This window comes from Papio anubis, chromosome 5 (genome assembly GCF_008728515.1).
Source record: "Papio anubis isolate 15944 chromosome 5, Panubis1.0, whole genome shotgun sequence".
NCBI lineage: Eukaryota > Metazoa > Chordata > Mammalia > Primates > Cercopithecidae > Papio > Papio anubis.
Window position 1 is genome coordinate 142338148 of NC_044980.1, and position 71724 is coordinate 142409871.

The 71724-nt window shown below is 47.2% G+C and overlaps 1 protein-coding gene and 1 non-coding gene across 2 annotated transcripts; one reads left to right on the forward strand and one right to left on the reverse strand.

Annotated features, from left to right (window-relative positions):
• Positions 1–431: 431 nt before the first annotated feature.
• On the forward strand, positions 432–55066 carry ARHGEF37 (Rho guanine nucleotide exchange factor 37). Its single transcript, XM_003900346.5, has 13 exons — positions 432–1338; positions 17678–17874; positions 20944–21067; positions 28819–28966; positions 36141–36340; positions 37703–37833; positions 38467–38571; positions 39908–40018; positions 41314–41643; positions 43929–44057; positions 47160–47355; positions 48903–49060; positions 52081–55066. The coding sequence occupies exons 2-13, from the start codon at positions 17689–17691 to the stop codon at positions 52288–52290; spliced, it is 2028 nt and encodes a 675-aa protein (XP_003900395.2). The 5' UTR covers positions 432–1338; positions 17678–17688; the 3' UTR covers positions 52291–55066.
• LOC116275097 lies at positions 26684–26788 on the reverse strand. The gene has a single exon (XR_004184062.1). It is a non-coding gene; the product is annotated as a U6 spliceosomal RNA (small nuclear RNA).
• Positions 55067–71724: the final 16658 nt, after the last annotated feature.

Here is a 71724-nt window from a genome sequence, read left to right on the forward strand (position 1 = left end):
TCTCGATCTCTTGACCTCGTGATCTGCCCACCTCAGCTTCTCAAAGTCCTGGGATTACAGCCGTGAGTCACCGTGCCCGGCACCTTTGGTTTTTCTCTTCTGCAAGCTAAACCACCCCTCTCCCCTTCAGTTGCCCTCATCTGTCACATTCAAGAGAAGACACTATTCTTGTTTTCATGTTTTATGGGTGTAGAGTGGTGGTTAAGCACCCTGAACCCTCAGGTAGTCTGAATTCGAATACGGGCCCTGTCACTTAGTAGTTGTGTGTCATGGGCAAGTTATTTTCACCTCTGTAGCTCAAGTTTCTCTCTCTTGAAAATGAGGATAATAATGATACTCATCTCTTGGAGAAGTTGTGAATGAGATAATTGAGACAGTACAAGTAGAACATTTAGTATAGTGCCTGGCCCTTAGCAAGCAATACGACTACTACCAGCAGTAATAATAAATAATAAGCCCTAAATTAAGCCCTAAAAATGAAAATAAGAATAAAAGAACTGGCAGAATGAGAAAAGCTAATCTAGTCCATTCCTGACGCTACAAACAAGGTTTGGTTGCCCCGATATGAAAGTTTACATGTGTTTCATAGCAACTATCACTTTCAATGGTGGATTTAGTGTCTAGGACAAGAGCCCAAGGCCAGGACTTTGTCTATCGTGTTAACTGTTGAGTTCTCTGTGCCCAGAACAGTGTCTTGCTCCCAGTAGAGTGAAAGAACGGACCAACACCGTCATGTCATGGAAGAGACTGGCCGACCTGGCTAAGGTTGTGCAGGGCTCCCAGGAGAGCTGGGGCACGAACCAAGGGCTCCTCGGCAGCCAACACTCAGAATTAAATCGAGGCCCAGCCCTAAAGTTCGGTGATTCCGGCAGGAGCACAGGTATCCAATAATATCGGCGTCAGCATTCCCACCGGGTGGCCTAAATGCCGGCTCCTGTTTTCGGGATGACGGGTCAGCGGAGAAGGTGGCTTAACGAGAGGCCGCGGGAGGTTGGGTGCCGGCACGTAGCTAAACTCCGCCTGCAATCTTCGGGTTCGCTGCCAGCCAGGGCACGGTTCCGAGCCGGCCGGGACTGACTCCGGGAGCAGCGAACAGAAAACAACCTGGCTCCAGAAAGACAATTAACAAAGGCTGGGGACCAGCCACCCCCTCGCGGCGCACGCACGCAGGCAGCAGTGTGGGCATAGCTGCGCCCGCCAGCGCCCTCGGTGGGCAGAGCCGCGCGGAGCGGCGCGGGTGCGGGGAGCTGGGCGACGCACCTCTCCCGCCCCAGCTGCGCTGTCTCCCGGGCGGCCAAGCTCCGTGCGTGAGCGCCGGCAGGCACCTTGCGCGCGCGGGTGAGTCCGCCGGGCGACTGGGGCCTGGTCAAGCAGGATGGGGCCGGGGAGGGGTGCAGGAAACAGCTGCTGGTAGGATCAGAAAAGAGAGGTGGGTCAGAGAAAGGCAGGATGCGACGACCTCCTGGGTCCCAACTTGCTTGGTAACTAGCTTTGTGTCTTGAGCCTTATGGGAATGTAAGCCACCTGGTCCATGTGGCCTACCTTAGTCGTTTTACAGGTGGGAAACTGAGGCCCAGGGAGGTAAGCTGGCCAGGAAAAACATTATTATTCTTTGTTCCTGTTTCTCTTTGCCTTCTTCCGTGCGGGATTTGAGACAGCTTTCAGTAAGAATGCATACACTGTAACAATGGAAAAATACAAACAATGGTAAAGAATCCTTGCCAAGCAAAATATAATTTTGAATAGACAGTCAAGGCCAGGAAAAAAGAGAACAGAAATCCGTGATCCATAGGTGAGGTGACTTGGCTAAGGTCCCTCAGAAAAGTGGTGACAAAGCTGGGACTAGAAGTCAGAACGTCCGGCTTCTGAACGCCAGAAACTTACAGTGGGGAAGCGGACAGCCTGCCCAGGCACTGGTTCTTAACCTTCTGGGGGTCCCTGACCCCTTAGAGATCTGTGTCCACTCCCCGTAGAAGGGTTCACAGAAGGCCTTGTACGCAGTTTGAGATTTGACATGAATTCCTGCAGGCTGGCACCCAGGCACGGTGGTTTCAGAGCACTTTCTTTGCTCCTTTGAAGGGAGGCAGCTGGTGGAGGAGTACTTGCCGTGCGTCCAGACAGCTAGCTGTGTGATCCAGGAAGCAAAGTTTAACCTCTTCAAGGCACAGTTTTATGTGTAGACTGGGGATAAGAGTATCTGCTTCATCCTCCAGGTTACTGTCAGACTTAAGAATGAACGTAAAGGCCAGTGCCTGACATAATATATGCTCAATAAAAGTGCTGAAGATTATGGGGTGACTATAGTTTACAATAATCTGTTGTATATTTCAAAATAGCTAGAAGAGAATAATTTGAATGGTTCTAGCATAAAGAAAAGACAAATATTTAAAGTGATAGCTATCCCAAGTACACTGATTTGATCTTTATAAATATATTAAAGTATCACAGGTACCCTGAAACTATGTACATCTGTTATTATTATTATGCATTAATTTTTTAAAAAGTGATGACACACAAAACCCAGTGAATCAAAACTGTGCTAGTTAGGAAAGGGTGATGACCTGGAAGAAATTGGATTGTATCTGAAATAAAATACAATTAAAAAAATTATAAACATGAAAAAGTAAAGTCAGCCCTATTATGACTTGTAGACCACACCACATACCTTCGTGATGGTATCCTAAATAAGGGTGCGGCAAGACACTACCCTCAATATTTGACTCCAAGTCAAAAGCTGAAAGTAGAAACTACCAGATACTGTAACAAGGAGTGTTTATTGGGCTTCACTTGCCTCTTTTGAATGGGGTCAACACCTATAGAGTTTTGTTTTGTTTTGTTTTGTTTTGTTTTTAGACGGAGTCTCGCTCTGTCTCCCAGGCTGGAGTGCAATGGCATGATCTTGGCTCACTGCAAACTCCACCTCCCAGGTTCAAGCAGTTCTCCTGCCTCAGCCTCCCAAGTAGCTGGGACTACAGGCACACGCCACTACGCCTGGTTAATTTTTTGTATTTTAGTAGAGACGAGATTTCACCGTGTTGCCCTGGCTGGTTGCAAACTCCTGAGCTCAGGCAATCCACCCACCTTGGCCTCCCAAAGTGCTGGGATTACAGGCGTGAGCCACAGTGCCTGGCCTATAGAGTTTGTTTTTAAATGAGAAGAAAGAGGACGTAAACTGGGACCTGAGCAGCACCCACCCTTGCCCAGCAATAGAGCCTCAGCTGAATTTCTGCCAGGGAATAGGAGTTGCTGGCAGTTGGCTCACATCCCTCTTGGATCAGCAGATCACTGTGGTAAACAGTGCCTTGGTTGATTCTGCCCTAGATCAAATAAATGGCTTTTTATTTAACTAATGAGGTAGGGAATGTGTTTTCGTGTGCTGTAACAGAAGCAAAATGGCCTTTGTAGAGCTTGACGGTCCAAAGCCTATTGCTTGTTTATTGATAGGCTAAATAATTTGTTTATTTATTTGTTTATTTCGAGACAGGGCCTCCTTGCTCTGTCACCCAGGCTGAGTGCAGTGGTGCAGTCACAGCTCACTGCAGCCTCAACCGCCCAGGTTCAAGCAATCCTTCTGCCTCAGCCTTCTGAGTAGCTGGGACTACAGGCATATGCCACCATACCTGGCTAATTTTTTACATTTTGTAGACACCGGGTCTTGCTATATTGCCCACGCTGGTCATGAACTCCTAGATGCCAATGATCCTCCCACCTCAGCCTCCCAAAGTGCTGGGATTACAGGTGCAAGCCACTGCACCCAGATAATTTTATAATTCAAATAATTGTTATTATTTTCTTAATTCCCTAATACTGGAAGGCTCGAGAACTTTAAATCTATGGATCCAAACTTGTGATGACAGAGCCTGGGCAGGCCCACTTATCTATAAAAATGACTGCTTTAAAAAAGATACTGTGTTGTCTCCCTCCTCTTTTGGAAGAACTTTTTAGACCTTCCAAACAGAGCTGGGGAAATAAGGCTAAGGACAAATAGTTGCTGTTTGATTTGAGTTAAGACACATGTCCTCTCCATGTATTTATAAAGGGGAGGTTTTCCTTTATAAATACAGGAGAGAGAGAGAATGTGTATGGGGCAAGGGGATGTCTGTTGCTCTCTTTCCGCCTCAATTGCAATCATTTATTTCTCAACACAGAGAAGTCCTTTTCTGTAAGCACAGTGACTTGGAAAATTCCTTCCCTTCTTGGCTCTGTGGCTCTATTTTGTTTCACAGTAGTTTCTAAAATATTAGAATGTTTTTTCTAATTTGACTATGAACTCTTCTTTATATGTTTCTTTTTCTTTTTTTTTTTTTTTTTTTTTTTTTTTTTTGAGATGGAGTCTTGCTCTGTTGCGCAGACTGGAGTGCAATGGCATGATCTCTGCTCGTAATAACCTCCACTTCCTGGGTTCAAATGATTCTCCTGCCTCAGCCTCCTGAGTAGCTGGGATTGTAGCTGGGATTACAGGCATGTGCCACCACATCTGGCTAATTTTTGCATTTTTAGTAGAGACAGGGTTTCACCATTTTGGCCAGGCTGGTCTTGAACTCCTGATCTCAGGTGATCTGCCTGCCTTGGCCTCCCAAAGTGCTGGGATTACAGGCATGAGCCACCATGCCTGGTCTTCTTTACATGTTTCTATATTGTTTACCTAGATATATAATGAGCAAGAGCCTCTTTCATTATTTAAACAATTTTTTTAAAATGTTGTCCAAAGAATATATATGGGTGGCAAATAACCACTTGAAAAGATACTCAAGATCATTACTCATTAGGGAAATGCACGTTAAAACCACAGTGAAATATCACTTCATAGCTATTAGGATGGATACAGTGAAAAGATTGGCTCTACCAAATGTTGACCAGAAGGTAGAGGAACTGGAACTCTTATATACCACTGGTTGCAATGTAAAATGGTATAACCACTTTAAAAAAGACCTTAAATACAGGCTTAACTTATAAAGTTAAATATACACTTATCATGTTATCCAGAAACTTCACTCCTAGGTCCAGCTTTATTGTAGTAGTGAAACAGGAAACAGTTGTTTATTCAGTGTATGAAGAGACAAATTGTGGTATATCCATATAACAGAATTTTGCTAAGCAATGGAAAGTAATGATGTATTGATACATGCTTCCATATGAATGGTTCTCAAAATAATTTTTCTGAGAGAAAGAAGCCCCAGGCAAAAAACACCACAGTGTGTACTACCACATAGTGCATACTGTATTATTTATTTATTTATTTAGAGATGGAGTCTTGCTCTGTTGCCCAGGCTGGAGTGCAGTGGCGTGATCTCGGCTCACTACAACCTCCACCCCATGGGTTCTAGCGAGTCTCCTGCCTCAGCCTCCCAAGTAGCTGGGGTTACAGGCGTGTGCCACTATGCCCAGCTAATTTTTGTATTTTTAGTAGAGACAGGGTTTCACCATGTTGACCTGGCTGGTCTCGAACTCCTGACCTCAAGTGATCTGCTTGCCTTGGCCTTCCAAAGTGCTGGAATTACAAGTGTGAGCCACTGTGCCTGGCCTGTATTTTTCATTTTATATAAAATTTAAAGGGAGTTGATACTCCATACCTGACCTCAAACTTTTTGATGGCTTGCAAGAAGAACCAAGAGTCATGTACGATCGTATCAGTCTAACTCCAGTTGCAACAATGTCATTGACAATTTGATCTTTATTCTGCCAGTGTTTGCCCATGTCATTCATTCATTAATTCAATTAATTGAGCACCAACTATATGCTAGATCTAGAGTAAACACTAGGTAATGCACTGATGAATAATAGACACATGATCCCTGCCCTCATGGAGTTTACATTATATTGAATGAAACTCTGAGTAATAAAACAAATAGAATAAACAAAACAATTATCACGGGAAAGGAGTGGTTCTTTGAAGGATGATGGAAGTCAGGGGTAGACTTGTCTGGGTTTCAAGCAAAGAAGTAAAGTGACCAATTTTATGTTTTTTTGTTTTTTGTTTTTGTTTTTGAAATGGAGTTGCTCAGGCTCTGTTGCTCAGGCTGTGCAGTGGCACTATCTCAGCTCACTACAACTTCCGCCTCCCAGGTTCAAGTGATTCTCCTGCCTCAGCCTCCTGAACTGGGACTATAGGCATGCACCACCATGCCTGGCTAATTTTTTTCTTTAATCTTCAGTAGAGATGGGTTTTTGCCAGTGTTGGCCAGGTTGGTCTCAAACTCCGGACCTCAGGTGATCTGCCCACCTCGGCCTCCCAAAGTGCCGGGATTACAGGTGTGATCCACCATGCCCGGCCCAATTTTATGTTTTTGAAAGACCACTCCACTCTGATGCTGTGTGTCCAGTCAGGAAGCTGTTGTACCAGTCCAGGAGAAAGGTGGTGGAGGTTTAGACCCAGATGGTCTCAGAGATGGAAAGAACAAATTAGTAGACACCTTTAATAAAACAAAACAGAGCCCAGAGGTGGACACTGATCAACACTCTTTGAATTTAGTAGTTTTATCAGATTTTAGTCCTTATTACTGTCCTGTCTCTGCCCTCTACGCCAGCCTCCACCACTCCCTCTTATTCCATATGTATAAGTATGTCACAAGAGACTGACAACACCTTCCTGGATCAGATACACTGGACTACAGCATTCCTTTGATCTACTGATCTAGTTGACTGTCAGTAAGAGAATGAGGAAACTCTGGCATGACCAGTGTTTATTAAATTAACCTGTGCTGACTCCAAGTGATCTCTGTTTCCCTTTCTAAGGGCTAATGAACTGTTTGTTTTAATCAAGTGGCAGAAATCCAGCTCAGAGTGGCTTAGGCAAAAGGAGGATGAGGAATAAAAATGTATTGGCTCATATGAAAGAGGGAATCTGTCTCTATCATGGCTGAAATGAATCATGCCATCATTTCAGTCTCTCTCTCAGTCTCTCAGTTCTATTTCTATGGTATTAGCGTTATTCTCAGTAAGGCTCTGATATATAGTTCTTATTATGACGATTAGCTGTTCATGGCACCTGCTTAAATATTATGCATCTAGATCAGCCACGTTCTTTAGACAACTTCATACATCTGATCAATGGTAATGCTACCCTTTCCAGTAATAGAAGCACAAAACCATGGCTGCTATAATTGAGAGTTTACCATGTATCAAGCACTCTATTAAATATTTTACTTGAATTATCTTAAGAAATCTTATAACAACCCAGTAAGAAAGGTTATGTAAAAATCCTAGGAAAGCCAGCTAATGAATTGCAGAATCAGCATTTGAAATGAGGTTTTTCTGGCTCCAGGGCCTGGGCTCCTAACCTTCACCGTACCTCTCACACTCAATCTTTAGGACTAAGAAGAGGAAAACACTGCCACCAAATAATGTGCGTCTCTCTTACTTTTTCTGAACATCAGTCTTAAAATATGCTTGGCAGTGATAGTAGGGATGGGACTTCAGAAGTTATCCTTCAATTTTGTTGATTCCAGCTCTTTCGGGGGTTTTAGAGTTCTGGAAGCTCTTTGTACAGGATCCTCCCTTCTGACTATGATTTCTATCTTTATAAACCACACTTAGTAGCCAGGGTCCCTATGTGCACATTCTTGTTTCTGTAGGTGTTCCCTCCCTTTATTTATTTATTTATTTTTTTGGAGACAGAGTCTCACTCTGTCGCCCAGGCTGGAATGCAGCGACATGATCTCGCTCACTGCAACCTCTGCCTCCTGGGTTCAAGCGATTCTCCTGCCTCAGCCTCCTGAGTAGCTGGGATTACAGGCGTGTGCCACCATGCCCGGCTAATTTTTTTATATTGTTAGTAGAGACAGGGTTTCACCATGTTGGTCAGGCTGGTCTTGAACTCCTGACCCTGTGATCCACCCGCCTTGGCCTCCCAAAGTGCTGGGATTACAGGCGTGAGCCACCACGCCCGGCCTGTTTTGTTTTGTTGTTGTTGTTGTTGTTGTTGTTTGCAGTTGTCGTTTGTTTGTTTTTTGAGACAGAGTCTTGCTCTGTCACCCAGACCGGAGTGCAATGGCGTGATCTCAGCTCACAGCAACCTCTGCGTCCAAACTTCAAGCAATTCTTGTGTCTCAGCCACCCAAGTAGCTGAGATTACAGGTGTGTACTACCATGCCTGGCTAAGTTTTTGTATTTTTTAGTAGAGATGGGGTTTTGCCATGTTGGCCAAGCTGGTCTTGAACTCCTGGCCTCATGTGATCTGCCCGCCTGACCTTCCAAAGTGCTGGGATTATGGGCATGAGCCACCATGCCTGGCCCCTTTATTCTTCAACAAGGTCCTTTGTTCTCATGATGTCTGAACTTCACCTTTGACAGCTTTCTATGAATCATTTCTGGAGTCTGAGACCAGATGGTTTTCCTTTTTTTCCCCTTCCTTAAATGTTTAAATTGGCTCCTCCCGGGAGTAAGAAAGGGAAAGAAAAAAAAAATTTTTTTTTTAAATATAAAATGGCTCCCCTTTAAAGCCTTGGGTAGGCAGCTGATGGATCCTCAACTTTCCCTGCCCTGACATTTTATCTTCTGAAAGAACTTTTAAATGATAGTTTCACTTTCTCCAGCGATCTGCTTAGTTCCATTTTTCCATTCAGTTCCTCCAATTGGTCAAAACTAGGCCAGGCTCAGTGGCTCATGCCTGTTATCCCAGTGCATTGGGAGGCCAAGAGGAGAGGATCACTTGAGTCTAGGAAGAGACCAGCCTCGGAAACAAGTGAGACCCTGTCTCTACAAAAAATTAGAAAATTAGCTGGGCATGGTGGCACATGTCTGTAGTCCCAGCTACGTGGGAGGATTGCTTGAGCCCAGGATTGCATCACTGTACTCCAGCCCTGGGTGACAGAGTGAGATCCTGTCTCTTAAAAAAAAAGGTTTGGAGCATCGTTTCCTCTTGTTACTTCTTCTCTCTTGAAAGGGATTAAATAATCAGGATGTCCATATCATTTTTTAAAAGTTTTATTATGTTTTTAATTGACATATAATGTTTTATTAATTAATTAATTAATTAATTTATAAGACAGGGTCTCACTCTGTTGTCCAGGCTGGAGCGCAATGGTATGATCACTGCCCACCATAGCCTCAACTTCTGGAGTTTAAGCGATCTTCCCACCTCAGCATCCCAAGTAGCTGGGACTACAGGCATGCACCACCATGCCTGGCTGATTTTCTTTTTCTTTTTTTTTGAGACAGAGTTTCCCTCTTGCTGCCCAGGCTGGAGTGCAGTGGCGAGATCTCAGCTCGCTGCAACCTCTACCTCCCAGGTTCAAGTGATTCTCCTACTTCAGCCTCCCAAGTAGCTGGGATTACAGGAACTCACCATCACGCCCGACTAATTTTTGTATTTTTAGTAGAGACAGAGTTTCACCATGTTGGCCAGGCTAGTCTCGAACTCCTGACCTTGGGTGATCCTCCCGTCTTGGCCTCCCAAAGTGCTGGGATTACAGGTGTGAGCCACCACGCCCGGCCGCCTGGCTAATTTAATTTTTTTTTTTTTTTAGTGGAGGTGGGGTCTCACTGTGTTTCCCAGGCTGGTCTCCACCTCCTGAGCTCAAGCAGTCCTCCCACCTTAGCCTCACAAACTGTTGGGATTACAGGTGTGATCCACTGTGCCCAACCTACGTCATGTTTTAATTTAAATAGTTTCTCTGCTTTTAGTGGAGTGAAACCTGGAACAAATAACCAGATATTTTAAATACCGTATCCTAATTGTAGACCCACTTTTTCCTGATCTTTGTATTTCTGGAATCCTGCAAAATGCTTGTCATGTAGTAGCTGCTCCAAATACTTGTTGAATGAATGTGTGAATGCCCAAATCCCTCTGTGCCAGTGTGAACAGAAGAGAGAGAAGAGAATTAACTCAGTTTTATTCTATTCTAGAGTCAGAAGCAGCAGCTTGCTGCAGAAGTATTAACTGCAGATCATTCAACTTTTTTTTTTTTTTTTTTTGAGCCTGTAGCCCAGGCTGGAGTGCAGTGACACAATCTTCGCTCACAGCAATCTCCACCTCCCAGGTTCAAGTAATTCTCCTACCTCAGCCCCCTGAGTAGCTGGGATTACACCACCATGCCTGGCTAATTTTTGTATTTTTAGTAGAGATGGGGTTTCACCATGTTGGTCAGGCTGGTCTCAAACTCCTGACCTCAAGATCCACCCACCTTGGCCTCCCAAAGTGTTGGGATTACAGGTGTGAGGCACCACGTCTGGCCTGGCTATTTTATTCTTGTTGCCCAGGCTGGAGTGCAGTGGTGTTATCTTGGCTCTTGGCTTACTGCAACCTCTGCCTCCCAGGTGGAGAATGGCTCCAACCTCAGACTCCAGAGTAGCTGGGACTACAGATGTGTACCACCATACCCGGCTAATTTTTTTTTGTGTTTTTTATAGAGGTGGGGTTTCTCCATGTTGCCCAGTATGATCTCAAACTTCTGAGCTAAAGTGATCCTCCTGCTTCGTCCTCCCAAAGTTTTGGGGTTATGGTTGTGTTCTGTAATTTAACTGAGGTGGTGGCTACACAAATCTACACGTAATAAAATGGAATAGAACAATCAAACACAAACATGTGTTATACCAATGCGCATTTCCTGGTTTTGATGTTGTGCTATATTTAAATAAGATGTAACCACTGGGGAAACATGGGTGAATGGTACAGAAGACCTCTTTTAGTTCTTTTTTTCTTTTTTGAGACAGTGTCTCTCTCTGATGCCCAGGCTGCAGTGGCACAATCATGGCCATGCCGTGCATGGCTCTCTGTGGCCTCAACCTCCTGGGCTCAAAACAATCCTCTCGCCTCAGCCTCCTGAGGAGCTAGGACCTTTGTATTCCATGTCAAAAAAAAAAAAAAAAGTTGAATGTTCTAGAGTTAATACTTCTTCAGCAAGCTACTGCATCTGCCCAGGCTGGTCTCAAACTCCTGAGCTCAGTCAATCCCCCCACCTTGGCCTCCCAAAGTGTGAGGATTACAGGCGTGAGCCGCCGTGCTCGGCCAGCCTTTGTCTTTTTTTTTTTTTTTTTTGAGACGGAGTCTCGCTCTGTCGCCCAGGCTAGAGTGCAGTGGCCGGATCTCAGCTCACTGCAAGCTCCGCCTCCTGGGTTCACGCCATTCTCCGGCCTCAGCCTCCCGAGTAGCTGGGACTACAGGCGCCCGCCACCTCGCCCGGCTACTTTTTTGTATTTCTTAGTAGAGACGGGGTTTCACCGTGTTAGCCAGGATGGTCTCGATCTCCTGACCTCGTGATCCACCCGTCTCGGCCTCCCAAAGTGCTGGGATTACAGGCTTGAGCCACCGCGCCCGGCCGCCTTTGTCTTATTTTTAAGAGATGGGGTCTCTCTCTGTTGCCCAGGCTGGAGTGCAGTAGTGGCTTCATAGCTCATTGCAGCCTTGAACTCCTGGACTCAAGTGATCCTCCCTCCTCAGCTTCCTGAGTAGCTGGGATGATAGTTGTGAGACCACTTGCCTGGCTTCTCCCAGGCTTTTAAGCTGCATTTGTCCTGAGACTATTTCTAAGATATTGGATAACTTAAGCTATACAGACAGTCCCCGACTTATGATGATTCAACTTTATGAATTTTTGACTGTAAAATGGTGCAAAAGTGATACACATTCAATAGAAACCGTACTTTGAGTACCCATGCAACTATTCTATGTTTCACTTTCAATACTGTATTCAATTAATTACTCTAGATATTGAACACTTTGTTATAAAACAGATTTTTGTATTAGATGATTTTGGGCAACTGTAGGCTAACATAAGTGTTCTAAGCACGTTTGAAGTAATCTAGGCTAAGCTATGATGTTCACGAGGCGTCAGGTATATTCTATGCATTTTTTACTTATATAATTTTCAACTTATAATGGGTTTATCAGGACATAACCTCATTGTAAGTTGAAGAGCATCTGTATAATATTTTGCTTTTAAATTTTTATTTTGAAATAATTCTAGATCAAGGTGAGGTTGCAACAATAGCACAGGGAGGTCCTCTGTACTGTTCATACTGTTCACCCATATTTCCCCAATGGTTACATCTTATTTAAATATAGCACAACATCAAAACCAGGAAATGGGCATTGGTATAATATGTGTGTTTGTGTTTGATTGTTCTATTCCATTTTATCATGTGTAGATTTGTGTAATCACCACCTCAAATTAAATTACAGAATATTCTGTTGTAGGCAATAGCACTGTCACCACAAAGTTCTCTCTGTTGCTGTTCTTTTATACTCACACCCACCTGCTGTCCATCAGCATCTCTAACCAGACAGCCACGAATCTGTTCTCTATCTATACAATTTTCTTTGTTACTAAATGGAATCACACAGTATGTGACCTTTAAAGATTGGCTTTTTTTCACATAGCATCATGCCCTCTAGAGCCATCCAAGTTGTTGTTGTATCAGCAGTTCGTTCCTTTTCATTTCTGAGTATTCAGTGGCATGCATGTACCACTGTTTGTTTAACCATCATCTATTAAATGAAATTTTGGTTGTTTCCAGTTTTTGAAAATTACAAATAAAGTTTCTATGAACACTTACATACAGGTTTTTGTACATAAGTTCTCTTGCTGTGGGTTAGATGTCCAGACGTGCAATTGCTGAGTTGTACAGAAAATGTATGTTTTATTTTTGAAGAAACTGACAAACTGTTTTCCAGAGTGGCTGTACCATTTTACATTTTCTTGGTTTTTTTGTTTGTTTGTTTTTGTTTTTGTTTTTTTGAGGTGGAGTCTCGCTCTGTCATCCAGGCTGGAGTGTAGTGGCACAATCTCAGCTTACCACAACCCCTGCCTCCCGGGTTCAAGCAATTCTTCTGCCTCAGCCTCCCAAGTAGCTGGGATTACAGGCGCCCACCACCAAGCCTGGCTAATTTTTATATTTTTAGTAGAGATGGAGTTTTGCCATGTTGGTCAGGCTGGTCTCGAACTGCTGACCTCAGGGGATCCACCCGCCTCAGCCTTCCAAAGTGCTGGGATTACAGGCGTGAGCCACTGTACCCAGGCATTTTATATTTTCACCAGCAGTGTATGAGAGATCCAATTTCTCCACATTCTTGCCAGCATTTGATATTCTATAAAATTGTTTTAGTAACAGCTTTATTGAGCTATAATTCATATCATATAATTTGCCCATTTAAATCAAATGTACAAATCAATGGTTTCTAGTATATTCACAGACTTGTGCAACCATCTCCACAATCAATTTAGAACATTTTCATCATTTCCCCAGAAAACCTTGCACCCTTCAGCTCCCAACTCCCAATTCTCCATCCCCTCAGCCTTAGGCAACTGCCAATCTTTCTATCTGTTTCTATAGATTTGCTTATTCTGGTCATTTCGTATAAATGCAATAATAAAATACTTGGCCCTTTGTGATTGCCTTTTTTCACTAAGCATAATGTTTTTAAGATTCATTTATGTTGTAGGACATATCGATACAGTTGATCCTTGAGCAACATGGGGGTTGGGGCACCAACCTGTGCAGTGGCAAATCCACCTATAACTTCTGACTCACCAAAAACTTAACTACTGATGGCCCACTGTTCACTGGAAGCCTTACTGACAATATAAACAGTTGATTCACACATATTTTATATGTTATCTGTATTATATACTATATTCTTAAAGTAAGCTAGAGAAAAGAAAATGTTATTTAAAAAAATCATGGAGAAGAGAAAATATGTTTACTATTGACTAAGTGGAAGTGCATCATCATAAAGGTTTTCATCCTTGTGGGCTTTGTGTTGAGTAGGTTGAGGAGGAGGAGGGGTCGGCCTTGCTGTCTCAGGGTTGGCAGAGGCAGGAGAAATTCTGTGTGTAAGTGGATCCATGCAGTCAAACCCATGCTGTTCAAGGGTCGATTGTACTTCATTTCTTTTATTGCTGAATAATATAGATATTTTTCCTTTAAACAATTATTAGTTTATTTTTCATGCTATTTTAAATGGATATATAATAGTTGGGGAGTATACGTGGTATTTTGATACCTGTATACAATGTGTAATGATCAAATAAGGGTATGATGTTTTTAAAGAAATAACAATGTGGTTTTTTCCATCACACAGGCTATAATCTAAGGGATAACACATGCTGCTACAGAGAGGTTTGGCCAGGCCTGCTAGGAGGTCTAGACTACAATTAACCTAAGTGCAGATTAATGCTATTTTAAGTCTTTAGTAGTTCTCTGTAAAGTATTTCTCATAATTTTATTTATTTAGCAACAGTTTTGAGTTGTGGCACCTGAATAGCTTTCCTGAAATTCTATGGGGATCTTTCTAGAGAAGCTGCACAGGTAGTGAAAGTTGCAGTTCAGGCCAGGGACAAATCAGCAGATCACGGGGTGTGTTCAGGAGCTAGAATAGAGCTGTGCATCAGACAGATTTGTTCCAGGATCTTTCTGGGCCTTTGCCCTCTGTACATCCCTACCCTCCCCAAACACCCATTTATGTACTCTCCAATCCATGGGACAATGCTTTCGGCCTAAGACAGAAACTTCAACAACTACTAATACAGCCACAGGAACCTTTTATGTAGCAAATAGTGTTAATCACTGGCAGTGAGGCACAGAGGAGAATCCAAGATGAATAGGTGCTCATCTTGCCTCCAAGAGCTTAGTGTCTAGCCGGGAAAATGAGCACCCTGAATATAAGGTTACACAGGATCTGTGCCATTTTAAATATTATGAAGTATTTTAACCATCCAGAAAATAACAAAGCACAAAACAACAAATACCCATGTACTTACCTCCTAGCTTTAACATTTTTGCCATGTTTCCTTTGTACTTTTTTTTAAACAAATAAAGCATCTCAGCTACTCAGCAATAAAAAGGAACTACAACTATTGATACCCACAATATACGTGAATCTCCAGGGAATTATGCTGATTGAATAAAGCCAATCCTAAAAGATTACATACTGTGTGATTCCATTTACATGCATTTCGGGAAAGGACACAATTATAGAAATGGAGAACAGATTTGTGGTTGCCAAGGGTGAGGATGGGATGGGGACTGGAGCGAATTAGGTGAAAAGGCAACATGAGGGACGTTGTGTAACAATTGTGTATCTTACTGTATTCACAGTTTTTTGTTTTTTGTTTTTTTGAGACAGGGTCTCGCTCTGTCACCCAAGCTAGAGGGCAGTGGGGCAATCTTGGCTCACTGCAACTTCCACCTCCTGGGCTCAAGCAATCCTCCTACCTCGGCCTCCTGAGTAGCTGGGACCACAGGCATGTACCACCATGCCTGCCTAATGAAAAAAAATTTTTTTTTTGTTAGACGAAGTCTCAGTATGTTGCCCAGGCTGGTCTTGAACTCCTGGGCTCAAATAAGCCTCTCGCCTTGGCCTCCCAAAGTTCTGGGATTACAGACATGAGCCACTGTGCCCAGGCATATTTGGTACTTGTAAAACATTATACAGGTCTCTATTTTTTGTCCTAGTGCTTTCGTCTTTCCCCATTTCTGTTTTGGCCTGTGTCTGACTGGTTGGTTATCTGATACTCTTGGGGTCTACTCCTGCTCTTGTTGTTTCTGCTGGTTCTCAGTCACAGGGGCATTCTTACAATTTTGTATTGTAAACTCATCTTCAGGACATGGTTATCTGTGGCCTAGGTTCAAGATGTGTCCTTCTGGAAATATTTTATTTTGTTATGGCCACTCAGAATCCAGGATTTCTTTTTGTATAAATTTCTTAGCTTTGGGCCACCTGGACCACATGTATACCATTGATTTGGACTTAAACCCAGTGAAGGCAGATGTGTTGTTATGAATTTATGTTATGGAGACCTTTTCTCCTCACCCAGAATCCAATTCCTCACCCAGAACTGGGATGAACTGTCTTTGTCATCTTCTGTGTGGATGGCTGCATGTTGTTGTTTTTTTTTTTCCTGATCCACCATTTCACAGAAGTCCTTGTGGTCGGGGGTCTCAGTTCTGTGACGGAGCTTGTCTCCTGTTCCTACCTGGCCCTAATGCCCAAGTCTCTGGTTCACTGAGTTTCAAATGATGTCTTCCCTACCCACCCCTCTACTTTGGGCCACAGCTGCATCAGGTCAGCTGCTCCCCATCCCGGTTTTCAACTCCCTGTTTGAGGGCCCTAGTGATTTCTTTTCCTCTCTTACATGATCTGTCATGCAGTTAAAAAGTTTATTTAAAAGTTTATTATAGCTGATCTAGCATTCCTAAGTGTTTTGTAGTAGGAAAGTTTTTCAGATCATCTTGTCCATGGTATTGCCCTTGACACATTATTATTATTATTATTATTATTATTATTATTATTATTATTTTGAGATGGAGTCTTGCTCTGTCACCCAGGCTAGAGTGCAGTGGTGCAATCTTGGCTCACTGCAACCTCCACCTCCTGGGTTCAAGTGATTCTCTTGCCTCAGCCTCCCGAGTAGCTGGGATTACAGGTGTGCACCACCACGCCCGGCTAATTTTTGTATTTTGAGTAGAGATGCATTTTTACCATGTTGGCCAGGCTGGTCTCGAACTCGCGACCTCAGGTGATTCACCCATGTTGGCCTCCCAAAGTGCTGGGATTACAGGCATGAGCCACTGCACCTTGGCCCTTGATACTTTAAAAGTTAGAGATAAAGGGCTGTAGGAGTTTCAGAGAAGAAAAGTGCAGCTGGTGGGAGTGAGAAATGAGGGGAGGATCAAGAGTGGCTTTAGAGAAGTGAATATTGGGGGATAGGAACGCAGGAGGGAGCATGGCAGGTACAAAAGCAGGAAATGCCAATGCAAGTATGGAGAAGAGCGCTCAATCTCTTTCCACTGCAGTACCACCTGTGAAGAGGAAATATAGTTAGAGCCTGGAGTGCAGTCTGTGAAGGGGAAATGAGGTTGGAATCAGACCACTGAGCAGCAGGAAGCTACTAAAGTCTTACAGCAGGGCACACCATGTTCACACGCGTTGTTTCAGGGAGTTTAACCTGGAAGCGAGTCCAGAAAGAATGGGTGTGGTGGTGGCAGGAGAGGAGTGTGGATTAGGAAGGATGACTCTGGGGGCTGTAGAAATAGCCCAGGCGATGGGTAGTAAGGCCTGAATGGGGTAGCTGGTAGGATGGGGTGTAGGGGGACCACTGGGAGAGGGTGAAAGAGATTCAACTGCACTAGATAAAGAAATCTAGGTCAAGAGCTGAATTGGAAATAGAAGAAAAGCCAGGCAAGCACATTGTCTGAGTCCTGGGAAATGAATTTAAAATGTCAAGAATTATCTATTTTGAAACTTTTTTTTTGAAACAGAGTCTTGCCCTGTTGCCCAGGCTGGAGTGCAGTGGTGTGATCTTGGCTCACTGCAACCTCTGCCTCCTGGGTTCAAGTGATTCTTCTGCCTCAGCATATCTGAGTAGCTGCGACTACAGGTGCGCCTGCCACCACACCTGGCTAATTTTTATATTTTTAATAGGGACGGGATTTCACCATGTTGGCCAGGCTGGTCTTGAACTCCTGACCTCAGGTGATCTGCCCACCTTGGCCTCCCAAAGTGCTGGGATGACAGGCGTGAGCCACTGCCTAAAATGTCAAGAATTATCAGAGCTGTTATCTACCTTTCAATATTGTGCAAGTACTGCCTACAAATGCTAATAAACAGTTCATCTGGACTCTGTTTGCAGCTTAAGATGTTTTTAGGCCTCTTGATGAGAAATTGTCATTGAATTAGAGACAGCATGTCCCAATAGTTCTTCCCGGAAGTGAGTGGGGATGGTTTTGCTTTTCCCAGAACGTGCTGACATGGCCAAGCATGGAGCCGACGAGCCGTCCTGCAGGTCAGGGAGTCTGGATGGGGAAGGTAGGGCCTCCGAGGACAGATCGCTGCTTCGTCAGAGGTTGGCTGTCCAGGAGCTCATCGACACTGAGGTCTCCTACTTGCACATGCTCCAGCTCTGTGCCTCTGACATCAGGAGCCGCCTCCAGCAGGTACTTGGGTGGGGTCACATACAACCTGTCTTTATGGGGGCAAATGTGGGTCCCAGCTTCTGAGATTTCCCATCCATTCCTGGGGCAAGCTTGATAGAAGGGAAGTATTGTGGATGTGAAGTACAGACCTGGATGTAAGCCCCAGTGCTTCCATTTATTGGCTGTGCAACCTTCAGCAAGGTCTTGCATGGCTTAGAATCTTAGCGTATTCCTCGGCTAACTGGGGAGCGGAACAATCACTGGGAGAACTATGTGAGCTAATGAACAAGCCCTTTTCAAGTTTGGAACAGATTGCTTAAACTGACCTATATTCTTCTTCTTCTTCTCCTTCTCCTTCTCCTTCTCCTTCCTCTTCCTCTTCCTCTTCCTCTTCTTCTTCCTCTTCTTCCTCTTCCTCTTCTTCCTCTTCTTCCTCTTCTTCTTCTTCCTCTTCTTCTTCCTCTTCTTCTTCCTCTTCCTCTTCTTCCTCTTCTTCTTCTTCCTCTTCTTCTTCCTCTTCTTCTCCTTCTTCCTCTTCTCCTTCTTCCCCTTCTCCTTCTTCCTCTCCTTCTTCCCTCTCCTCCTCCTCCTCCTCCTTCTTCTTCTTTCTTCTTTCTTCTTTCTTCTTCTTCCTTTTCCTGCTTTCCCTTCAAGGGTCTCTTTATTCGATCTGCAAAGTCACTGTCAGCAACTTGGCCTGCCCCTCTATGGCTTCCAACAAGGAAATGCTTAAAAGTCAGGAAATGCATTTGGTGCCTTTCCTAGTACCAAAAATTGACTACAGCCTCTTTGGGCACCCTGAGATAAATCAATAGCATTTGCTTTTTCTTTACTTTTCTAACAGAATTCCGGACGAAAATAGATCATATATATATATATTTATATTTATATATACACATTCATATATAGAGAGACCCTTCAACCAAGAAGAGGCAAAGAACCCAGCATACCTCTGAGGTACCTCTTGGCCTGGTGCAGGAAGGCCAGGAGGCACCAGCAATCTTGGGAATCACCTCTAGATGTGCAGTGCTGAGCTGGTGTGGCATGGATGGGGGGTCTGCAACAGCCCTCTCCCTCTAAGGAAGGTGGAGCTATGACAAACCAGGGGAGCCCTCACTCAAGCTTTCCACCCATCCTGAAATGCGAACTGTACCTGATGGAGCTTTGAAGCTAAAACCCAAAGTGTAGATACAAAAGGATTCCCTAAAAGACCTCTAGGGGACTGACTCCTACCCACAGCCCCCAGGTCCCCGAAAGGCAGAGGTCATGGACACAGAGGCCTGCTCAGCCACAGGAGAGGGGCTGGGCTCTGTCCCCTCCTCAGGTCTCCAACCACAGCTCCTGCAGGCCCTCAGGCAGGGGAACCCAAAAGGCCAGAGCAAGACTCGGGCTCGGATCACCCAGGAAAGTCCAAGGTAAACTTTTTTTTTTTTTTTTAAGAGACAGGGTCTCACTACATTGCCCAGACTGGTCTCAAACTCCCAGGCTCAAGTGATCCTCCCATCTCACCCTCCCAAGTCAGCCTTCTGATTAGCTAGGATTACAAGCTCGTGCCACCACACCCAGTCATGACCTACATTCTAACTGTCTCATTTGCAGGGTGGTGACATGGAGAAATTATCACTGTGAGAGTTACTATTATAGTGCTTATGTTTTACATTTTCTTTTTCTGGTTTCAGAAATAATGCAGGCTCTTGCTTGCTACATTTCAAGCATCCCCTCGCATTTGAGGTCCATAAGGGCAAAGATTTTGTTTAGTTGAGTATATCCCAGTCTTGACAGAAAAATACTGGACGTAAAAATAGTTTTTCTTCATTGAATGAAATACCAAAGTAGATAATGTAGAAAGTGAAGTGCTTCTTGCCGGGCACGGTGGCTCACGCCTGTAATCCCAGCACTTTGGGAGGCCGAGGCGGGCGGATCACAAGGTCAGGAGACCGAGACCACAGTGAAACCCCGTCTCTACTAAAAATACAAAAAAAATTAGCCGGGCGCGGTGGTGGGCGCCTGTAGTCCCAGCTACTCAGGAGGCTGAGGCAGGAGAATGGCGTGAACCCGGGAGGCGGAGCTTGCAGTGAGCCGAGATCGCGCCACTGCACTCCAGCCTGGGCGACAGCGCGAGACTCCGTCTCAAAAAAAAAAAAAAAAAAAAAAAAAGTGAAGTGCTTCTTTTATTTTACCCTCCAGAAATTAGGATTTTTCTCTGTAGACGTTAAACAAGCAAATACAGTCATGTGTCATTTAACACCAGGGATATGTGTTGAGAAATGCATAGTTAGGCAATTTCATCATGTGCGAACACCATAGAGTGCACTTATACAAACCTAGACAGGATAGCCTACTACACACATAGACTGGACGGTACGGCCTATTGTTCCTAGGCTATAAATCTGTTCAGCATGTCACTGTCCTGAATACTACAGGCAACTGCAAGACAATAGTATTTATGTATCTAAACACAGAAAAGGCACAGTAAAAATACGATATTATAATTCTATGAGATCACCCTGGTATATACAATCCATCATTGATTAAAATGTTATTATGCAGTGCATGACTGTGTATGTTGTTATTTATTTTAACAACAACAAGAGCAGACTCTAGATATTGTTCTGCAGTTAGCTTTCCCGCTTGAGTGTGTGTCCAGCACATCCTTCACTGCTTGTGCATTTATATAGATGTCCTGCATCTTTTTAAACAGCGGTATAGCTTGGTTAATAGGGTCCAGAGAATGCATCTTGAGGTCATAGTGGTAGGTGCCAAGTATGTCAGAGCTGGAAAGAAGTCTAACTTCTCACCCTTAAATGACAGATGGGGAAACTGAGAGAAGACAGCTGGCAGCAGACCTAGGCTAAAACCCTGGTTCAGCTTTCCTTCCACACTGAGTACTCCATCTGTTCCTCTCTTCTCGTAGAGTAATGAAAATACTCAATTTTTAACATTTCAAAATCCTTGCAGAATTTCACTGGGGCAGCCAGTCTTCTCAAGAGTGATGGGAATGGTGTGAGTGTTCTGTCCTAATCTCGAAAGTCTGCAAATACACTCTGTGGAACTCTTAACCACCTCCCATGGCTTCTTTGTTCCTTCCAGTTGCCACAGGGAGATCTGGATGTCCTGTTCTCAAACATTGATGATATCATCAAGGTGAACAGCAGGTTCCTTCATGATCTGCAGGAGACAGCCTGCAAGAAAGAGGAACAAGTGCAGCTAGTTGGTAAGCAAAAAACCTAAGGAACTGTCAGCCTTAGATTCTTGTGCAATTGTTCTCAGCAAGTGGTCACTGCTTAACTGTCTCCAGAGTTCCAGGGAAATGTAGCTCAATGGCAGTCTGTTTTGGGGATCTCCAAAACACAACCTATCAGAGCCAGCAGGGCCCTCAAATAACAACTAGTCCAGTCCCATTGCTTTACAGAGACTGAGCCCCAGAGACAGAGAGGAACATCCTCACAGTCACAGAATTGTTAGTGATGCAGCTAAATGTTTAGTCTATGTCTCTTTCACATTCTTTCATCCAACAGTTATTTACTGAGCATCTGCAGTGTGCAGGCAAAGCATCAGCAAGAGAGTCTGAGCTTCTATTCTCATGGAATTGACAAATTAGTGACAGAGACAAGTTAGTGACAGAGACAGACAAACAACAGAATTGTAGGTAATAATTTATAATTTTTTTTTTTTTTTTTTGAGACGAAGTCTCGCACTGTCGCCCAGGCTGAAGTGCAGTGGCCGGATCTCGGCTCACTACAAGCTCCGCCTCCTGGGTTTACGCCATTCTCCTGCCTCAGGCTCCCGAGTAGCTGGGACTACAGGCGCCCGCCACCTCGCCCGGCTAGTTTTTTTGTACTTTTTAGTAGAGATGGGGTTTCACCGTGTTAGCCAGGATGGTCTCGATCTCCTGACCTCGTGATCCGCCCGTCTCGGCCTCCCAAAGTCCTGGGATTACAGGCTTGAGCCACCGCGCCCGGCCCAATAATTTGTAATTTGAAGGCGATAAATAGTTGTGGTAACTTCTGGGTGTGAGGGAGGGCCTCTGGAGGAGTGAATATATGACCTGAGATCTGAGTATCAGGAAGGAACTAGCCTTGAGAATATCTGAAGGGAGAGTAGAGAGCATAGTTGTGCAAAGGCCCTGAGGCAAGGATGAGTCCATAACGTTTAAAGGACAGACGGAAGGTTGATGTGGCTCCAGGGAAATTAATGAGGGGAGACTGTCAGGGGATAAGATAGAAGAGGCGCACAAGGACCAGATCATGCACAATTTTATAGGTCATGGCAAGGAGTTTGAAGTTTATTCTAACTGTGATGGGGAGCCATTGGACAGTTTTGAGTGGGGAAGTGACATGGTTTGATTTATGTTTTTCTTTTCCTTTTTTTTTTTGAAACAAGAGTCTTGCTCTGTCGCCCAGGCTAGAGTGCAGTGGTGCAATCTTGGCTCACTGCAATCTCTGCCTCCTGGGTTCAAGTGATTCTCCTGCCTCAGCCTCCCGAGTAGCTGGGACTACAGGTGCCCACCACCATGCCTGGCTACTTTTTGTATTGTTAGTAGAGATAGGGTTTCACCATGTTGGTCAGGCTGGCCTTGAACTCCTGACCTCTTGATCTGCCTGCCTTGGCCTTCCAAAGTGCTGGGATTATGGGCGTGAGCCACCACACCTGGCTGATTTATGTTTTTCAAAGATCTCTTTGGCTGTTGTGGACAATGGATTATGAGGGGGTGGTGAGAGTGGAAGCAGCGAGATCAGTTGTGGCCCAGATGAGAAATGACGATAGTCTCCTTTGGTTTAATTTTTTTTTTTTTTTTTTTTTGGAGATGGGATCTCACTCTATTGCCCAGGCTAGAGTGCAATGGAGCAATCATGACTCACTTGCAGCCTCCACCTTCCAGCCTCAAGGATCCTCCTGCCTCAGCCTCCTAAGGAGGATAGTCTTCTTATTCTGAAATGGTTAGGATAACCACAGCAGAAAGAAAGGAGGAGTGGGTGCAAACCTCATACCTGTCTCCTTCTGTCTCATCCCATCTGCTGCCAGGATTCCCATGGTGAGGGGTTTCCTAGTGGAGTCAGGAGATATAGGGGAATGGGTGGGTGCCAGATTCACTACAGTGGCAGAAAGGAGGAGGAGATGAAGGTACCCAGTGCTGTGGCCACCCAAATGCCCCTGGCTTTTATACCACCAATCTTCTAACCTTTCCCGAACATGAATGATGAGGATGGGGATTAAAAACAACAAACATGCAAAAAAAGCTTTGTGGGTTTTTTTTGTTTTTTTGAGATGGAGTCGTGCTCTGTCACCCAGGTTGGAGTGCAATGGCATGATCTCGGCTTACTGCAACCTCTGCCTCCCAGGTTCAAGTGATTCTCCTGCCTCAGCCTCCTGAGTAGCTGTGATTACAGGTGCCCGCCACCACACCCGGTTAATTTTTGTATTTTTAGTAGAGATGGGGTTTCACCATGTTGGCCAGGCTAGTCTTGAGCTCCTGACCTCAGGTGATCTGCCCGCCTTGGCCTCCCAAAGTGCTGGGATTACAGGCGTGAGCCACCGTGCCTGACCTAAATACACAAACAAATCTTAAAAACCTACTTTCTGAGTGTTTACAAAATGCTAAGCACTGTTCTTATATACATATATTAATTCACTTCATCTCAAAATAACCCTGAAATGTAGATACCATTATCTCATTTTACAGTTGAGGAATCTTTGGCACAGAGAGAGGCAATAACCTGCTTAGTCATGCAGCTAGGGGCAGAGCCAGAATTTGAATGCAGGTAGTTGGCCCTGAGAGTCAGAGCTCTCAACTGCTACACTGAATTGCTTCTGCATGGTAGAAGGTGAGACTAAAGCCTGTGTATTGTGTATTTATCATTCCTTTGAAAATATAGTTCTTTACTAAAATAGCAATGTGAGTGAGTTACTATTCCCTATAAATGGTAAGGGAATGCAAAATTAAAGAACGAGATTTTTAAAAGTATCTGTAGGCCGGGCATGGTAACTCATACCTATAATCCCAGCACTTTGGGAAGCTAAGGCGGGTGAATCACCTGAGGTCAAGAGTTCGAGACCACCCTGGCCAACATGGTGAAACCCCATCTCTACTAAAAATACAAAAATTAGCCAGGTGTGGTGGCACACACTGGTAATCCCAGCTACGTGAGAGGCTGAGACACGAGAATTGCTTGAACCCGGGAGGCAGAGGTTGCAGGGAGCTGAGATCCTGCCAGTGCACTCCAGCCTGGGTGACAGAGTGACTCTGTCTCAAAAATAAAAAAATTTAAAAAGTACCTATAGATGTTCTCACAGGTACTTTCTCTTTTATCATTTGATCATTATTTCTGTTAATAATTAACACTTATTTGAATGGAAATTGATACAGCCCCAGGCTGAAAACATTCTAAGGTCTAAGGACTTTGAGCTCTGGCTCTTCTATAGCTACATGTTTGAGATCTGGTGAGGTTCCTTGTAAAGGTCTTCATTTCTCAGTCTGCCTTCCTGCTGGGCCCACAGAGCCAAAAGGCTACTTGTGTCCTGATCACACCTGGTGACATGTCCATGAGCTGCCCTCACTGCTTCACTGTAGGGTTTCCAGTTAAAATATGAGACATGCTTATGCTAAAAAATTATTCATTGTTTATCTAAAATTCAAATTTAACAGAGCATCCTGTATTCCTCTCTCCCCTGCAAATTTGGCAGTCCTGTTCCCTGGCCTTTACAGAGTCTGCAGAAAATACCCTTCTCATCCCTTGTCTCTTGTGGTTGCCAAAAAGAGGCCCAAATAACCCACATGGCTTTTCTTCTCCTCAGTGCAACTATGTGCCGGGTCAGGCTGCTCTGGCTCCTGCCCACTGTCTCTCTATTCCCCTTCTAGCCCCTAGGCCTTGATATGCAAGGAGAGCCCTTTTCCCAGTAGGGCAGCAACAGCATTTTTTTTTTTTTTTTGAGACAGAGTCTCTCTCTGTCGCCCAGGCTGGAGTACAGTGGCGGGATCTTGGCTCACTGCAACCTCTGTCTTCCAGGTTCAAGTGATTCTCATGTCTCAGCCTACCAGGTAGCTGGGATTACAGGCGTATGCCACCACGCCCAGCTAATTTTTGTATTTTCAGTAGAGACTGGGTTTCGCCATGTTGGTCAGCCTGGTTGCAAACTCTTGGCCTAGCAATAGCATTTTGAAAGATTTTTTGGGGGCTGGGCATGGTGGCTCACGCCTACAATCCCAGCACTTTGGGAGACTGAGGCAGATAAATCACCTGAGGTCAGGAGTTCGAGACCAGCCTGGCCAACACAGTGAAACCCCATCTCTACTAAAAAATAAAAAAATTAGTTGGGCATGTGGGTAGGCACCTGTAATCCCAGCTACTTGGGAGGCTGTGGCAGGAGAATTGCTTGAATCCAGGAGGTGGAGGTTGCAGTGAGCCAAGATTGTGCCACTGCACTCCAGCCTGGGCAACAGAGCAAGACTGCATCTCAAAAAAAAAAAAGAAAGAAATATAGTGTTAGCTACAAATATTTAAAATTTTCAAGTAGCTGCATTAAGAAAATTAAAGAAGCAACTGAAATTAATTTTAACGATATCTTTTATTTAACTCAATAGATCCAAAATAATATTTCAACATGTAATCAGTATAAACATTCATCATTCATTACTTTTGTTTTGTATGAAGTCTTTGAAATCCAGTATCTTTTACACTGACAGCACGTCGCATTCAGGGTTCACCATGTTTCAAGCGCCCAATAGCCACGTGTGGCTGGTGACTACTGTATTTGAGCACTGCAGGTCTAGTGATTATAGCAGAAGCTTTGGAATCTGACTAACAAGGTCCTGCCACCCACAAGCTCTTTCCTTTCTGAGTCCCAGTTACTGCCACCTTAAAATGAGCTTGAAAACAGTATCCATCTCTGTGCCAACAATGATGCCAAGTACGTAACCTGAAGCTCTTTGAATTCTCATAACATCATTACTTGTTGATTATTATTAATAACCTCCATTTTACCAATGACATCTCTGAGGCTCAGAGAGGCTAAGTAACTTTCCCAAGGTCACACAGCTTGACCAGGCAGTTAGTATTTTGAACCCAGCTCTTCTAGAGCCCTAGGTCTTGACCATGCTGCTTCCCTTTCTCTCCTTTCCAACTAATCCCAGCTAGAGATAAAGTGCCCCCTTTGACGCTAGGAATAAATTGTTTGCTAATCTGTGACTGGAGAAGGACAAGCAGGGAGGAAATAAGCCTTTCCTTTGGTGTAATTGGCATTCTTGCCTCTTTGGACCACTCTGTTCTCTGGGAGTTCACTTTCCTCCATCCTTTAGTTACTGAAACACCCTTGCCCCTGGCCACACTGGTATGACAGTTTCTTTGGCATGTCTGTCTCATTCCTGAGGACACACCCATGTTGAGGAGAGTGTGGGAACTGGCCTAGCTTTCAAGGCCACACCCAGCCTATCTCTGCAGTTGGCTGATCTCTCTCTCACACAGCTTCTTCCTGGCTGCAGTTTCGGGTGGTCATGTTCTGTCCGGCTCTAGGGGCTTCTCCTGGGAGTTCTTGCTAGGCATCAGCTGAACCGACACTGGGAAAGGGTAGGTCCAGGGATGGCGATCTCCCCATGGGGATCTTTGCTGAGAACCTGCACCTCTGGCCACCAACTGATGTGTCCCAACACAGACCTTGTCTAGGTCAAAGGTCTAGCCCATGGCTTTGGCAGGCAGTAGGGTCAGCTGGGCTTCCTGTGGTCCCTGGTTCCCCACCTGCCTTCTTGTGGTTAATATATTTTTCTTCACCCTCACTACTTCCTCTCAAGTCCGTCCACCTTCTCTAGGTCACTAATCTCATCAGTTTCTGTTTTGAAAATATGGAATGCTTCACAAATTTGCATGTCATTTTTGCAGAGGCGCCATGCTAATCTCTATATTGTTCCAACTTTAGTGTATATGATGCTGAAACTGAGCACCAGCGTCATCCTTTTAAGCAGAAATCAGATCCTGTCACCGCTGCTCAAAGCCCGCCAGTTGCTTCCTGCCACTATTAGAATAAAACCTGAATCCCTTACTGCACTTCACTGACTTTGAGACCCTGCATAATCTGGCTTCTGTTGCCTGCTTACTTCCTCTACTTTATCTTTATTTTTTAAAATTAATTAATTTATTTTTTGAGACAGTCTTGCTCTGTCACCCAGGCTGGAGTGCAGTGGCACAATCTCAGCTCACTGCAACCTCCACCTCCAGAGTTCAAGCAGTTCTCCTGCCTCAGCCTCCTGAGTAGCTGGGATTACAGGCACCCGCCACCACGCCTGGCTAACTTTTGTATTTTTTTAGTAGAGACGGGGTTTTGCTATGTTGGCCAGGCTGGTCTCAAACTCCTGGCCTCAAGTGATCCACCCGCCTTGGCCTCCCAGAATGCTGGGATTTCAGGCGTGAGCCACAGCACCCAACCTATTTTATTTTTTGACACTATCCACCTGGAGATTAATTTCCTCTACTTTATGCCCTTGTTCACCTGCTCCAGCCACACTTGCCTTCTTGCTGTTGTGCTTGTGGCCAGCACTTTCCTGCCTTAGGGCCTCTGCAGGTGTCCTTCCCTAATACTGGGTGCTGCTCTTCCCTTGCTTGTTCCCAGGGCTGGTTACCTCTGCCTCTGTGGCAGACATTTACATCTTGTGAGAGGCCTTCCTCAGGTACATCCCCCACCCTTTTCTAACTCTTTATTTGGCTTCGTTTTAATTCATGGCACTTATCATATGTATATAATAAATATATTACATGTGTAATATGACATATGAGGATGGGGATTAAAAATAAGTACGCAAACAATTTTTTTTTTGTTTTGTTTTGAGATGGAATCTTGCTCTGTTGTGCAGGCTGGAGTGCAGTGGTGCGATCTTGGCTTACTGCAACCTCCGCTTCCCAGGTTCAAGCAATTCTCCCTCAGCCTCCCAAGAGTAGCTGGGACTACAGTAACACACCATCATACCTGGCTAATTTTTGTATTTTCAGTAGAGACAGGGTTTTACCATGTGGGCCAGGCTGGTCTGGAACTCCCGACCTCGTGATCCACCCTTCTCGACCTCCCAAAGTGCTGGGATTATAGGCGTGACCCACCACACCCGGCCATAAGTACTGTTTCTATTTGCATTCCATAGATGAGAAAACAGAGAGCCAGAGGAGTGAAACGCTTGCCTCAGGTTACAACTGGGAAAGGGTTGCTGGAGATCTGGCCCTAGTTCCCTCCAATCCAAGCCCATACCATAACCAGTTGTGTTATGTTGCAGCATGTCTTTGTAAATTGGGGATTTATCGTTGTGCTTGTCACACGTTTTGTCTTTAATTGTAAAGATAAAATGAGCGGCTGGGCGTGGTGGCTCACACCTGTAATCCCAGCACTTTGGCAGGCCGAGAGAAGTGGATCACCTGAGGTCAGGAATTCAAGACCAGCCTGGCCAACATGGTAAAACCCCGTCTCCACTAAAAATACAAAACTTAGCCGGGCATGGTAACATGTGCCTGTAACCCCAGCTACTCAGGAGGCTGAGACAGGAGAATCGCTTGAACCCAGGAGGCGGAGGTTGCTGTGAGTCAAGATTGCGCCACTGCACTCCAACCTGGGCGACAAGAGCAAGACTCCGTCTCAAAAAAAAAAAAAGAGCTAATGGTTATGAGTGTGCTTTGTGTACTATAAAGCACTGTCCAAATGTGAGCATTATTAATATTCCTGGTATGACTATAGCTACCATTTAGTAAGTGCTCACAGGGTCCCAGCCTAAGATGTATATCATTCTGTCACTCAATCCTCAGAACAACCTTGTGAAAAGATGAAAAAAACCCAGAAAGTCAGGAAGATGAGGTCATTTACCCATGGTAACATGCTGGTAAACCCAGCAATCTCACTGGAGAGCTGGAGGGGTTTACTTACTGCCTCCATGTTCCAAGCTAGGGGACACACAGACATGCCCTTGACGATTCCTTGTTGCATCTTCACCCTCAGGTAACTTATTTCTGGAATTCCAAGAGGAGTTGGAGCAAGTCTATAAGGTCTACTGTGCTAGCTATGACCAAGCCTTGCTACTGGTGGACACGTACAGGAAGGAGCCAGAGCTGCAGCGGCACATCCAGGGCATCATTGAGGCGGTGGTGTGAGTAGAACGGCCAGTGAGCGCTCATTCCTGCCCCACTGACCCAGGTCAGGGGCAGCTATGGTCTCACCCCTTTTTCATGCCATTCATGCTGCTTCAGGAATGTTGCTCTGTCAGCACCTGTGTTAATCAGGATAGGGCAGGCTGTGCTGCAGAGACAAACAGCTCCCACATCTCAGTGGTTTCAAACAACAAAGGTTTATGTCTTCCTTTTGCTCCATTGAAGGCTGACTTGGGGTTCTGCTCTTTGTTGTCCTCACTCTGGGACCCACACTCACAGCAGCCACTGTCTGGAATGTTGCCAGTAACTTTGGCTTAAGAAAAAAGAGCTCTGGAGAGTCTAACGCTGGCAATTGAATGCTCTGGCCCAGAAATAATATTAATCACTTCTTGTAATTCATTGGCCAGGACTCATCATAGCTTCATTCAACAACCAGGAGGCAGGGCGTGCCATCCTACCACATGTCCAGAGTTGGAGAAGTGGGAACATTTGGGAACAGTGCTCATGACTAGCACAGGAAAGGGCAGTGAGATGAGGGTCCCATGTGTTCCCATAGTGATGAGAAGCAGGTGTGTGTCACCTGAGGATCCCTCTCTACCGGTGGCTGACGTCCTACCACATGGAAAAGGGACAGAATCACCAGTCCCTGGTGGACTCATAGCCTAGAATTAACACCGATGGGTAGAAGCCCCAGGTAGAAAAATGTAGAGAGTATGTCTTCAAATTTAAATTTTCAAATGGGTAACATGATTACATGATTAAAAAACTTTAAAACATCAACATTTTTACAGTAAAAAATATCTGGCTGGGCGTGGTGGCTCATGCCTAAAGTCTCCTTTTCAAGAACCCATGTGCTAGTCCCTCTCTGCTTCCAAAAAAACTGTACTTATTTTCCCCTTTTATTCATCCTTCATGGATCTTACAAACAGGCTTCTGCAAGGGTCACTAAATATATTTCTATAGTTTACAGATATAAAGGGAAGCAAGGTGCCAGAGATGAGACAAAAGGGAGAAGTGGAGGCTGCGCAAACTAGAGACAACAGACCCCGTGTAGCATGCAGCTGCAGCACAGCTTAGCTGATTGTTGCTCTATCAAGTGGCTTTTGCTAGACAACAAACCACCCCCAAAATGTAGTGGCTTAAAACAAACATTTATTTAGCTCACACTTCTGCATGTTAGCAATTTAGGTGTACTCAGTAAATGATTCTCCTGGAATCATTAGCACCCTCAAATATCTGCAGTCACCTGCAGGTCAGCTTTGCTGATCCTGGCTGGGTTTTTTCATGTATCTGGGACACAAGAGCTGCCTCACCTGTGGTTCCATGGTCTCCTCTTCCCGCAGGCTAGCTTATTCACATCGTGGTCTAAGGTTCTAAGGGCAGTGGGGGAGGGCTTGGCATCTAGAAGTCTGAGCTGGGAACTGGCACATCGTCATTGAAATGAAGTCCTAAGGCCAGCCCATACTTAAGGGGTGGGGAAATAAACTCCATTTCTTGGTAGTAGGAGCTTCAAAGTGACAAAGGCTTGTAGAGATTAGGAGAGGAATAATTGCAGTGATTTTTTTGCAAACCGTCTGCCGCAGCTGCCATGTAGAAATGAGGGTCTATTGTGGCCAGAGCCTCCGATTTTTTGAGAGACGCCAGAAACTGAGATGTAACATCTCTCAAGAGTTCAGTGCTGGCACCTAGCTCAGACATTTAATAAACATGGTGTGCGGGAGCCCTGGTTGCTCAGAAGCTGCTGTTTACTACATCCTCGGCTCTTCGGTCTTTTCTAGCCAGGCCAGCTGGGTTTTCTTCATGGGCTCTGGAGCCGGGCTACATGGTGGTGGATGTGGCTTGGCCCCTGGACATGAGAGAGCCATTTTATGTCTCAAGACCTAGTTTCCTTATGTGTAGGGTGGGAGGAATAACAGCCCTGCATGGGGCATTGATTCATTGCACATGAGTGACACTCAATGAATCCCACGTATTATAGTTATCTCGGCTAGGCAGGGATTCTATTTTCTCTGAGACCACACTGTAGTTCTCAATTTTATCAGTGCCATGCTCCCTTGTTATAACAAATATTACATAAATTTACTATCCTGAGACATATCCTGAAATATATGTTTAAATAAATATATCTCTCCTACCTATATGTGTAACTGAAAAAAATCAATATAATGACTTCACTATAAAGGAGAAATAAAAGGAAAATCATTCCAATATAATGCTATATAGTTCAGTGTGCATATGCTTGGACACCACTACTAAAAGATATAAGGAAGCCATCAGATGCCTGCAGCTACTTATAATAAATAAGTCTGGATTTAAAGAAAGAGGTATCTGAAGCTGTTCTGTACAAAAAGTACAAAAAAAGAAAGAGCACAGAATGACAGTGACAATAAACCTGACTTCCTTGTTTATGATAAGAGAAAGAACGAAATAACATCGTTGAAATGGGGATTTATAAAAGGTAGTGTCCTAGTAATTCCCAGTATTATGATATATGAGTGGATAGAATCCAAGAGTGATAAACATATTTAGGGTTTTAGAAGTGTAGCACATTTCAGGGCCTTTGTTCAGTCTCTGAATGTTCAGGGGGACACGTGAGACATGGAACAATTCTCTGTAGTTCAGGACTGTCCTTGCAAGACATCCAGTGTACCTGGTCCCTGCCTGTTAAATGCCAGGCATTACTTTCCAGAGCCTGGCCAATAAGAATCACCACGCCAGCCATAACTAGTTCTTTCTCAGTCTGCTAGGATAGATGGTACCAGGTTATTAGATTCCTTGGGATTCCAAAATGCACGCTGACCCCACCCTTTATTTGGGTGGGATATTCATTCTGTCTTTTAAGGCAACTCTTCCCATCTAAGAGCCAAGGGAATAAAAAACTCGCCTTGGCGGTGGGCAGGAAGCTCTGCCCCAGATAGGACTGTCCTAGTGGTAGAGCCCTCAGGGTGGAAAAGGCAGCTTTGCAGAGATGGGCCTGTCCAGCACAGAGCACTGCGGGCTGTCCAGCACAGAGCACTGCAGTTCCGGAATGATGGCGGAGGCAGCAGAGTTTGCAGAAGGCAAATAATCTTCTTTGCTTTCCTTTATCAGCTAGGTGTGTTTGTTTTAAATATAAAAGCAACATATGCTTATTGAACAAAAGGAAAGTTCCAACAACACACAAGTATATAAAGTAAAAATGTAAAAGTCCATTCCCCTAGTAATGTTTTCCATCCAAATTTTCTACTGTATATTTATAGATAGAGAGATAGATGAACAGACAGATAGATAGTTAGACAGATAGATGTAACTTTTTTTTTTTTTTTTTTTTTTTTTGAGACAGAGTTTTGCTCTGTCTCCCAGGCTGGAGTGCTGTGGTGCAATCTAAGCTCACTGCAACTTCTGTCTCCCAGGTTCAAGCGGTTCTCCTGCCTCAGCCTCCCAGGTAGTTGGGACTATAGGAGTGCGCCACCACGCTCGGCTAATTTTTGTATTTTTAGTGGAGACAGGGTTTCACCATGTTAGCCAGGATTGTCTCGATTTCTTGACCTCGTGATCTGCCATTCTTGACCTCCCAGTGCTGGGATTACAGGCGTGAGCCACAGCTCCCGTCTGACAGATAGAATTTTTATGAGGCTTCCTCTATACATGCTGTTTTATGCTTAACCTTAGTAATGAATATCTTTTCAGGATAGCATGGATATTTCTACAGTGTTCATTTCTTTCTTTCTTTTTTTTCTTTTTTATTTTTGAGACGGTCTCACTCTGTCACCCAGGCTGAAGTACAGTGGCGTGATCTCAGCAGCTCACTGCAGCCTTGACCTCCCAGGCTCAAGTGATCCTCCTACCTCAGCCTCCTGAATAGTTTGGACTACAGATGTGTGCCACCACTCCTGACTCATTTTTGTAGAGACGGGGTTTCACTATGTTGCCCAGGCTGGTCTCAAACTCCTGGACTCAAGCAATCTGCCCACCTTAGCTTCCCAAAGTGCTAGGATTATAAGCATGAGCCACTGTGCCCAGCACAGTGTTTTTTTAATGGCTGCAGAGTTTCTTTCCTGGACTGCTCTTAGACTATGGCTTATTTGGCCATTCCTCTATTGAAGGATATTTGGGTTGTTTCCAATTATTTACTAACTCAAATAGAGTCGCTGAACAACTTGTACCTTTATCCTTGCTCACTTGAGTTTGGATTTCTGTGGGTGTATTTCTAGGATGGGATTGATGGAAGAAAGAGTTTGTACCCTTTACAAATTGCCGAACTCCTCTGCCTCTCCAAGGCCTTGCCAGTTGATACTCCCACCGAGAGAATGCACGAAGGCCTGTTTTTCCACCCTCACCCAGCTCTGTGTATCATCTTTCCATTTCTGTTGCCTACCTGAAAAGCTGCATAAAAAAGTATTGTCCAAATTACCTTAGAAAGTCTGCAAATGTGAGCGGATGCTCTCATTCTTTGGTAATCCCTTCATGGTTGTGAGAAAATACGCGATCATCTCTTTCAGGACCGCTTGCACTCTAATTTGTGAGTTGACAGTTGTCCCTGGGAGACAGTTGGCTCTTTCCCATGGAAAGGAAGCCCAGAGGATGGAGTTTTGCAAATACCTGGCAGTGGTTTCCACCTCCCCTGCCCACAGTCAGCCAAGCCCCTGGACACCCTTGGTGAGAGCAGATGGCCAGCGTAGGCGTCTCCTGATGGGTAATCCCGCCCCCTGCAGCTTCTGAGGGGCTCCCACCTGCTCTGCCTGTTCTTAGCTTCATGGCTGATCTTTCCTGGACATTTGGTCTGGAGATTTTCCTAAGGAAGGAGAGCCAGAGGCACAAGTATCATCAGGGAGGGCCCAGAGAAAGGTCCTGAGCAGCATTGGTTGAGTCTTCAAGGAGAAGGCACACTTAGATGGCTGAGATTTGAAACCTTCGTGGCTTTCTCCATGCTGGGCCCAGGGGCTACTGGTCATAATCTTTTAAAAAAAGACTGTGGAGGCCGGGCGCGGTGGCTCAAGCCTGTAATCCCAGCACTTTGGGAGGCCGAGATGGGCGGATCACGAGGTCAGGAGATCGAGACCATCCTGGCTAACACAGTGAAACCCCGTCTCTACTAAAAATACAAAAAACTAGCCGGGCGTGGTGGCGGCGCCTGTAGTCCCAGCTACTCGGGAGGCTGAGGCAGGAGAATGGCGTGAGCCCGGGAGGCGGAGCTTGCAGTGAGCCGAGATCGCGCCACTGCACTCCAGCCTGGGCGACAGAGCGAGACTCCGCCTCAAAAAAAAAAAAAAAAAAAAAAAAAAGACTGTGGAGCCCCTTCCCAGATGCCATTCACTTGGGGACTCTTGATGAAATTCCAGACATCCTTAAGAAGGAGACTATAAGTAGTCATCCATGCATCAATGGTGTATCTGGAAGGGACCTTGGCACCATTAGTTCCAGAGTTTTGTTTTGTTTTCACTTTTTTTTTTTTTTTTAAGATGAGGTCTTGCTTTGTTGCCCAGGCTGGAGTACAGTGGCATGATCACAGGTCAGTGTATCCTCGTACTCCTGGGCTTAAGCAATCCTCCTGTGTTAGCCTCCTGAGTAGCCACTATGCCTGGTGAATTTCTTTTTCTTTTTTTTCTTTTTTTTTTTTTTGGGAGGCGGGACGGAGTCTCGCTCTGTCACCCAGACTGGAGTGCAGAGGCGCAATCTCGGCTCACTACAAGCTCTGCCTCCTGGGTTCATGCCATTCTCCTGCCTCAGCCTCCCAAGTAGCTGGGACTACAGGCGCCCGCCACCACACCCGGCTAATTTTTTGTATTTTTAGTAGAGACGGGGTTTCACCGTGTTAGCCAGGGTGGTCTCGATCTCCTGACCTCGTGATCCTCCCGCCTCGGCCTCCCAAAGTGCTGGGATTACAGGCGTGAGCCACTGCGCCCGGCCCTTTTTCTTTTTTTTTGAGACAGAGGTCATGCTATGTTGCCCAGGCTGGTCTTGAACTCCTGGCCTCAAGCAATCTTTTTTTTTTTTAACTTTTTTTCATAAAAAGTTTCAAACTATAGAAAATAGTATAATGTAATAGATACATACCCACCACCTAAAATTAACAAGTGTTAACATTTTGCTGTTTGCTTTATCTATTTTTATGCTAATTTGAAGGAAATTGTAGATATTATGACTTTTTACCCTTAAATACTTTAAATACATCTCTAAAAATTAAGTTCCTGTGATTTTTAAGAACTTTTTTTGGCCGGGTACGGTGGCTCACGCCTGTAATCCCACCACTTTGGGAGGCCAAGGCGGGCAAATCATGAGGTCATGAGATCGACACCATCCTGGCCAACATGGTGAAACCCTGTCTCTACTAAAAATACAAAAAAATTAGCTTGGCGTGGTAGTGGGCACCTGTAATCCCAGCTACTCGGGAGGCTGAGGCAGGAGAACCACTTGAACCCGGGAGGCGGAGGTTGCAGTGAACTGAGATCACAGTGAACTGAGATCGTACCACTGCACTCCAGCCTGGTGACAGAGTGAGACTCCATCTCAAAAAACAAAACAAAAACAAACAAACAAACAAAGACAAGAACATTTCTTTAAGGCAGCAGACGATTCTATTAAATAAGATATCATGTGGATACCCAACACAGTTGAGTTGCGCTCGGGACGTATCTGAGCAGAGATGTCAAGGATCCAGTTGTATGTATCAGTCTGGAGCTCTGGAACAGAAGTTGGAGGTGGAGATCTGGGCTTGGGATGTGTTTAAAGCCATAGGACCAAATGAGGTCACTAAGAAAAAGTGGAGAGAGAGGGAGGAGAAGACACCCAGGACACTCCGGCATTGGAGAGAGACCAGCAAAGGAGGCTGAGAGAGCTGCCTGCAGAGTATGAGGAGAAGCAGGACAGTGGGTGTCTCTGGGGCCAGAAGAAGAAAGTGTTTCAGGAGCAAGGGTGTCAGTCATGTCTGCTGTGGAGAGGCCGAGCAAGCTGAGGGCAGAGAGCTTGAACATTGAATTTGGGACAGATGGGAAACCAAGGCCCAGAACTGTCACTGCCTGCCTAACATCTAGAATTCACAAGTTACAGGTGAGGAACTGGAGGACCACAGAGGGAGGGTGACTTGCCTGAGATCACACAGTGAGCTAAGTGGTAGAGTGAGGACTAGAGCCCAGGTCCCCTGGTCCTCCAAAGGGTGGGCTTTACCTGCCTAATACCAGCCTTCTCCTTCAGGCCACAAGCTGGATCTTCAGGCCTCAGTTTCTTGCTGGTAATTCCTCTGCAGAGGATCACCAGGTACCCATTGCTGCTGCAGAAAATCCTGGAGAACACAGTCCCTGATGCCAGTGCCTACCCTGTCCTTCAGAGGGCTGTCGCTGCCCTCCAGGACGTGAACACCAATATCAATGAGTACAAGATGCGCAAGGAAGTGGGTAAGGACTTGGGCATTTAAGAGGGCACATTAGTGGGAATGCTTCCAGTTACAGAAAATTTATCTAAAATCGGCTTCACCAGTAAAGAGAGTATAGTGGCTTATGTAACTATAAATCCAGAGGTCATGCAAGCTTTAGGTAGGGTTCGATCAGGGTGCTGGCTCCATTTCCCTTAACTCCCTTGTCTCTGCTCTTTACTCTGTATCAGCTTCATCTTCAGGCTGGCTTGCCTCATAATAGTAAGTTGCGGCTGTTCCAAGACTCACAGCTGCACACCATACTTACCAGGGTGAGGCAGGAATGTTTCCCCCTTAGCCACAAAAATTAAATCAAAGCTTCTCTTTGATAGGACCCACCTGGGTCATGTGCTTACCCTGAACTAATCATCATAGTTAGGGCGTTGTGAACTGATTGACTTAGGCCTAGGATATGTGCCCTTCTTTGAATCGATCACTGTTGCCAGGGGTTGGAATTATATAAATTGGCTCGTGTCAGTCAGCAACCCACCCCTTGAGCTAAAGTGAGATCAATCTCATCCAAACCACATGACTGCCACACTGTGGAGGAGAAACCAACACTGGGGAGGTAAAGAGCTGTGCATCTATCTGGGGAGAGGGGAACCCCTGGCCCTCAGGTTATTAAAACAGAAAGGTTTGGAAAATGAAGCAGTGTCCCAAGTGAAGAGAAAACTCAATTACATGACTGAGACAATATACAAATGGCAATTCAGCTAATGTTTACTAAGGGCTGGCTGTGCCGTGCTTTTTCCTTCAACATCACATATGGTCTTTGAGAGCATACATCACTTGCTTCCTATCACAGAACTGGTAAGGGACAGACCAGGTTTCACACTCAGGCCTGGAGTCTTCACCACCATGCTGTACTATATTTAGCAGCTTTGGATTTCCTCCCCATCTGCTTCTCCATCCTACGACAGGTGAGTAGGAAGCACTGAGTCAGGACCAGGAAGCGTGGCTCCCAGCTGGCCTGGCTCAAAGTGGCTGAGGGACCCCAGGCAAATCTCTTCTCCCTGGGTTCTTCTTTAGAAAGTTCATTCAGACCCTCTGTCTTAGGTGACTCTCCCAGCAATCCTGCAAGGTGGCTGGTCCCATTTTACAGATGAGGAAACTGAGGCCTCAAGGAGTGGTGACTTTCCAAAGTCAAGCAGGCAGGAAGCTCTACAGCTAGGGCTCACACCTCGGATACAGGACCCTGTGCTTTTCCTGCGTGACTCATCAACCTGATGAATGTGACCCTGATGGAGCAGAGGGCCCAAGCAGGTGCCCAGCCAGGCATGTCCATGACACTTCCTTTCCTGAGTCAGCTTGATCACCGTGCTTCCCCTCTTCTGTGTCATTGCAGCCTCCAAGTACACCAAGGTAGAGCAGCTGACCCTCCGGGAGCGGCTGGCCCGCATCAACACGCACACCCTCTCCAAGAAGACCACCCGGCTGAGCCAGCTGCTGAAGCAGGAGGCGGGGCTGATCCCCAGGGTGAGCGTGGGCCTGGGAGGAAGAGTCACGCCCAGTCAGCCCCAAAGCCAGGCCCTGCACAGTGGGTAGACAGGGGGCATAGGCTCCTTTCAGAACTGAGGCAACGGAGGTTGAGAGAGTGAGGTGCTGGGAAGAGGCAGAGGTGGCACCCCATTTGATTCTGAAGAGCCAGTGGAGGGGTTTCTCCAGTGTCTTGGGCCACTCTCTTTGGGGCCTGTTTACACAGATAGGAGAGCCGGTCTCTGGGTTTGGGCAAAGAACCAGCCCTAAATAGCTGCTTCTAGCGGCTCAGCAGGTTGGTGGAGTGCCTGCTCTGAACCAAGCATGCTCACACGATGAAATAGGTGTTCCCACTATCCCCATGAGAAAACAGAAGCTGAGAGAGGGTAAAACACCTGTCCAGGGTCACACAGCTAGGAAGCCAGTGAACTGGGGTTCATGCTTGTGTATCCGATTCCATGCTCTGAATGCAAAGCCACTGAGCTACACTGCCCACTCAGCTTTGGGGATGCGAGAGCTGGCTCTGGTGGGCGAGTCTGTGGAAAGGTTGTCCCAGGGAGGACTTGGGACACTGGAGCCGGTGTACACTGCCCCCATGTGGATATTCTCAACCCTCACACACATTGCTTTCAGACAGAAGACAAGGAATTTGATGATTTAGAAGAGAGGTTCCAGTGGGTGTCTCTGTGTGTGACTGAGCTGAAGAACAACGTGGCTGCTTACCTGGACAATCTGCAGGTGAGGACCTTGCAGGGTTCATAAGGGGCGAGTCTGGGCTGGGTTCCCCTGGCAGGAGGCTTGCGGGGTGCAGCCTACAAGCTGGGAAAGGCACCAGCCTCAGAAACCAACCAGAGGAGGTCATCCTGTCTCTGGCTGCCTCCAGAAGAATGCTGGCCAGCACTCCTCAGCCCCAGGTCATTATACTGGGGGCAGCTCTGAGCCCATTGGAGTTCCTGCCACATAGGGCCAAAATTCACTGGAACCAGAGCCCTCCAGAGCAACCCTGCCAGACCAGCACCTAGAGCAGGGGAGACAAACGCAGGTGCCTAAAGGGGCCAGGCAGGTAATGCTACTGAGTGAAGTGTGCAGGTAATAGGCAATCCAATGCAATAGGAGCCTAGTGTGTAACAGGCTGTTTATGAGGCTTTTCAGTGGACTTAAATATAAAATAATATTTGGAATTTGAAGGGCTGAATGAATGAATACATGAATCAAATCTAAAGGAGCAGCTATTTCTCAGCTCTGGGGGATTGTTGCTGGGTGAGAATATGGGCCCAGTTCTTCTGACTTTAAGAGAAACATACCTGGAAATTCAGGTATTTTTCAGATTTTTGATGACATCTCCTGATGCGTCAATGTGAGCAGCTAATTAAATGAAGATTTAAATGCTATGAAGGCATGTTTATTTTTACTGCATTGATGTAAATAGGAAAAGTTAGCTGATTTAGAGAAAAGTATTAATAGAACATGTGGAATATGGACATGGGAAAGAAAAAAAAAAAAACCACTGCCGGGTGCAGTGGCTTACGCCTGTAATCCCAGTACTTTGGGAGGCTGAGGTGGGCAGATCACTTGAGGTCAGGAGTTCGAGACCAGCCTGGCCAACATGGTGAAACCTCATCTCTACTAAAAATATGGAAAAATTTAGCCGGGCATGGTGTCACGCGCCTGTAGTCCCAGCTACTCAGGAGACTGAGGCGGGAGAATCGCTTGAACCTGGGAGGTGGATATTGCAGTGAGCCAAGATCATGCCACTGCATACCAGCCTGGGTGACAGAGTAAGACTCTGTCTCAAAGAAAAGAAAAGAAAAGAAAAGACCCCACAAAGGTGGTTTGTAAATATGTGAAGTTCAAGAAGCACTGGAATGAGGAGGAAGATATTGGCTCAGTCTAAGGCAGAACTGTCTGATCACTTAAGCTGTGTGAGGACAGGATCAGCTCTGTCTGTCCCTCTCAATGGGGGTGTGTAGAGGGCCTGGAAAACCTCTTCAAGGAGGTGTGGTGGAAGGGGATTCCAGCCTAAGATGGCCACGACCGGCCATGATTCAATGTTTCTCCTTGGTACTGGGTCCAGACTTTCCTCTGCTTCAGGCCGCACGAATACAGTCTGGACATCCCCGAGGGGCCTGCAGTGCAGTATTGCAATTTGGCAAGAGACCTTCAGCTCGAGGCCTTCCTGACGTTTGTGAGTTTCCTTTCTCCTTTCTTTGTTAGGCAGGTGGTAGAGCTTACAAAAGTACTATTTAGAAATCAGGCACTTTGGCCAGGCGCGGTGGCTCACGCCTGTAATCCCAGCACTTTGGGAGGCCGAGGCAGGTGGATCACCTGAGGTCAGGAGTTCAAGACCAGCCTGGGCAACACGGTGAAACCCCGTCTCTACTAAAAGTACAAAAAATTAGCCGGGCGTGGCAGCGTGCGCCTGTAGTCCCAGCTACTCAGGAGGCTGAGGCAGGAGAATTGCTTGAACTCGGGAGGTGGAGGTTGCAGTGAGCCAAGATCATGCCACTGTACTCCAGCCTGGAGACAGAATGGGACTCCATCTCAAAAAAAGGAAAGAAAAAAAAAAAAAAAAGAAAAAGAAATCAGGCACTTCACACAATTGCCACATCTATAATCTTCCTGAGTGGTCAGCAGCATAGCGATTATTATTAGTGCCCTTTACTGATAAAAATAGCCCCCACTAGCATTTACTGAGCCTCACTATCTGCCAGGCTCTATGCTAAGCCCTTTATATTCCTTACATCGTTTAATCCTCACCATATGGTTTTCGGGGTGGCTACTATGAATAGCCCCATTCTGCAAATGAGACCTTGAGGCTCAGAGGGGGTGACCTCTTGGGTCATTTATACAGATGATCAGTGGTAAGCTGGGATCTGAGCCCCAAAGACTCTTGACCACCACTCTATACAAAATCTTTCCTAAGGCTGGGCAAGGTGGCTTATGCCTGTAACCCCAGCACTTTGGGAGGCCAAGGCAGGAGGATTGCTTGAGCCCAGTTGTTTGAGACCAGCATGGGCAACATAGACCCTGTCTCTACAAATAATAATAATAATAAAATTAGCTGGGTGTGGTGGCATGTGCTAAGGTGGGAGGATCGCTTGAGCCTGACAGGTAGGCTGCAGTGAGCTATGATTTCGTCACTGCACTGCAGCCTGGGAGACAGAGTGAGACCCTGTCTCAAAAAAAAAAAAAAAAAAAAAAAAAAATTTCAAGATCTTTGCATAATAATGATTCAAAGTGCTATATAAGATTGAATGCCTACTCTGTGCTAGGCACTCTGTTAAGCTCATTACATGCATCGTCCCCATTTTTCAGATGGGCAGATTGAGGCCCAGAGAAGTTACATAACATGCTAAAGGCCCCAGCTAATCAGTGGAGATTAGACTGGAGCCCGGGCCTGCATGCTTCCAAAGTCCCTTCTCACAGCCCCTGCCCTTTGCCACTTCCTTTCCTGACTCCCACGCTCACCTCTCCCCACAGAAGCAACGGCTAGAAGGCCTGGTGTGGCAGCCACTGTGCAGCCTGGCCAAAGCCCTGCTTGGCCCTCAGAACCTGATCAAGAAGCGTCTGGACAAGCTACTGGACTTTGAGCGGCTGGAAGAGAAACTGCTGGAGGTGGGCAGCGTGACCTACCAGGAGGAGGCCGCCCGGCACACGTACCAGGCACTCAACTCCCTCCTAGTGGCTGAGCTCCCGCAGTTTAACCAGCTGGTCGTGCAGTGGCTGGGCCAGATCCTGCGCACATTCGTGACCCTCCAGAGGGACCTTGCAAAGCAAGTGCTGCAGAGGGCAGAGGGCAGCATGGCCCAGGTGAGGCCTCTGGGACTGGGACACCTGTGGGGAGTAGCCAGGCAAGGCCCTGCAGCCCCATCAGCCAGCTGTGTGTAGGGGCTAGGATGGAGGGAGGATGGGCCTGAAAACAGGTCATCAGGCATGTAGGAGGAGGTGGTGGGAACCTTCTAGATCTCTCTCATGCCCAGTCTCCCTCTATTAGTGAAGTCAGACCATGAAAGCAAGGATAGTACTGAGATTCCAGACCATTCCCAAGTCCTACAACTCAGAAGCAGAAGAAGCTTTGCTGGTACAATAGCAGATCTTGGGATTGATCTCTGGAGTGTACTAGAAGTTGATGACAGAGGCCGAAGGTCATTTCTACACAGTAAGGAGTAAATGTGAAGCCAGTGTTATTATTATGACTTCTAGCAGCCATCTTCTCATGAGTACTTAGGATGTACCTGTTTGGAGCACTCTCCATGCGTGATCTCATTCAATCCTCACAACAACCCTACAGAGGAGGAATAATGATCCTCATTTTAAAAATAAAGAAGCCAAGGCTTCTTTAAGTAGAGGTTAAGTAGCTTGTCTAGGTCCACAAGGCTAATAGCAAGCTTTGAACTCTGACAGTTCAGCTCTAGGGCCTGGGCTCTCAACCACAACACTTAAGAGCCTGTAAAAGGAGTTACCGGCTGAAAGCATAAATAGGTTCCACAGAGGTTTGGATAAACCTCCAAATGCAAACTTTGATTTTAGAATTTGGAAGACTGGAGTTGATATAGGAAGGAATACCCAACTGTTTCCAGATCTTGCTCTCAGATGTCAACATCAGAGCTGAATTGCTGTTGGGTCCAACCTTGGGAGCAATTTCTTTTTTTTTTTTTTTTTGAGACAGAGTCTTGCTCTGTCGCCCAGACTGGAGTGCAGTGGGACAATCTCAGCTCACTGCAAGCTCTGCCTCCCGGGTTCACACCATTCTCCTGCCTCAACCTCCCAAGTAGCTGGGACTACAGGCGCCCGCCACTACGCCCGGCAAATTTTTTGTATTTTTAGTAGAGATGGGGTTTCACTGCGTTAGCCAGGATGGTCTCAATCTCCTGACCTCATGATTCGCCCGCCTTGGCCTCCCAAAGTGCTGGGATTACAGGCATGAGCCACCACGCCCGGCCAGGGAGCAATTTCAATATTCCTCATATCACACGCTGTTTCCTGTGTGTCACAGTTTCCAGCTCAGCTTTTCCCCATTCAATTCTTTGCATGAAAATTCTACTAAGATTTGCCTTCCCCACCCCATCTCCTTTCCAGCCGACAGCTCTGCCCTCCAGCACACAGCTGCTGAATGTGGCCACTCTGCACAGATGCCTACCTCAGCTTAGAATGCCGCTCTCCATTGTCCCTCAGCACTTTCACTGTCTGGCATAGAGTAGGAGCTCCCCAAACAGGTAGCAGATGAATGAGTCTCTCCATGAAGCTCTCAGAGCTCCCCATCTCCCTGGGGGGGAGAAGTCATCTCCCTATTCTCTGTACTCCAGCAGCCCTGTGGATGGAACTGTGCCCAGTACTTTCCAGAGCCTGCCTTTTGCTGCAGGGATCCATGAATGTGTTTCCTCTCAAGCAGGGGGACTGGGACTGCAAGCTTTTCCTCTTTTTGGCCCTCACAGAATTCTGTCCCAGACACTCTGCGAATTGAATTAGGCCTGAACCATCAGTAAAAGAAGTGTTTCTCTTCCTTGAGGGCAGAAGAGCAAATCAGATGAAGTGATCTTTTCCCTCTCCTGTAGCCTAGAGATTTTCTCTCCTGAGCTGCCCCAACCCCTTGCATTAAAGCTGGGATGTGCCGAGCTGGGGAGTGTTTGGGGATGCCAGTAGAGAGGTGGTCATGTTTATAAAAGCAGAAAGTAAGGGTGCTTCCTGATCGGCCTGTCAGAGTCTACTGGTGACAGCTGCCAGCCTGCCTTATCTATGTCCTGTGGTCCATGCACCTGGCCTGTCCGTGTGGAGCCTGGGAAAGGCTGCAGCCAGAAACCTCAATCTCTCTGCATCCTGGTGGGAGGAAGGCTCTAGGTCAGCACTGAGAGCAGTGAGTTTGGTGACAAGCTGTGAGTCTGGTGACAAGCTGTGAGTTTGGTGACAAGCTGTGGGGTCTCACTCACTCCTAGGTTGTCTGATGAAAGTGCAAGTGATCCTGCACAGGGTCAAGGTCTCAGGACAGAGTATCACTCAGAACTCCGTGGGTTGACAGTAACGTAAACCCAAACCAAGCCAGGGATCTCTTTGTCACCTCTTGTCCAGCTCTGTTGACAGTGTCTGTCCCCACTTAGCTGCCCCACCACCATGTCCCAGAGCCTGCCTTCAGGAAGCTGGTGGAGGACGCACTGGGCCGGACTAGTAACCAGCTTCGCTCCTTTCAAGAGACCTTTGAGAAAGTGCTGCCACCTCCCACCACACAGGTAAGCATCCTTCCTCCACCCCAAAGACTGTCCAGTTCTTCACTGGCCAGTAGGGTGAGGCTCCATCCATCCCCTCTTTCCTTTCCTTTTTTGTCCCCCAACGTTTCCTGTTATCCATGGAAATATGTTCTCTTCTCTCTCCTTTCTCTTTGAGCTGGGGGTCGGGGGCATACCCAGATACATACATACCCTTTACATCCAAGAAGTAGAAGAACAGCACAGAACTTCTGAGTCAAGAAAAAGAAAACCCAAACATTAAGTGAAGTTAGACATAATGATGGGCAACTGGCATTGACATCCAAAAAGCTAGAACTTCTTCAGATTGTCATCAAAAGGTATCCTTGTCCGGGCATGGTAGCTCACTCCTGTAATCCCAGCACTTTGGGAGGCCGAGGTGGGTGGATCACTTGAGGCCAAGAGTTCAAGACCAGCCTGGCCAACATGGCAAAACCCTGTGTCTACTAAAAATACAAAAATTAGCTGAGCGTGGTGGTGTGCACCTGTAATTCCAACTACTTGGGAGGCTGAGGCAAAAGAATTGCTTGAGCCTAGGAGGCGGAGGTTGCAGTGAGCCAAGCAAAGGTATCCTTTTCCTTCCCTGCCTTCTAACGCCAGCTTCAACATGAGCATTCAACATAAATAAAAATTTTGGATATGTCATTTAAATTTCCTATTGCTATGGTATTTTTTATTGTAAAGAACAGTATTTCAGCTGCACGATGGTTTACAAAGCCTTGGCTGACCAAATGCTTTTGTTTTTGTTTTTGTTTTTTTGAGATGGAGTTTCACATTGTCGCCCAGGGTAGAGTGCAGTGGTGTGATCTTAGCTTATTGCAACCTCCACCTCTCAGGTTCAAGCAGTTCTCCTGCCTCAGCCTCCCGAGTAGCTGGGATTACAGGCTCCCACCACTACGCCTGGCTAATTTTTGTATTTTTAGTAGAGACAGGATTTCACCATGTTGGCCAGGCTGGTCTCGAACTCCTGCCCTCTGACCTCAAGTGATCCGCCCACCTCGGCCTCCCAAAGTACTGGGATTACAGGTGTGAACCACCACGCCTGGCCCCAAATGCTTTTTTAACAAATGTATTTTCCTTTAAAATATAAGGAGAGGTTATCTGTTCTAGTCACTTGAAAAGTATACCCAGGGGGTCTGTGTTTTAAAAGTAACTGAAGCAGCTGTAGGGAGAAGGGTCTCCTCAGACTGTGGCAAGACCTGGATCTGAGAAATTGAAACTGTCCCTTCGCATGCATCATGTGAACTGAAGAGTCAGGAGACAGCCCTGAGATTTCCCAGAGGGAGAATGGGGCCCCAGGGACACAGAGAAACGAGAATGGGAGACCAGCAGAAGAGGACAGATAAAAATGGCCCACACCTGACCCACACATGGCCGCAAGCATAGAGACCATCACAGCCTGATGTCCGCCACGATGCTGCAGGCTGACTCCTCGTTGGCCCCACCTGTCCCTCCGCCTACCCTACATGAAGAGCTTTGCCCAGCAGAGGCCTCACTGACTAGGGGTGTGCCATGGGCCCCGAGACTAGGAGAGAGAGCATGGGTGCAGAGGATAAACAGCAAAGCAGCCACTTGAACGTGTCATGGGAACCTCTTCTCTCTTTTTACTCAAAACAAATTACAATGACATGTTTCTTATTGGGAAAGCAATCCATACTTATTGTGGAAAAGTTAAAAGACACAGAAAAACAAACAAGAAACAAATGGAAACATCCAGAATCCCAGTATGTGTTGCACATTGGTAGGAAGAGTCACCCCTTCCCACCCTCCCACCTCTACACACACACACACACACACCTCCTGCACATTCCTGATATATTTGGCTGAAGGTATAGAATCCAGCGCAAGTGACGTGGTCTCCCCAGACAGGAGCAGCCCTCATGGGATCTTTGCAAGCCCTCCTTGGGTGCCCTCCCACCCTTGGGGGTGACGCTGTTCTCTGCGTAGGGAGGGCCGGTCAGCGTTGAGAAAGAAGCCCAGCGTTTGTGACACCACTGTGAGTGGTATGCATGCACTCACATGCATACCACTGTTCTAAAAGAATTGACCCACAACACCACTGTTCGCAAAGAAAACTACCTCGTCTCTACACTCCTGTTTAAGGACCTGTTATAGAAACATTGGGACCTCCTGGTTCTAAATCCTGAGACAGCATCCCCTTTGGGGCAAGGATGTGGCAGAGTCTGTGGCCAAATGTTCCTGAAGGGCATCTCTGCCTGCCTCCCCACGCCCAACACCTCCCAAGAAGTAACCACATAGAGCATGGTGAACACACACACACACACACACACACACACTCCTACCTCTCAAGACAGAAAGTAAATATGTATTTAGCATATTTCGTTTCTTATTGATTTTACAAAAAGGGGACAAGCATCCCTGAGTCTCTCCTTGTTGATACTCTTCTGGAAGCAGTATCATGCAATGGAAAAACAGAAAACGCCAGGAGATTTTTGGATAAACTGGAAGTGCCAACGAATCATTCTTTCCAGCTAGATGGCGATTTTCATCTAGCTAAAACTCTCTCCCGTGTTTCTGCTACACCATTCACCAAGTTCTCCACCGTGCCCGGTAAATGGCAGGTGCTCCATAAATGCCTGTGGACTGAAAACCCATGGACTCAAAGGTTACATGCCCTCATTCGTGTGTATGTGAAATCCGCCATGTGCGGCCCTGGCTGGCTATTTAAGAAACCAGATGAATCAGATCTGGTGCCCACACGAAGCTCACATTCTGATGGAATTGAAAGACCTGTCCGAGGCATTCTGCTGTGGGATAACTTAGCCTGATGCTATGGGCAGAATTTAGGGCCCAATCCTAGGAGTTCAGTAACTGAGAGATTTCAGAACTTGAATTGGAATTTTAGAGAATCCCAGAAATTAGAATTTTCTTCCAAAATGCCGTTGGCTGCTAAGATCCAGCCATCTGCTAGTGAGGGCCCTGTTGCCCTGATCAGGATGGGCCCTTCAGTGGCAGAGTTAGGATCAGGCCCGGTACTCCTGGCTCTCAAAATGTGAGCAAATGTTGGTGCCAGCTTTGACAGGTTTATTCAAGAACTTGTGTCTGTCTCTGCTCCTCCTCTCCCAGCCGCTCCTTCCAGGGTCTGAACGCCAGGCGCAAGCTCTCCTGAGCAGGTATGGCCCTGGGAAGCTGTACCAGGTGACAAGCAACATCAGTGGGACTGGGACTCTGGACCTGACTCTGCCTCGGGGCCAAATTGTGGCCCTCCTTCAAAACAAGGACACCAAAGGCAACAGCAACCGCTGGCTGGTGGACACCGGGGGTACGTGGGCCTTTGTGAGCCCTTCTTCTCCTTCTGGGAAAACCACCCCACAGAAGCCAGTGCAGAGACCCGGGCACTCTTGTAGGTCAAAGTCGGGCTGTGCATTCCAGGATGGGAGTAGGCACAAGTGATACACACAGGGCTCAGGGCACAGTCAGCTTAGAGTGACTCCATGGGGCATGAAAAGCCAACAAGAGGAATTCAAGCATTCATTGCAGGGTCTATCATGAGGCACCTATGGTGTGCTGGGCGCTGAGCTTATGAGACAAGGCCCTGTCTGGAGGGCCTTGCAGACCACTGGGGTCAACAGGGCTATATGGAGAGAACTCCAGACCACCCTGAAAGATGGAGATGGGCACAGAGATAGAATGCTCGGACCCTGGCTACACTGCGAGAAGTCTGATGTGCAGAATGAGGGGAGCGGTCATCCTGTGCACTCAGTACTGGTCATGGCCTCGGGGAGTGCTGCTGAGGTCTGGGTGCCCCACTATAACTGGAAACTGGGCTGGAGGGAAGTGGCACCATGAACCCAGGTGAGAGGGCCCAGGAGAGCATCTTCCAAAGAGGGGTGTGTGACCCACAAGATGAGGGGTGCATGAGATTATTGTCAGGGGATCCACAGACAGTTTTTCCTATAATACACTTCAGACAGTGTATTATAATTGTTACTGAAGCATTTTAATGTGTATTAGAAAAAATATAAGTAGTCCATAATTCCATGATTCTAATCATATTATTGTATAGTACAAGATGAAGTTTTAAAAAGTGAATCAATTAAAAAATTAAGAAAGCGGTACAAATCAGACAGAAATCATGAAACAGCACTTCCATGATTTAAGGTGGGAACAACAGAATGGGTATTAAGCAAGGCCCCCGGGGCCAAGAGGACTGGATTTGGATTCCAGCTCCACCACTTTGCTGACTGTGTGATCTCAGGGAAGTCGTGGAACCTGTCTGAGCTTGCCTGGTTCAACGTAAAATGGAGATGATATTACTGGCTGCTCTCAAAAGAGTTGATGTGAAGACTATGTAATCAAATGCTGGCTCTGTAGTTTGGCACGCCCTCAGGAAGTGATAGCCATTCATAACGACATCGATCAGAACAGCACTGGACTAGTTGCTACACACGAAGGAACTGGGGTCACGTGGAGGGGAGAAAGGCAGTCTCTGCCTCCTGGGAAAGGCAGTCCTGGGGAGAGGAAGCAGCTCTTGCTCTGGGCAGACACCAGAGGCGCATGGGAGCTGGCAGCTCATCAGGAGAGCAGTTTTCATGCCAGTCCAGGGACAAAATTTTAATCTCTCTCATAGTTGATCAAATGGAGTGGGCTGTCCAGTAGGGAATGAGCCCCCCATCACTGGCGTGTGTAAGCAGAAACCAGAAACAGTGAGTGTGGGGCAGGGGGGTTCAGGGTTCCTAGATGACCTTTTCAGGTTCTCTTGGGTGTTGAGAAGCTGTGTTGGAGACATTTACATCCATTGATTTTCTTCCCCATTAAAAGGGACGGGAAGGTGGCCCGCAGTCCGCTAACCTTCTGCATGCTCCCTAGGACATCGTGGGTATGTGCCAGCTGGGAAACTGCAGCTGTACCATGTGGTCCCCAGTGCAGAGGAGCTCAGAAGGCAGGTGGGGCTGAACAAAGATCCCCGATGTCTAACACCGGAGCCCAGCCCAGCTCCAGCGCCCTCTATTCCCACCGTGAACCAGGTGAGTATGGGAGAGGGCTAGGGGCTTGCCTCCCCTTGGCCGTCTGGACTGTGGCTTGGATTATCCTTCTCTCTCAAAGTCTATGCCCCTCCTATCTGGTGGAGCTGCCATTCTGTGAGACCAAGGCCTTGATCAGTGGCCATGCCAGTGTCCCAGCCAGGATTGGGACCTGAGGAAAGGGGCCTCCCGCCCCTACCACAGCAACCACAGAGAACTAACTCCTCGTTCCCCATCAGCAGGGCAAGTGAGATTCATTCATTCATTCATTCATTCATTCATTCATTCAATATTTGCCAGGCACTGTACTAGACGAGAGATACAATGATGAGCGAGACTAAATCATGGTCTGTGCTTCCCTCAAACTTCTAATCTGAGAGTAGGGAAAACAGTGATTAATAAAATAATGGCATGACTAACTGAAGTTAAAGTGAATAGTAGAGAGAACTACCAGAGCCCTAGGTGTAGAGAGGTCCAGGAAAGGTTTTGCTGAGAAGAATGGCGCTTTTTCTCAAACAGGAAGGGAGAAAGAGAATTAATTGGATAAAGAGGGTGTACTGGGGTGCGGATGAAAAGAGCTCTGCAGAAAAGGCCTGGTGACAGGAGAGGGTAGGAGGTGCATGAGGAACCAAATGCAGCCCGTGGGGCCGGAGAAGAAAGGGGACAGACTGGGTGTCATCCTGCTGGAGAGGTGGGCAGGGACAGGCCAGCAGGGCCTTGTGGCCTTGGTGAGGGTGTCAGTCTCAGTCTTTCTCTGAAGAGCAATGGGCAGCATGTGTATACATGTTCATGGTAGCATTATTCATTGCAGCCAAATAGTAGAAACAACCCACAGGCCCATCAACATGAATGGATAAACACAACGCGAGCTCTTCGTACAATGGAATATTATTCAGCCATAGAGAGGAATGAAGCACCAGTACATGCTGCAGCATGGACAAGCCTCGAACACATGCTGCTAAGTGAACAAAGTCAGATGCAAAAGGCCACATAGGATTCCATTATGTGGTTGTCCAGAATGGGCAAATCCGTAGAGATAGAAGCTGAATGAGTGTTTGGCAGGAGCTGGGGGTGGGAGGTGGGGAACGGGGACTGCCAACTAGTATGAGATTTCTTTTTGGAAGTGATGAAAATGTTCTGGAATTAGATAGTGGGGATAGTTGCATGTATCTGTAAATATACTAAAAACCTCTGAATTGTATACTTTAAAAGGGTGAGTATTATAGAATGAGAATTATATCTGAAAGATAAAGTGTTTGGAAGCCATTAAGTGATTTGGCTTTGCAGGGATGGAGTCCATGAGCAGGGAAGAAGTTCAGTGGGATGTTGGAAGGATGGGATGAGACAGTAAAGCTGGGCTGCATGTATTGTGAACCTCCCTCAATGGTGGCTGCTCTCACAGTGATTGGCAGTTGAGGGTGGTGGGGGGTGCACCGCAGAGGAAGCAGGAGCGACCGAAAGGATCTGGACGAACTCAGATGCCTCGGGCCAGGGTGGCTGGAGGAGCCTGCAGCAGGCTGTGAGTGCTGCACAGGTGTCTGGGGACCCTCTGCTCTAGAGCTTGTGCCACACCCACCAGGAAGGCTGTCAGACCAGCATCCTCCAGCAGTAGCCAGAAGTAAAGCACTGGGGGCTACAAAGGACCCACGAGAGCCCCACTGGAGGGCCTGACCGCCCAGCTCAGCTTCTGCCCCAGTGCCTCTGGGGAAAGGAATGAGGTTGCCCCTGCCGCCCAGCTCCAGTCAGTGTGGGTGGTGTCTCAGGGAATCCCCATCCAGGGGCTCATTTGGGTGAGCTCAGCTGTCTATCTACACAAGCACACCAACTGCTTCCTCTGGGATTTTATGGGACTTGCCCGGGATCATCCCAGCCCTTCCATGGTGCTTAATGTTCCTAAGGCCTGACCATCAGTAATAACAGTAATTGTAAAAACAAAAAACAAACAAACAAAAAAACCCGAAGCAGCCTGCGTAAAGCCCTATACATATATTCCTTCATGAAATTCTCTCAATTACCTGAAGGGGATGGGACCATTCCCTCCATTTTGCAGATGGTAAAACAGGCTCAGAGAGGTTAAATATTAGCCTAATAAATGCCATCCTCGCCAGTTGTTTTCTCTAGTTCAGTTTCTCTCTTTCTCTCTCTTTCTTTCTCTCTTTTTTCTTTCTTCTTTCTTTCTTTCTTCTTTCTTTCTTCCTTTTTCTCTTTCTTCTTCTTCTTCTTTTTTTTTTTTTTTTTTGAGACAGGGTCTGGCTCTATGGCCCAGGCTGGAGTACAGTGGTATGATCTGGGCTTACTGCAGCCTCAACTTCCAGGGCTCAAGCAATCCTCCCACCTCAGCCTCCTGAGTAGCTGGGATTACAGGTGTGCGCCACCATGCCCGGCTGATTCTTGTATTTGTAGTAGAGACAGGGTTTCACCATGTTGGCCAGGCTGGTCCCAAACTCCTGATCTCAGGTCATCTGCCCCTCTCTGCTTCCCAAAGTGCTGGGATTACAGACATGAACCACCACGCTTGGCCCAGTTCTATACTTTTCTGTAAAAAGTAAACAAGTTACCCAAATCCTTATCTCCACTTTCAGCTGGCAAACTGGCCTGGGCAGCTCAAACCGTTAGATCTGGAGAGGGATAGGGTGCTGAGTCTGCTCATTGATGTGGCAACAGTGGATCAAAAATCTCTGTTTGGAGGTCAGACAGGCCTAGATTCACTGCTGTGCAATTTTGAGTAAGTTCCTTGATCCTCATTTTTCTTATCTGAAAAATGCAGCAAATAGAATGATAGAATTATTGTGAAAACCCAAACCCAATAGAGTGCCAGGACAGTGCCAGTCACATAGTGTGGGCTGTGGTACTAGCAGATGCAGTCATTGCCTTTAGCACCAAAGATGTACTTGGGAGGTGATGAGCATCCAGCAACGGGGATGAGAGCCAGTTGGTTGGGAACAGGATAAACAGCCTCTCTGGATTGAGTCTGTCTACCTTCTTACCCTAACCATTTCTGTGTCACTCCCCATGTGTTTCAGGTCATAGCCATATACCCTTTTGTGGCCAGAAGCAGCCATGAAGTGAGTCTGCAGGCAGGCCAGCCCGTGACCATCCTGGAGGCCCAGGACAAGAAGGGGAACCCAGAGTGGAGCCTGGTGGAAGTGAATGGACAGAGGGGTTATGTGCCTTCTGGCTTCCTGGCCAGGGCCCAGAGCCCAGTTTTGTGGGGCTGGAGTCTGCCCTCTTAGGGTACCCTCCGTGGAGCCCACATTGCCAAGTGGTGGGGGAGGCTTAGAGGCTCTGACTCTGGAGGGAAAAGAAGCAAAGGAAAGGTGGAGGAGGAAGGGAAGACCAGGCCAGGGTGGGGGAAGCGCATTCAGGAGGCAGCCAGAAGACGTGGGCGGGCCTCGCAGAGTGCTTGGTGTGGCGGGGGCACAGGAGGCTCCAGCCAGGACTGCTCATTATGTCTGCATAAAGAACTCATTCCGACCTGGGGTCACAATGCACTTGGACAGCAGGTCACAGCTGATTGGCCAGGACTCTCCATCGCTTATGGCCTGTCTTAGCTGTGCCTCTATCCGGGCCTGCCTGTGGGCATGGGTCACACAGGAGAATGTTACCTGCGTGCTGTGTGGTTGCGGGAAGCGGGTTCTGGAGGAGTCCAGAACTGTGGTCAGACAGTTCATTTCCTACACATGGTATCAGGAGACATCATAACCAACGAGTCAGCTTTTATTCTCTATGCTGGAAGCTGAGTTTATCTTGGGCAGCGACCCACTGGGAGCCCTCTCAAGTGGGGAAGCCGTGGATTCATCGGTGTGGCAGAGAGGTTCCCAAGACCCTTGACTGGTCCTGGGAGTGGGTGTGACCAAGTCATAGTTCTGGAATGTGTGTAGGCAAATTCAGAGGCCGTTCCAGGGAAGAGGGGATTTTGATGCTGTGTTAGGTGGGGTGTGTGAGGCTGTTGGCAGCAGGTGAACAGCTGCTGCTGTGTTCTCTGGACTAGGGAACAAAGGGGTATGCAAATCATAGGGGAAATTCTGGGAAGGTGGTGAAAAGGCCTGGTGCGTGGGGAGGTTGGGGAATGGCTTGCTTTCCTGTTTCTGGATAGGAGGGGAGCCAGGGGGAACCCCCGGTGGTTTTGGGTGGCCCCGGAAGTCCTGGAGGCAGCCGTGGATGTGATGCAATTGCCTGTGGGACCTTAGATGTAGGACACAACTTCAGTGTTCCATCCAGAAAGACCTAACTCAAGGGTTGTGCCGAGAATGACGTGAGGCTAAGCATGCAGAGCTCCCTGTAAACTGTGAAGTGTGATACAAATGTAAATGGCAGCAGTGATCTCAGGGTGGCGCCCACCTTGCAGCCCTCCCTCATGCCCATGCCCATGGCAGCAAACCTTGTTCATCAGTATGGTTTTCTTTCCTGTAACCCGGGATCTAGCTTGGGGGCCTTCTCTGTACTGCATTCTACGTAGCCAGCCTCTTCAACTTGGTAAGTGAGCCACTCCATTCTGGAACCTGGAAATTGGAGCCTCTCAAAAACAGTTCCTGTTCAAGGAGGACTGACCCGCTGGGGCAATGTTGGGTGCAGTGCAGTCACCGCTTGGGGTTGTCATATCTAGGCTATTGCTCTGGGCAAAGATAAACTGCAAGATTCACAGAAATGGGAAAAGGTGACCAAGTGTGATCTTATACAACTGACAAAGTTTGTAACCAACCCAAGATAGAATGTGTGTCGAACAGGAGGTAGTTTAGATATATTTCCAAGAATGTGTCTATGTTATAACCATAGTGCCTAAGCAGTGAGCTCTGGTTTTTGAAGGGCTTTTAAGAAATATATACATGTCTGTGTCAGACAGTCTATAACTTGCCTCCTCTGGACCTGTTAAAGCACGAAGACTGTGTGATACAAGAGAAATGCAGCCCCTACAGTTCCTTTCTCAGCAGCGAATTCACTTTAGAGGATGCTCTTGACTCATTCTCCCTGCTCTTTCCTGCTCAGATTTCTGATAAAAATAAAAAGCATAGGGGAACATATAATGAAATAGGAAACCCACTCGTGGGTTCCACAGCTACCTACCAAGGGCCTACTGTGTGCTAGAATTGTAGCTCAGGGGTTCTCAATGTAGCTGCTCACTGAAGTTACCATGGCAGGTTTCAACTGGCAGAATCCATGCTCCCTCCCACCCAGAGATTCTGATGAAATTGGTTTAGGGTGTGGTTGGGCCTCAGGAATTCAGAAAACTTCCCAGGTGCTTCTAATGTGCAGCCAGGGTTAAGGACCTCTGCCCTAGACACAAAGTATTGGACAGATAGACCTGGGGCCAGAGATGGCCATGAGCTGTAAGCTAGGATGTGCCCCAACTGAGCTCTGCACTAGCTAGTTCAAACAGGCGCTTTAGAGGCAGTGTGAAAGGGGACAGCCTGTTCTGTCAGGTCTCAGAATGTATATTTATTAAGTGCCATTAAAAGGGACCTGAACAAAATTGGATGTCTTGTAGGCAAAAGGGAGGAAAATAAAATATACTTGGAACCAAGTCTATGTCATGAAGGGGAAATAAAAATGTATTCAGTAGCATGTGGGTTATGGTTTCTCATAGACCAGGGGATAAGATTAAAAGTCACTGAAGAGTGGGAAAATGCATATTGAGAAGATGAGAATGGCCTGTATTTTCTCCAGGGGAATCTGTGTAATATGCCTTTTCCCTCTCCAAATGCCTAGAACCACGGCACTGTGTCTTATTTATTTCACTGTTGGGCTGTCACATACTAAACTTGCAAAGATATTTGCCTATGAACTGAACAAGACTTCCAGGAGTTGAAGTCTGATTCACAAGGGTACCCCTTGCCTCCCATGATGGAGTGAGAACTCTTAAACCCCTCGGGCCCCAATTCAGTTGTGGACATGAGGACAAGATTACAATATCAAAAGAAAGATGAATGAATGCTTGGTTAATATGACGAGCACCAGCTCAACGAGTAACTGATGTGAACTGCTGGGAATAAAGGACTTCAAAGATGGAAAGTCTCTGGAATTTGTGTGACTCTAACCACTGGGTAGCCAGATACCCTGCTGTGCCATTTGTTTGCTAGACACTTGCTGTATATAAAAATGACATCTTGTTTGCTCAAGCATCCATTTAATGGACACCCTTCATGCCTCAGGGAGCTGGCCTGAGCTGCTGGGGGATACAGAAATAAATTAGACAGACGAGGCCCTGTCTTCCAGATCCCAGTCTCTAAGGGAGGCAGATGAGGCAACCATCAATTAAACGCTGTGTAAGTGTCAGGATGAAGGAATGGCAGGTGCCACACAAGCCAGGGAAGAGGCCTGCCTCTGACTCAGACTTGGCAGCCAAGGAAGGCTTCCTGGAAGAGGTGAAATCCAAGCTGAGGCCCAGTGGGTGGTTAGGTGAAGATGGCAGACCACATTTGGAGGCCCAGAGGTGCAGCAAACATGGCAAGGAGCCTTGGATTTTATTCTGAGGGCAGTGGGAGAGGCATGAAAGGGTTTGAAGCAGAGGAGTGACGTGCTTAGGGTTGTACTTTGGGAAGATCACTAAGCTCTGGCTGTGTGCCTTTGTGCCTACAGGCAACTGCATGCTCCTTGAGGCTGTAATCCCAGCACTTTGGGAGGCCGAGGCGGGTGGATCACGAAGTCAAGAGATGGAGACCATCCTGGCTAACACGGTGAAACCCTGTCTCTACTAAAAATACAAAAAATTAGCCGGGCGTGGTGGCGGGCACCTATAGTCCCAGCTACTCAGGAGGCTGAGGCATGAACCCAGGAGGCGGAGCTTGCAGTGAGCCAAGATCATGCCACTGCACTCCAGCCTGGGGGACAGAGCAAGACTCTGTCTCAAAAAAAAAAAAAAAAAAAGGAAGAAAAAGAAAAAAATCTGAGTCCAAGACCTACTTGGCCATAGGCAAGCAGCAAATGCCTTGACTATGGATGGACAGTGGTTTCTATGTATGAAGACATCTGCTAATGGCTCCCAGGCTGCTCTGTCCTCTCCACTCAGACTCAAAAGTACTCACTGCAGAGTTCTGGCCCGTCTCAAGGGATCCCTGGCCCCCTCCACCTGGACTTAACTTCTAACATGAAAGAGTCATTTTAAGGCCTCTTGTAGCAGGAAAGAGCCTAAAATACCCTGGGCTGGGGCGAAGGAAAGAGCCGGATTCCGCTCCTGGCAATATCATGGAAGCTGGGATCCTGAACGATTTATTCACTTAACCTTGCTCATTTGTTTTTTTCTTTTCTATAATTTCCCAACTTACCTTTTCTGTTTTCTCATCTGTAAAATGGATACAATAATTCCTGTTCTCTCAGGGTTGGTAAAAGGATTAAATGAGAGACAATCAGTGTGCCTGGTGGTAGATGTATCAGGAATATCACTGACATGCATCGATGGCGCAGGAGAAAACTAGGACCACCAGATGGCAGCAAGGCTTTTCTGATCGGCTAAGGGACGGCTGGGAAGCGCCTTTGGGACCAATCTGAAATGCCCATGGTGCCAGGCAGTTAGTGGAGATGAGAGGAAGGGCCAAATAAAAGGTATTAGGGGATGATAGGGGCTGTGTTGACCAGAGCATCCACACTCGGTCTAAAGAGCTATAGCTTCTTGGCTCCAACCAACTGTTCCCACATCAGAAGGAGGGCGCCGTGGTACCATTCTGGTATTTCAAGAGAAGCTGCCAGGAACCAGAGTTTTTGTTTGTTTGTTTGTTTGTTTGTTTATTATTATTATTTGAGACAGAGTCTCACTCTGTCTTATCCAGGCTGCAGTGCAGTGGCACGATCTTGGCTCACTGCAGCCTCCGCCTCCCGGTTCAAGCAATTCTCCTGTCTCAGCCTCCCGAGTAGCTGGGATTGCAGACGTGTGCCACCACACCTGGCTAATTTTGTATTTTTAGCAGAGATGGGGTTTCACCATGTTAGCCAGGCTGGTCTCAAACTCCTGACCTCAGGTGATCCACTCGCTTCGGCTTCACAAAGTGCTGGGAATACAGGTGTGAGCCACTGCGCTCGGCCTGTTTTTCTTTTTTCTTTTTTCTTTTTTGAGACAGAGTCTCGCTCTGCCGCCCAGGCTGGAGTGCAGTGGCTGGATCTCAGCTCACTGCAAGCTCCGCCTCCCGGGTTCACGCCATTCTCCTGCCTCAGCCTCCCGAGTAGCTGGGACTACAGGCGCCCGCCACCTCACCCGGCTAGTTTTTTGTATTTTTTAGTAGAGACGGGGTTTCACCGTGTCAGCCAGGATGGTCTCGATCTCCTGACCTCGTGATCCGCCCGTCTCGGCCTCCCAAAGTGCTGGGATTACAGGCTTGAGCCACCGCGCCCGGCCTGTTTTTATTTTTTCATGTGACATCTTCTGTGTGGAGATCGCGGGGTCCACAACAGTTTGCCTCCTTGCATATTCTGCCTGAATGTGGGTTGAGTGTTCTTGGTGGAGATCTTCTCTGAAGAATGACTTTCACATCTTTGTATTTCCTGTGAAATCCCTTTCTGTGTCCTCACTTTAATCATCCCTTCATCAGACATTAATTTCCCTTCCTTAGATCTCCGGGAAACATCGTTTCCTCTGTTAATGTTATTATTGTTGTTATTGTCTTCAAAGTTTTATTGTTGGTCATAGTTTCTGACCCACTAGACAGGCTCCCCATAATACTTAGCATACAAAGTTCTTTGGAGAATTAAATGAGATGCTGACATAAACCCCTTAACCAAGCACCCAGCTCATTAGTGCTCAATAAGCTTACTTGTCATTATTATAGGGACTTCCGAGGAGATGCATGAAGTTTAGAGGAAGATTTGCAGGGCTTGTCTGCCTCCCTCTATGTGGGATGCTGATGAGCCCACTCTCCTATGTAGAAGAAGGCCCCTTGTCCTGGGTCCTGAGGGCTTAGCTGGGGTTGGGCACAGCTCTTCACTCAGAGGCTGCCGTCACACCCCACAGGCATTCCTGGGGCTTTCGTTCCTCTGCCGTCCCTGGTGCTGCCAGGCTGGGGCAGTGCTCGTGGGCACAAGCACCCCAGGGTCTCCCCGCCTCTCTCCAGCCATAGGGTGTTCTGGCATCCACTGCGTCTGCACAGGGACAAGCCGGGCAGGTAATCAGGCATTAAGCAGGCACACGGGATACTGATGGAGCACTTCCTCTGGTCGTAGGCTCAGGGCGCTTTGCAGCCAGGAGCATCCTTTCAGGTCTTTCCAGGGGATGCGGCAGCTTTGAGGCAGACTCCAGCAAGAGTCTGCTGGAGGCTTCAGTAGAAGCTTAAGGAGTGAAAAGAAGTGGGGACCAGGTTTGTCCCTGGTTTGTCCTCATAGGCTGTCACTTACGGCTGGGCTTAGGAGCACTAGCTGCTGGTGTTCTGCTAATCCTGGAGGTCTCAGGCAGGACATCTCAGGGTCTAGGACATCTCAGGGTGCTTCTGGGTTCCCCACCTTGGGCCTGTCTGCCTGTCACTGGTCCTCCAGGGTCTGGATATCCTCAGGGCCTGTGAGTGGAAGCTGAGTTGTAAGCAGTGGCTGCCAGTTTGGGACAGCGCTGACCCTCAGGCAGGCTGGGCCGGGGGAAACCCAGGAGTGGTGCCCTCCCATCCTGAGCAGCTCCTGTCTCCAGAGGCGGGTTGTTCGCTTGCTTACCTTCATGTTTGTTCCCTGCCTTGTTCTGCTCTGTGCTGCGGGGAACTCCATTTCCCCAGCTCCCCTGCCCTCTGGCTGCCTGGTAGGTTTGGCCCATGGGAGGCACTGGCAGGTGGGAGAAATGCCGCAGTTCCCCCCCTCTGCTTCAGGTAGCATCTCTGCCACTGGCCAGTCTCCTCCGTGGTCCCAGCTCCCACTGGACAGCCCCTCCCTCGTAGTCCCAGGTCCCATCACACAGGCCTAGCTGTGCTTCCAGTTTCTGTCTGGTGACGCCAGATCCTAGACACTAGGATCTTCCCCGCATCCTTCCAGTGGAGGGGTTGTAATGTCTTTTTGCTACTGTTCATCTCTGGAGTGCTTCTCAGATCTTTCACCTGTGTAACCTACTCCCTATAATGAATTCCTTCTGTTCTTTTTTTTAATTTTTTAGATGGAGTCTCGCTCTGTCACCCAGGCTGGAGTGCAGTGGCTTGATCTTGGCTTACTGCAACCTCCAGCTCCTAGGTTCGAGCAATTCTCCTGCCTCGGCCTCCTGAGTAGCTGGGATTACAGGCACCCACTGCCACGCCCGGCTAATTTTTGTATTTTCAGTAGAGACACAGTTTCGCCATGTTGGCCAGGTTGGTCTCGAATTCCTGACCTCAGGTGATCCAACCACCTAGGCCTCCCAAAGTGCTGGGATTACAGGTGTTAGCCACTGCACTCAGCCCAAATTCCTTCTGTTCCAATGCATAGAGTGGTTTCTGCTTTCTGACTGCACAGCAAAACACCACTCAGGAGCCAGGGCTGCAGGGAAGGGCTGCGTCTTGGGGCTATGGGATCCCTGGCACCTCCCTGGTACCTGGTCCCTCAGGCAGCCCAGCCCTTGGGGAACAATGGCAGCCATCTCTAGGTCTGTCTGCACCTTCCCTGGTTCAGGGGGCTGTCAGACCTTCCTACACGGAGCTCTTGGAATGTCTTCGGTCCTAGAAGAGCTGAGCTGGTCATGCTCCAGGATCAGTGGCTGTGGTAGTCTGCTGAGCTTCCCCAGTCTTGGCCGGCTGAGACCATTACTGCCAAGCCCAGAGCAGACAAACAGAGAGGAAATCCAAGGCCACTGTGTCAGTGCAGAGCCAGGCTTTGGGGAAGGGCCAGGCCCTATAGCCCTGGGGGAGGGGAGGAGGAAACACAGTTTTCCAGTCATGATGCCTCAGCAGCATGTGTCTGGCCTCAACTCAGAAGGGGCAGTGAGCCCCAGGTTTGGGAGATGGGAAGTGGGAGGGGCTTCTGGCCAGGGCAGAGACCGCTGGTCTTGGGGTCTCAGGGCTCCTGGGCACATCAGTAGAGCCTCTGGCGTGGGAATAGAGCAGCACATTAATAGCAATAACTGCAGCCTCTATTCACTACTCACAGTGCTGTTTGAGGTTAAACGAGGGAATCCACTTGACAGGACTAATTCAATGCCTGGCACATGGGAAGCTCTCAAGAGCTGCAAGCTAAAAGACCAAACACCAATCTCAACAGCAGCCAGCTGCCATGGGCCTCACGCTGTTGGGCTGTCATGAGACTCGTGGTCCGGATGGAGTCCCAGGCCTCTCCCCTGGGGCAGGGCTGGAGCTGGGGACACAGATCCAGATAGAAGAGGGTCGCGTCAGGTGAGGGATCCCAGGAGTTGGGACGGCATAGTGATCCTGGGACACACTCCCCAGGGATGCGGGGGAGGCAGCAGGTGTCCAGCAGGCAGTTGGAGCCGTTGTGGGACACTTGGGAATGGGCATCTCCTAGTGTCCAGGCAGGTCAGAGGTCAGAGCCAGGTCAGACTGCGGGCAGCAGGGTTTCAATCTTTGGTTGGGGTTCAAGCACTAAGCTCTGGGGAAGGAGAGATCAGGCCGATGAAAGATACAGAGATCACAGCAGGAGGCAGCATTGAGAACTGGGCACAGGGTTAGAGGATGACTGTCAGTGCAGGGGACTTCGTACTGGGCTCTGGTGGCTGCCCTAGAGCTGCTTAAAACCCTCTCATTTAAAGACAGGATGGTCTTAGGGAGCCATGTGGGGCCAGACTTGGGTCTCGGGATGAAGAGGTGGTGGTGGTAGACAGAGGGCCAGACTTCCCATGCAAATGCTCTGGTTCAAATCCTGTCCGCACATTTACCAGCTGTGTGGCCTCCTTCAAACAAGTTGCTTAATCTCTCTGAAACCTCACTTTCCTCCGTGTGGGCAAATCAGGACAGAGTCCTGCTACAGAGTTGTAGGGATGTCGACACAGGATACATCATGGGAGACTTTGGCACTCTATCTGCACATAAAAGTGCTTAATAACAAATTGATTCTTGGCCACACAAGCCAGTTTTGATCCCTCCCACCCCCTTCCCGGTATTTCTTCCAAGTGTTGCAGGCAGCGGCCTCACGCTCACACCCGCTGTGCCTTCAGCTTTCTCCCTAATGCCCGTGGCTCTGACCCTTCACCGTCGGGAATTCTGAAAAATACCCCATGGCTGCGTGAGTTCTTTCAAAACTGAAAGCAAGTAGATGTCTTAAGAGGCCAAAGGTTGTTCCTCTGGGAACGTAACTGTGACCATGTCCTCAGATACTCTCTGGCGATCGGTCGGCCATCTTGAGTTACTGCAGTCTCCTGGCGCCTCCCCAGTCTGCCATGGTGCGGTTGCAGCCGACCTAGTTGATTGGCCCGCGTGTGAGAGTGTGACTTCCCCCTACTTTTTTGTTTTGTAATTTTTAAATCAACTTTCTAAATGCTTTTATTTCCATTTTTTGTCCCCCCTGCTCCCAAAAAATGTCATGAGTCAGAAGAGCAACCATAAAATAAAAATACAAACACAGACCAGGTGCGGTGGTTCAGACCTAAAGTCTCAGCACTTTGAGAGGCCGAAGGGGGAGGATTGCTTGAGTCCAGGAGTTCGAGACCAGCCTGGGCAACATGGTGAAACCCCGTCTCCACAAAAGAATACAAAAATTAGCTGGGCATGGTGGTGCATGCCTGTGGTAGCAGTTACTCGGGAGGCTGAGGCGGGAGGATCACTTGAGCCTGCTGAGGCTGCAGTGAGCTCAGATCTCACCACTGCACTCCAGTGTGGGCAACAGAGTGAGAAAAAAATACAAACATATTCGTGCACACACACACACACACACACACACACGCAATTGGAAAAATCTCAACATCCATCCCTTCTTTTTACACCCCCCCATCCCACCTCCCACACCAGAGATTCCAGGGTGTGGCATTCCCCTTAGGAGCAATGTGCCCCCATCTCCACTTTGAAAATCACAGCTACCAGCCAAAAGCACTTTGTCTAGACTTACTTTCTGTCGTTTATGCTGTGGGTATAATTTTGTTTTGTTTTGTTTTTCTTAATGGATAACAATATGCATGTAATACATTATTTTTAATAAAATTGGATATGAAATTTAAATTATATAATCCTACCCCAGCCGGGCGCAGTGGCTCACGCCTGTAATCCCAGCACTTTGGGAGGCCGAGACAGGCGGATCACGAGGTCAGGAGATCGAGACCATCCTGGCTAACACGGTGAAACCCCGTCTCTACTAAAAATACAAAAAATAGCCGGGCGAGGTGGCGGGCACCTATAGTCCCAGCTACTCCGGAGGCTGAGGCAAGAGAATGGCGTGAACCCGGGAGGCGGAGCTTGCAGTGAGCTGAGATCCAGCCGCTGCACTCCAGCCTGGGCGACAGAGCGAGACTCCGTCTCAAAAAAACAAAAACAAAAACAAAAATTCCTCCCCCAAAATTCGGTAACATTTCTTTAGCCCCCTGTAAGGTACGACCTCAACAACAAACAGCTATCCTGCAACTTGCAGCTTGCAAACACCTAACCTGCAATTTACTAAGAGGGAAAGACTATGGGAAGAGAGGCTTTGGGGTCACATACAATTGTTTCCGCCAGAAACATGGGCCTCATCCCTGATTCCTCTCTTCCTCTCAGCCCTTCACATTCAATCCTTTCATTTTCCCTCCTAACCCTATCTGAAATTGGTCCACTTCTGCTCCACCTCCACCCTCTCCACCACTTCACCCATCATCTCTTGTCTGGACTCCTGACGGTCTCTGCTCCCACCTCGGCCTTTACCCACAACGCACTCTCCATAGAGTAGCAAAGTGATTCTTCAAAACAGGAAATTGGAGAATGTCAGTCCTTTGCTGAAAACTGTACCAAAACCCTAACTCCTTACTCTGAACTAAGAGGCCCTAACTGTCCCACTCACCTTGCACAACCCTCCCCTTGGTCACCATATGAGGGCCACACTTGCTCTCTCTCTATTTCTCAGTGATTCTTAACTAAGCGTATCCCTGACTCAGGGCCTTTGCACTGCACTGCCTGTTCCCTTCCCTGGAATGCTCTTCCCCCAGATCTGCCCGTGGCCAGTTTTCCTTGCCATGAAGGTCTCAGTGTAAATGTCAGCTCCTGAGTGACGCCTTTGCTGACCACTCAATCTAGTGGCCTCCAGCCCTCCCCATTTCACTCCTCACCGCTCACTATTGCATCACACTGTCTTACTTTCTTTTTTCATTAAAATAAAATCTTTTTTTTTTTTTGAGACAGGGTTTTGCTCTCTCACCCAGGCTGGGGTGCAGTGGTGCAATTTCAGTTCACTGCAACCTCTGCCTTCTGGGCTTAAGTGATTCTCCCACCTCAGCCTCCCAAAGAGCTGTACCACCATGCCCAGCTAATTTTTGTATTTTTTGTAGAGATGGGGTTTCATCGTATTGGCCAAGCTGGTCTCAAGCTCCTGGGCTCAAGCAATCTGCCCACCTTGGCTTCCCAAAGTGCTGGGATTATAGGTGTGAGCCACTGTGCACGGTCCTGTCTTATTTTCGTTACAGAACAGATCACTCCTTGTTTTCTTGTGTATTTGTTTATTGTCTGACTCACTCACCAGAAAATAAGCTTCTCAAAGGCAGGGTCTGTATCCTTCTTATTCAATGCAACATTTTGGGACCATACTTATACTAAAAAATTATTCACTGTTTGTCTGGAATTCACATTTTACTAGTTGCCCGGCATTTTATCTGGCAACCCTACTTGAGGCCCGCGGTCTCACATCTTGGGGACATGGGCCCAAGAGAATGAAGCTGGCATGTGAAGAGGAGAGAAGAGAAAAAATACCTTAGTGGAGAGAGATAGAGAGGACACAAGGAAGACAGTGTCAGAGAGAGAGAGAAGGAGACACCATAGAGAATGAGCGGGATTGAGTAAAAGCGACGCTGAGAGAGAATGAGGGACAGAAACAGAGAAAAACAAGAAAGAGTAATAGAATAAGACAGGGTCAGAGAGACAGAGAGAGAAATTGTGAGAGGCAGAGAAAGACCGAGAGAGAGAGGCACAGAGACACCAACAGACCCTTCTGATAGCGTGCAAGTCCCATAGTTCAGTGACCCAAGCTCAACTCCCCGCTGCTTTTTCTGTAGTTTGTTTACAGGCACCGATAGACTCCCCTTTTGCTTAAGAATAATAGCTAACATCTCTTGAACTTTTGTGCATGCCAGGCTGGGGCCAGGTGCTTCGGATGACTGCCTCCTTTATGCCGTCCCCTCACAACGATCCCGTGTGATTCCCTCTGCAGGGAAAGAACTGAGGAACAGTTCTTTAAATAACATGCCCAAGGTTACAGAGATGCTAGGCAGCAGAGCTTGGATTCAAACCCACGCAGTTAGTTGCCAGAGCATTTGACCGCCACATGGGGTCATTGTCAGTTGCAACTAAGGAGGTCCTGAGTGGCAGTTGGGTAGAGCCGATTCAGCAGAGAGGCTGGCTCCCTTTGGGATGCTGACCCCAGACCCTCGAGAGGCAGATTGGCATGATGTTGGGAAAGTTCTTGACCTTCTCGGAGCCTCAACTTCCTATTCTATAAAATGGAGCTGATACTAACAGTAGCTATGCCCTAGGGTTGATTGATATGTAGGCTAAGACTGACTGAGACACACACACACACACACCACAGCAGTTACATCAAGTAAACATTTAAAAATACTCACAGACATTTTCATGATCTTCTGTTCATCTCTGACACCCAGCACAGGATCTGGCATAAAGCCAGTGCTTAGGTTACCTTGATGGGTGATGATGAGACTAGAGAATATTAATGAGAATCCTAATGATCATTTATTCAACAGCTACTACATACCAGGCATTGTGCTAAGCACCTTACAGGCATCTTTCAGTCAATCTCCGCAACAGCCCTGTCAATGTAAGTATTGTTATCCCCATTCTACATATGAGAAAACTGAGGTCCTGTGAAATCAATTGACCAGAAAGGCCACAGAGAGAAATCCAGAGCTAATATCTCAACCCCAGTGCATAAGGAAAGGACACCAGCTCAGTGACTATGTTTGCTTAATGCAGCGGAGAAGTGGATGGATTGCACTGAGATGTTTTCCCATGGGCTGAGGTTTTCTCTTTTTTTTCTTTCTTCGTGTGTGTGTGTGTGTGTGTGTGTGTGTGATAGAGTTTTACTCTGTTGCCCAGGCTGGAGTACAGTGGCATGATCTTAGCTCACTGCAACCTGGAACTCCTGGGCTCAGGGATCCTCCTGCTTCAGCCTCCCAAGTAGCTAGGACAACGGGTGCGCCACCACACCCAGCTAATTTTTTATTTTTTGTAGAGAAGGGGCCTCACTTTGCTGACCAGGCTGGCCTCAAACTTCTGGCCTCAAAAGATGCCCCCGCCTCTGCTGGGATTATAGGCATGAGCCACTACTGCCGGCCTGGGCTGAGTTTTGACTGCTTATCATTCTCTTCATGTCCCTTCCAGATGCCTTGTGTGCACACTTTTTAATGCACTGTCATCTCACTAGATGGCTATAACGAGTCCCATCCTATGACAGAGGCCCAAAGGCCCAGGGACTTGCCTAGGGCTACACGGGAATTAAGAACAGAGCAGGTTCTGAACTCAGCTTCATCTGACTGGAAGTCTAGTCTCTGTCCACTGTACCCAACTGTCTGAACTACAGGGAGCCCCAGCAGAGCATGACGTCCCTCAGACCTCCCCAAAGCACCCACTTTTCATCATCCCCACTGCCAACGAATGCCCCACATTGGGGTCCATGAGTGTGTATCTCCTATCCTACAATAGCCTCTCAATGCATCTCCAGCCCAGTTCCTCCTGCCTTCCCTCTTCGAAAGGTCACCACCAGGGCCAGCTTTCAGAAGCACAGATTTCACTCTGTCACTCCTTCCAAGGCTTTATGGTCCAACCTCTATTAGTCCCCTCCAACCCCCACTTGAACTCTCTGCCCTGGCTGAGCTGAAGTTTCTCTATTGCTCTCTCTGGCACGTGCTCTTTCATCTTCCCCACTCTCCTTCACCCCTGCTAAACTATCCTTCAAATCTCAGTGACATGTCACTTCCTCCAGGAAGTCCTCCTTGCTTGGTTTAGTTGCTCTTTCTGTATAGCCTTCTACTCAGGTCCTTCTCCCTCTCTGTTGAGGTTGCTGTTTTACTGTTTCACTTGAGGGTCTCTCCTACTGAGTCAGCTTCATGAGGGTAGGGTCCATGTCTGTCTTGTTCACACTTCATCCCCAGAGCCTGGCACCATGTCTACTGCGTGGTTGGCACTCAGTGAAAAGCTGTTGAATAAATGAACAAGTACAGAAATGAGGACTCCATTATTATTATTATTATTATTATTATTATTATTATTAATTATTCACATTCAGCATCAAGCTCAGTTTGCTGGCATGTAGTAGGCTCCCAGACACATATGCTGAATGGATGATGGAGGAATGAAGAAATGAATTAAAAACATGGTTCAACCTCCACACCCCACCACCATTTGCCCACTTCTTAGCTTGCAGGCCTCTCTCAACTGCAGCATCTCCTGCAGAATAAAAAGGACTGCAACTCCTTGTTTGAATGCTGTGGGGTTTTGAGTAGAAAGAAATACTACTCCTTTGACAAGAAGAATTTCAGGCGAAAGAGGCTTTTCTTGCTGGTGAAGGGAGGAGGGAGAGTTGGGGCCTCAGCCCAGTTTCTGGATGGCCTCAATTGGCCCTGAACTGACTAATAAAGTGTGAAATTGACTTTATCCTCCGCCACATCTCCCCAGCCAGCGTATCCCTGTAGCATCTCCCTCTGCTACAACTGATGCAGCACTGTCGCCATCTCCTCCGTCACTGGCAGCCAGACGGGTCATTACCACCCACGCAGCCCCAGGGCCTAGTGACTCTGCAGAGCCCAGGAAGTCATTTGGCCTCAGGCCAATATAGGCTTTCAAAGCTAGAAGCATCCAATGTGGCATGTCTGACGCACCTTCTAAGCCAGCCACTGGCTCTTTTTGTCCCTATTTACTCCTCTGGCACTGGCTCACCGACTTCTAAGATGTGGGTGGGGGCTGCAGTGGGTGACAGCATTGGGTGAGCTCTTTGAGCCTCACCCTGGCCCGCTGTACCAAAAGCAGGGTTGAAGAATCAGAGCCAAAGGGGTTTGAGAAAGCAATGCAATCAGAGAGTTGGAGCTTTGCAAAGGTAGCTCAGGGAGACCCTGGGGTGTCTTAAGGGCTACTTGGGAGATGATAGGAGGCCCCCAAGGCCCTGTTTCTACCAGGACAGGGCCTTTTTTAGTCTATTTTGTTTATTCCCTAGTTTAAGATTTCCTAGGAGGAAGGAGAGTCTACAGCCCCAGTGAGGCCTAAAACTAGCGCTCTATCCAGCGGTCATTCCCAACCTTGCCTGGGAATCAGGATTAACTGCATGACTTGGTGAGAAATGCCGATGCTGAGCCCTGTAGCATTTTTGTCTGCTCAGAATCTATTTCCTCTTCCCCCAAGGATAGCTTCCATGTTCTCTTGAGAGCCATACCTACCCCACACATCAACCATGTGGTGTGAGTGAAGACCCTGCTTGGTCCCTTGAAACTCCAGGCACAAGCGTTTCCCTAGGCCTGACCAGTCACAGACAGAGTGATCAGTCCAGAGGCTGGAGTGGCAGCCCCCAGAATTTTGTCAACGCTGTAAACGTTCTCTTTTCTCAGAGACTTTAGGCTTTTGGCTGGTGGCTGTCATCTTGGAACTGGTGGCTAAGAATGAAGCCAACAAAGAGGCAAACCATGACAAAAGATGAGAGGGGGAGGGGGAGAGAGAGAGAGAGAGAGATCGAGAGAGAGAGAGGCTGAAAAAAACAGAGGCAGGCAGACACATCTGGTGTCATGTTATGAGCACCTGGATTCAGCCATGCCTGAAGTTTATACCCCTAGTTTATTCAGGTACATGAGCCAATAAATTTATTTTTGTTTTGTTTTTTGCTTCACCCAGTTTTACCTGACGTGTGTTTCTGCTACTTGCCACTGTAAGAGTCCTGGCTAATACACAGAACCTTTCTCGGATCTATTTAATTGTGATCTCCATGGATGGATCTGAGAATCTGTATTTCTCAAAAAGTTTCTCAGGAAATGCTGATGAAGTTTCACCCCTTCATCAGCATTGTTTGGGCATCGCTGAGATCCTGGTCTAATGAAGCACAGATAAAAGTGATCCTTCTGTAAATGGTCATTATGATAAAAGTGATCTTTCTGTAAATGGCCATTATGATACTGTAATTGCAGGTCAGATACCCTACACACAGTGATATGGTTTGAATCTGCGTCTCTGCCCAAATCTCATGTTGAATTGTAATCCCCAGTGCTGGAGGTGGGACTTGCTGGGAGGCGACTGGCTCATTGGGATGGTTTCTCATGAATGGCTTAGCACCATCCCCTGATGCTGTCCTTATGACAGTGAGTGAGTTCTTGTGAGATCTGTTTGTTTAAAAGTGCATAGTACCGGCCGGGCGCGATGGCTCAAGCCTGTAATCCCAGCACTTTGGGAGGCCGAGACGGGCGGATCATGAGGTCAGGAGATCCTGGCTAACACGGTGAAACCCCGTGTCTACTAAAAAATACAAAAAACTAGCCGGGCGAGGTGGCGGGCGCCTGTAGTCCCAGCTACTCAGGAGGCTGAGGCAGGAGAATGGCGGGAACCCGGGAGGCGGAGCTTGCAGTGAGCCGAGATCTGGCCACTGCACTCCAGCCCGGGCGACAGAGCGAGACTCCGTTTCAAAAAAAAAAAAAAAAAGTGCATAGTACCTCCCTCCTTGCTCTCTTCCTCCGGCTCCAACCCTGTAAAATGTGCCTGCTTCTCCTTTGCCTTCTGCCATAATTGCAAGTTTCCTGAGGCCTCCCCAGAAGCAGAAGTCGCTATGCTTCTTGTACAGTCTGCAGAACCATGAGCCAATTAAACCTCATTTCTTTATAAATTACCCAGTCTCAGCCGGACGCGGTGGCTCACATCTGTAATTCCAGCACTTTTGGAGGCTGAGGTGGGCGGATCACGAGGTCAGGAGATCCAGACCATTCTGGCTAACATGGTGAAATCCCGTCTCCAATAAAAATACAAAAATCAGCTGGGCGTGGTGGCGGGTGCCTGTAGTCCCAGCTACTCGGGAGGCTGAGGCGGGAGAACGGTGTGAACCCGGGAGGCGGAGGTTGCAGTGAGCCGAGATCATGCCACTGGACTCCAGCCGCGACAGAGTGAGACTCCGTCTCAAAAACTAAATAAAATAAATAAATAAATAAATAAATAACCCAGACTCAAGTATTTCTTTATGGCAATACCAGAACAGACTAATACACATGGACTCAATCCTCACAGCAGCCTGATGAAGTGCAGGTTATTCTTTCCATTTTACAGATGGAGAAACTGAGGCTCAGCAAGAAGAATGAATGTGTTCAAGGGCACTGTATTAGTCCATTTTCACGCTGCTGATAAAGATATACCTGAGACTGGGCAATTTACAAAAGAAAGAGGTTTAATTGGACTTACAGTTCCACATGGCTGGGGAGGCCTCACAATCATGGCGGAAGGCAAGGAGGAGCAAGCCACATCTTACGTGGATGGCGGCAGGCAAAAGAGAGCAGAAAAACTCCCGTTTTTAAAAGTCAGATCTCGTGAGACTTACTCACTATCACAAGAACAGCATGGGAAAGAACCTCCCCTCCCTTCCACTCTCCTCTCCCTGCCCCCTGCAACCCGGAGAACTGAGTGCAGTAACCCAGGGCCTCTCTGCTGTGTTCCGCCACCGTGGTCCCATTTTCACATCCTCCTGGGATTTGTAAGCAGCTGAAACGCTCTGCTTTCCAAGCAAGGAACCAGAGCCCCAGAAAAACCCAGAGGCCATCTTGACTTGGTCCATTCTTGCCAGCCACAGTCATTAAGGAAGGGAAGACCTGGTTTAAAAGGGCTCTGAGCTGCCACCGGTGAAAACACTTCAACTCTGGTTAGGCCAAGACTGGGAAAAGGTTGGGAAAAGTGAGGGCGGGGAAGACACAGAGAAACAGAAGGGGAGAGAGAAAAGAGAGAGAACAAGCAGAAGAGACAGTGACAGAGAGACAGAAGGAAGCATGGAGGGAGAGAGATGTAGACACACTTGAGCGCGCGCACACACACCCACACACCATACACACACACCCACACACCACACACACACCACACCACACACACAAACCACACACACACACACCACACACAGACCACACACACACACCGACCACACACAGCACACACACACCACACACATCACACACACAACACACACACACAACACACACCACACACACACACCCCACACACACACCGCATACCACCCACCACACAAACACACCACACATACCACCCACCACACACACCACACACACACCACATACACCACACACACACCACACACACACCCACCACACCCACCACTCACTACACACACACACCACACGACACCACACACCACACCACACCACACACCACACACACACACCACACCATACACCACACACCACACACCACACACACACCCCACACACCACTAATAACTCACACCCACCACACACACAATTCACACACATACCAATAATAACCACACATACCAATAATAACACCAATAATAATAATAATAATCCCACACACACACCCCAATAATAACCACAACCACACACACACGCCAATAATAATAATTCACACACCACCCACCACAATAATAACACCACACAATAACACACACACACCACACACACACGCCACACACACACACCACCCACCACAAACCACACATCACACACAACACACACACAACACACACACCACACACACACCACACACCACCCACCACACAAACACACCACACAACCAATAATAATTCACATTAATAATAATCCAGTCAATAATTCAATAATAATAATTCACACACACACACCACACCCACCACTCACACCACCCACCACAATAATAATCAATACATACCACACACCACACACATACCAATAACACACCACTAATAATAATAACTTCCAATAATACCACCCCTTACACACCACACAATTCACACCACACACACCAATAATAATAATAATTACACACACTAATAATAATTCACCCACCACACACACCACACAATAATAATAATTCAATAATACCACACACACCACCCACCACACAAACACACCACACACACCACCCACCACACACCACACACATCACACACACAACACACACCACACACACCACCACCCACCACACAAACACACCAATAACCAATTCCACCACTAATAACAATAATTCAATAATAATAACCAATAATAATAATAATAACACACCACAATAATAATTCACACCCACCACTCAATACCAATAATAATTAACAATAACACCAATAATAATACACCAATAACACACCCACATACACCACACACACACCACACCACACCACACACACCACATACACCACACACACCACACACACCACACACACACACTACTACACACCACACATTAATTTGGCCCACACCACACACACACACCACCCACCACACACCACAATTCACACCACCACTAATAATAATAACTAATACCACTAATCATCAATAACTAATAATAATAATAACTAATAATAATTCAATTCAATCATCAATAATCAATAATATCAACTACTAATAATAATCAATAATAATAATAACTAATAATAATCAATAATAATAACTAATATCAATCGCATCAACTACCACCAATACC

What these genes read in the sequence shown, in the direction of transcription:
- ARHGEF37 (XM_003900346.5), top strand. Translation starts at nt 17,689, where the DNA reads ATGGCCAAGCATGGAGCCGACGAGCCGTCCTGCAGGTCAGGGAGTCTG. An exon ending in GGCATCATTGAGGCGGTGGT is followed by an intron (nt 28,967 to 36,140) that starts GTGAGTAGAACG and finishes CTTCTCCTTCAG; the next exon opens with GCCACAAGCTGGATCTTCAG. An exon ending in AGGCGGGGCTGATCCCCAGG is followed by an intron (nt 37,834 to 38,466) that starts GTGAGCGTGGGC and finishes CATTGCTTTCAG; the next exon opens with ACAGAAGACAAGGAATTTGA.